Raw genomic sequence first — 72,089 nt, 5'->3', positions numbered from 1 at the left:
TGATCTCATGCAATTTTGACTACTATAACAAAATACCATATATGAGGGCTGGGAATACCATATATGAGGGCCTAGTGGCAAGAGAGCTTGCTTCATATACATGAAGCCCTGGGTTCAATTCCCCAGTACCACATATATGGAAAACGGCCGGAAGTGGTGCTGTGGCTCAAGTGGCAGAGTGCTAGCCTTGAGCAAAAGGAAGCCAGGGACAGTGCTCAGGCCCTGAGTCCAAGGCCCAGGACTGGCAAAAAAAAAAATACCATATATGATTAGCTTATGAACAAAAGAAACTTAGTTTTCAAGACTGGCAAATTCAACATGAACTGCTAGCAGATTCAAGTGAGAGTTTTTTTTTCCACATCAGAAAAAAAAATACTATCCTTTACCATTTACTAGAGGACAGGAATCTCCTTTACTCCTTCTATTGGGTCTTTCTTAAAGGACCCTGGCCCTATCTACCAGGGCTGCATTCTCCTGACTTAATAGCTCCTCAATCAATGAGGACTAATATTTCAACATATGGATTTGAGGGAAACAATGTAAACAGGAGCACTCTTCCCAAAATTATTTCCCAAGATGGTCTCCCTGGCATGCCCAAAAATTCCCATGGCTTCCTACAACTTCCCTGGTTGTAGCAAGTCTGCCCACCATGTCTCATTGTATGGTTACTTCTCCATCTTCTCCACTGAACTGTCAGCTACCTGTGGACAGGGTCATGTCTGAACCACCACTGTGCCCCAGAACCCAGTATAGGACCTGGCACATAGAACATGTATCCCAATCAAATCTAAAGCACAAATATACATGAAAACATACACAGGGTTATATGCAAGTACAACACAAATAAATTGATTCAAGTATTGTATTCTGAGAAGGGAAGTCTAATGGTGTAATTCCTCTGAACAACCAACTTTAACAAAATGAATGCCAGAAAGTTGAAATATGATTGTTGAAGGGGGAGGCAAAGAGAGGGGCCACATCAATGGAGAAGGAGGAGTAAGCAAATATCATCATTATATTCAATGTACATTTTAGAAATGTTGAGCTATATAACTTGAGAGGCTGAATGGGATCAGGAAGGATGAAGGAGCCTATGGAAGAGGAATGAATTTGACCAACACACATTGTACTCATAATCTGACTTGTGGATTTGAAACCCTTCTGTACAAAAGCTTACAATAAAAATAAAACTTAATTTCCAACATATTGTCTTGTAAGTATTGCTGTTGCATTCTACAACTCGGGGAGGGGGGAACTGGGGAAGAGGGAAGGTGGGAGAAAAATGAGGGAGGAGGTAACAAGTTGGATAAGAAATGTACTCACTACCTTATGTATGTAACTGTAACCCCTCTGTACATCACCTCGACAATAAAATTACATTAAAAATAAATAAAAAGACAAACCTGCTTTCCTGAGAATCATGGAAAAAAACCAGCTTTGATGTGGGCTATTTTTTAAAATAAAAATCCAGGCTGATCATCCTACTTCTCTAAGGGAAATGTCCCCAAACACATAAATTTCAGTCAGAGAATTGTGACCAAAGATTTTTCTCCAGTTATTCCCCAAGGGAAATAAGTACTTCAAGCAGCAACGTTATACAACTAGTTCTTCTAGAAAGTGAAATCTCCCAGAGCAGTTAACTCCTATCAGCAGGTATTGAAACCACCTTTCTCTCCAGGGTGCTGTGAAACCTCAGTCTTTTGAAACCTCAGACTGCTCAGTCTGGGCACCTGGGGCAGATGATGTGGGAATGGCTAGGGATTGTCTCCATTCAGGGTCTTTTATCATTGACCCACAAGACACCTCCTCAACCAATGCTAGTCTGCAGCAAGCATTCCCAACCTACAGTGTCCTATTTCAAACTCACAAAAAATACTGTGAAATAAAACTGACAGTCTCAGATTGATAGATTGATAGATGAGGCTCGGAGAGGTTAAGTAATTCACTCAAGTCATAGCTGTCTTAGACAAAAAGATAACCTCCATCAATGACTGTTCCTTATTGTTTTTACATTACTGTGGGGGGTAAACACTCAATACTTGTCCTACTTGGTTCCACAACCTTGAGGTGACAAAACACATATGCCAGAAAGAGTCCAGTGGGTCATAATTATTACTCTAGCATGAAAGGATAAAGTGAAATAAGAGATTCAAACAGTACAAGTACTGTATCCAATGCCTAATGTATAAAACTGTAACCTCTCTGTACATCAGTTTGATAATAAAAATTTGAGAAAAAAAAAAGCAACAAAGGATTAAGCCAGAAAAAAAAGAGATTCTCTATTGTCCTGCCAAAGGATTCTACTTTAATAAGTGCAGTATTCTCAAGCACAAGGAGATAAGTGAGCAAGAGTTCTCCATACTCCTAAGCTGAATATTTCTAAAAAGAGAAGAAAGTGTAATGCAGGTTGGGTCCTTGCATTTTCCTCTGGGAGAACTTAAGTAATTTACCAGAAAAGGTTTGGGTGCTGCTCAGTGACCTGGATATCAAGATTTCATGTACTCATTAATCATTTACAGATTAATTTATGCACACTCTCAAATATTCTTTTGTGTCAGTTGAGTGGCTCAAATGACAATTTTCAATATTCACAAGAAACAGACACACAATATAATACATTGGATCCCAAGGAGCACACTGGAAGTCTATATTCCATCTGTAGGGGGACAGGGTGCCATGACTCAAGTCAGGCCATACAGAAACCCAAAGTCAGTGTGGCTGGTGGCTGGGTTTTCTGATAAGAAGAAGAAGGTGTGGGGACACAAGGAGAAGAAAAAGGAGGAGGAGTGGTGGGGGAGAAGGAGGAAGAGAAAAAAAACGAGGAAGGAGAAGGAGGAAGAGGAAGAAAAAGAGGAGAAGGAAGGAAAGAAGGAAGGAAGGAGGGAAGGAAGGAAGGAAGGAAGGAAGGAAGGAAGGAAGGAAGGAAGGAAGGAAGGAAGGAAGGAAGGAAGGAAGGAAGGATCTTCTCTACAAATTTTCATTAAATTTCCACAATCTGGAGATTACTATGTGAAGCAAACAGCATACGGCTGTGAGTAATTTTCTCTCTAGTTGGTGACTGCTACTACCATCTGCAGTAGACTGTAGGACCTTCACCGGGCAGCTGAATGTCACCTCCAGGAGCAGACAGCTCTGAGCAGATGAGGATGGGCAGCCACGGCGGATGACAGCAGGAGGCCCTGAACACATAGCCATGGAAGTAGGAACTCTCTGTCCTGTAAGAAAACTATCATGCTCAAAAAGTCCTGATGGTCTTGATTTGAAAATTTTGGATTATTGCTGCAGCCTTAATATCCACTCAGACAATAAGAGGCACAGTTTGAGGAACATGATATAAAATCTTTTATCTCAGCTCTGGGTGAAGTGAGCTTCAAGTACAACTACTCACAAGCAGCACAATCACAAGTGCAGAGGTGTGCCAGGCTGCTTGATGCAATTCTCTGAGAATCTGACTGGGCAATTAAATAGACTTCCAATAGAGTAGTTAGGAGGTGTTAGAGGTCAGGCTGGAGGGGAAACTCAACATGGTGTGTTCATCTCCAGAAGTGTCTTTTCTTTTATTCAATAAGAATGGGGGCAGAGGGAGTTCTGTGTGTCACACCAAGGAGGTAGCAATGAACCACATTAATGCTGTCCCTGGGCAGAAGAAAAGAGACAGTCCCTGAATCCTTGGGTGTGGTACACACAAGATCACCCTACACCAAGCAATGTCCTTCTGGCAGAACGACTCCCAACACTCAACCTTCATTATCCTACCCCTCAGCCCTCAAACCCTTCTAATCTGAATATCCTCATCTTTGGAAATCTTTCCCCTGGGTCTTCTGAAACTGGTGGTTCATTACCAATGAAACCACTACATCTTCAGCCACATTTTTTGAAGCATTCCCTTCACTTCTCTATCCTATCACAATAATGAATCTATCAAAAACAGAAGTAATTTTTAAAATAACAATATTAGCAAAAGGTTGTTTGCACATTGCTAGTCCAGGCTTGTCTAAATGTAGTATCTAAGTTATTCCCTTAATCTTCTCAGCAACTGTATAATGAAGGCCATTTGCCTTGGTTTGTTTGCTTGGTGCTGGGGACTCAACACAGGTCCTTCAATGTGATCCACCACTGCCCTACACCTCTAGCATCACTATTCCATTTTCTGAAGAGGAACCTGAGTGCAGAGAAGTTAATCAGTTAGCCCAAGATCACAGAATTAATAAGAAGTAGGTCTTGGATCAAAACAACTGGATTATAAATGCTGTGTGTAACCACTGCAATAACTTATAGAGCAGAAATAATCAAAAGAAGACAGCTCAAAGAAGCAGACACAGAGGCAATGGCGTGGAAGAAATGCTGACAAGGCTCTGTGTCTATCTGGGTGTTGAAGCAGCCCAGAAGAAAAATCTTAAGTTTCCCATAAGGGCATAGCTTCCATGCCATCCTCCCAAAAGTTAGCCATTTAGTTAGTTCCCATACAACTTGTTGCACAGGGCCTGTAGATCTGCTAGAGATACTCCTTACTGTTATTGATCTTCCACACTTGTTGTTTTGGGGTTTTGTTGCAGAGGGGCTTGATGAGAGTGGCTAACTGGGGCCTCGGTGCTATCCTTTAGCTTTTTCACTCTGGTGTTTCTGCTTGAGCCACAGCTATACTTCCATCTTTGGGGTGGGTAATTGATTATAAGGATCTCACAGCTTTCCTGCCCATGAGGGCTTCAAACTGTAATCCTCAGAATTCAACCTCTTGAATAGGATTAAAAGCATGAGCCACCAGCACCAGGCTGATCTTCCTTACTTAGGCCTCTGCAACACTCCTGCCTTTGATGGTCATGCTGCCAGAGGGAACAACCCCACTACTACTGTCCGTTGTGATCATCCACAGGCTCTTTCCTTCATTCCCACAAGGTCCTAACACTAGGAAATTGTTAACTTCCCCTGTTCTGCTTCAGTTACCATACATGGTGATCCCACTTTCCACAGAGAAATCCCTGAAGATTCTTGGACTCTCCATTCCATGATCTCCTCTTTTCCACCAAGTGTTTTACCTCAATCCAACTCAGCTACTTCATCCCACAGCCATGCTCTAGACCTTTCAATGCACATAGTCATTCCTCTACCTCTTCCCAATCCTGAGGGTTCTGCTTTCTAATCACTATCTCTTATCATCAGTTTTCAAAGTCCAAAACCTTATAGCTTCTCCTTGCATAACATAGATTCATGATTGGACCACTTTTTACTGGCCCTCGATTTCTGCCTGTCCTCACTTATTTTTCTTACCTGCTTACATTCAAGTATGAATCATTATCATTATTCCCTACCATGTACTCCAATTTCTTTCTTTTTTCTCTCCGTAAGATTTGCCCAGGAGCTTAAAAACACAATGTTTAATAAATCTCACTATTTTGAACTTTTCATCTAAGCAACTGAACCTAGGAGGAGATGACTAACTTCAAATGTGTGTGACTAACTTCAAAAGGCCCCAAACATCACATTCCCATTCAACCATGTTTTCTAAGTCATTAATTTGATCAGTTTCCTACCTAGCACAATTCACAGGGAATCTAATCAAAAGACTAAACTTTTAGCTATTTTATATCATCTCTTCTTCTCACCTTCTCACTCTCAGTGATGAAAAAATAAAAGCCATTAAAAGAAAGTCCTACAGGCTGTTACCAACACATATCTATCAATGTTAACATAAATATCCCATACATTCTGCCTTCCCAATAAGTCCATAGATTATCTGAAAGTCTCCTCTCTCAAGCCTGTCCTCCTACTGGGAAACCTTGGACCCTATTCTGTTTCTCAATACCAGCGTTACTATATAAATTCTCACCTACACTTGCAGATGTGAAAACTGAGTTTCAGTTGCATTTGAGACTCAGTTTCAATTAAGATTCCAGTGCATTTCACCCTGGGCTGTCTGTAATGTCAAACTTATTCCTTAAGAAGCCAGAAGCGAGTGGTGAATGAAGGTCACAAAGGAGACAAAGGAACTGCTGAAGGTCAGCCTCATTAATCAATGAGAAAGGTAGGTTTAAACCAAAATTGCCAATCAAATTCTCACAAGCACCTTAATACTCACTCTAGGAAGTATAGCCCAGTGTCTATCCCCTGATCCTTGCACACTAATAATGCCAAGGGCTGAGCTGGTCCCCAGGAAGGAATCAAGTCTTGGCCAGTCTTTCTCCAGAACCCAGACTAAGCCAAGCAGGCATGGAGTTGTGAAAAGTTACACAGGAATGATCTTGTTTTGCTTCTAGGTCACATTCCTCCTGAACAAGATTGAAAATGAAGCAATCTACAGCTAGTATTGGTTCAGCACTTAACCCAGAGGTTACAAATATGCCTGGGGGCTGGAGTATAAAATATGCACTGGAGGTACATCCTATTTATCTTGTTCTCTGTGCCCCTGCTTGTGCTATTTGCTTTCTCACTGGAGGTGCAATTATTTAACAAGGTGCTGAAGCCTGGGGAAAATTGCACATTTTAATCAAAGCACCAAACGAGCCACTCTAGATGACTTTACAAAATGTATTTGAGGCAAATTTTGCACAGCAATGTCTGGGTATCAGGTAATTAAGTGAAAAAAAACTTCCCAAGGGGTATAAACAAACACACCAAGTCAGTCTCACTTCAGAGTTAATGCTGAGTGAGGAAAATGGATTTCTGAGTGGACTGTGGCCTGAAACCAAGGAGCAGGGGAGGCTGCTTCCTCCAATGTCAAGACAAGAGGCCAGAAGCCGTGGCGGTGCCTGCAAATGGAGACAGAGAGAAAACAAAAACAACCATGGGAAAGGGCGTTGTCAAATCCCCTCCATTATAGAGCAAGGTGAAACCTATGGCTTCAAAGTGCAAAATGGTTTTCTCAAGGTCATGTGGAAGCTTTGAGGAGGAGCTAAGACCAGACTCTAACATTTCTGAGTGTCAGACCTGTGTTACTTCACATCTGTCTAGACAGTGTTACCCAGATGCTAGCTATGAATAATAACAAAAACAATACTAATCACAGCAATAACAAAATGATCCTAGCTGACACAAATGAGTGTATGTGCCAGGCACTGTTTTCTGTGTTTTGTGTTTCACATCTGTTAACAGGATATCATTCTTCCAACAACTCCTTGGAAAAGATACTGCTAATAATTCTCCACTTAGAGGTGAGAAAATGGGAATAAAGAGAATATAAGAAACACACCAAACATTTCTCCAAGTATAGCAGGTAACAGGTGCAAATTCTGAGCTTCCCCAGACTTTGGGCGTGCAAAGCCTGCATAGGTTTGCTAAGACCTCTGGTGCTTGGCCCTTAAATCTTCATCCCCTAGCCCCTGCTGTGGAATCTGTTCCATCTAGTCAAATGACAGTGACTCTGAAGAGTAGCTCAGTCATCTTCTCATCTCCCACAAAAGCACAACAAAGGCTAACAATAAAGCAGGAGCATATAAAATACAGGATGCATTGGTGTGTGGTAAACTCTGGGGTCACAAGAAAGAGATTTAACAAAATACTACCCAGGGATCTACTGAAAAAACTCCTACTAGTTAGTACCATCCAAGGCCCTGGGACTTCTTACTGGTTTTTTTCACAGGGATGTTCGGCTATTGCTAAATTGGAGTCCAGATGTGCTTCTCTGGTCTTATCTCCTCCTTTATTCTGCTATCTTCTATCTCCTTTCCCCTTACTTCCTTTGTGAGGAGAAAATGAACAATTCATTCCATTTAATGCCCATACCTCTAGGATCTCACCTTCTAACCTAAGCATCTTGCCAAGATAATATCCTGGACAGAGGCAATTTCCTTTTCAGAGAGCGTTTCTGGAACTAACTGCTAAGAAAATTCGTTATTCACTTTGTGACACTAATAACTGGGAGGTCACCACTTGCATTTTTAAGGCAGCCATTATCTGTTTATTTGTACAGCATAGGGCTTGCACAGTACCACCATCCACACTGGAAGCTATGGGAGTTAGATTTGTGCACTTATTGTGTGTGATGGTTAATTGTGACTGTCAACCTGATTGGATGAACAAATGGCCAGGAGATTAAGAAAGCATACTTCTGCATGTACCTGTCATGGTGTTTCCAGAAATGCCATAATAAGGGTTATGACCTAATGAATGGATGGATTTCTTGATAGCTTTATAATATGATGGCATTACTGAGAGGTGGTGAAAGTCAGGATGTGGGGGCTACTGGAATGAAGTGAGTCATTGGGGGCCTGTCCTTGGAGACTGTATATTGCTCTGACCCCTTTCTATATTCCCTTCATTCTTCTTCCTATCGGCCATTATATGAACTGTTCTGCTCCATCTCCCTGCCCCACACCATGATGGATTGGAAGGCCTGAAACTGTGACCCAAAATATATCTTTCCTGCCTTACATTGTTTCTATCTAGGTATCTGTCACAATGCTAAGAGAAGTAACTAGGATGCTGTGTCTCATCTAACGTGTATCCTTTCTTGACTTTCAACACCTGGAGATATCATAATAATGTAAGCTTTGTTCTGGCTGGAGGTACAAGGTGCCCACATACCTCCTGACTTCAATGCCTGAGCAACTAGTTTCAGATAGCCTATATAACAGAAAAAAATTCCTTGAGGATAATAAATGCCTTGTTTGGTTCACTTCCTATGCTCAGAACCTAACACTGGGCCTACAGAGAGAGGCATTCATCCAACACAGTTATATAACATATGCCATGTCCAAGGTCTTGTATTCTAGTCTTTGAAAGTATACAGGTAAAAATAAACATTCAAAGATTGGTAGGTCTATGCTGGGAATTCTTGAACTTTTGTGGATGTGGATCCCAGTGAGGAATTAGTGAAACCTTTAGATTATCTTCCTTTAATAAAATAGCACAGTATTTTAGCATACAATATATGTCACCAAGCAGTGATGGCCCCTACACATTGTTCACTTTGTGTCATGCACTTGATCCTGTGGCTTGGCTAGACCTTCCCACTGTGCATGGAGTTACTTGTTTCATCACTGGACTTTGATCTTATCCAAGAAACTGCCTTGGGTCAATGACATGATCCTGAGAAGCCTGTGAGATAGGTGGGCCTGATCACTGGGTCTTGGTCCCTTCCATTTCTACCACCACTCTAAGGACAGCCCAGACAGACGCACAAGGAGGGAGACAGAATAGGTGGAACAGAGTCCATCTGCCTCAGCAAAAGCTAACCTATATCATCCATCAGCAGGGTAACTCAGGATCAGCAGAACCCATAGCTAAACATCAAGGGACTCCAGGCACACAGTAATATTCACTCACCATGAAAGGTCATAGAGCACCACATCCCATTAGTGTGGCAATAAACAAATAACAACAAATTTTAAGTATATGATAGATAATCTAAAATTCTATCCATCCCAAGTTGAGAAAAGTCTTTCAGGGACACAGAGAAGGAGACAAGGATGATAACAATGTACATTAAACTCCACAGTAGGGCATATACAGGTGCTTTAAGGGTATCTAATAAAGTCTTTCTTTGAGATCTGAAGATCTGGTAGACCAGATCACTTAAGATGAAGAGGCAATGCTTCCAGATGTGGCCGTTAGCAAGCATAGATCCTCTAAGAGACAGCATGGTCAAATAATCACTTTGGTGAGATTGTAAACATTTTTCGCTCAAGCAGTATGAGGTTAGTTTCTCAAAGAAGTCCTGGATAACTCCAGCTGTAGAAGATGCTGAACATGTGCACAGAAGTAATGATATAATTTAAGTATATCAAATGAACTTTTTTGCCACCGGGGAAATAGCACAATCTGATGTACAGCCTAATTTGGATGTGAATTTAAATGCCTAAACATGTCCTTCAGAAATGTGAGAACTGAGACTAATGGCCTTTGTGTCTCCCCACCCCAATCTAGTCTAAAATAGAGGGTGTGAAGGCAAGAGGGGGTATTGGTGAGAGCTGAGACTTAATAATAATGTCTTGTGGAGCTGCATTTAAATAAACTAAGTAATTTTAGATATTGGCAGGGAGGAAGGTGCACCCAGGCTTAGGTTCTTCTTGACGAAACCTCCCACAGACTAAAATTGGAAAACTCCAACCCTAACTATAGAGATTGGTGTATGGGTCTCCAGCTTGGTTATCTTGATCATCAAGAGGCCCACCATCCTGCCAGTACCTCTGAATTGGTCGCAGATGCTTACAACCCTGCAGCAAGACCCAGAGGTGATAATGGTGTCACATCACCACCTAATGGTTACTTCTGAGAACCCAGATTCTCATTCACTTCTGGGATTTAATGAGCCGACCTAGGAAGCCTTGACTGGGAAGGTGTTAGCTGCTAGTGACTGGCAGGACCTCCCCTCTGTGAATATAGTGGGGCCCATACATGGTCCTTTTTACAGATCTGGGAGCGTAATTCCATGCAGTGCTTAGTAACAGCAATTATTAATAGCATTATTATTGGTATGCTATCTGCATCTCTCTGAAATTAATTGGGCTGAGGGAAAATGAGATTTTTGAAGATAATTAAGGATCTATTTCCTCCATACTTTCATTCAATAAAGAGGTACTAAATGTTTAATGTATGCCAGCACAGTGCCACATAACTGGAATTCCATGAAGAATATTTACAATGGTTACGACAGGCACCAGTGGCTCATACCTGTACTCTTAGCTATTCAGTACACTAAAATCTGAGGATTATGGTTTGAAGATAGCCTGGGCAGGAAAGTCTCTGAGACTCTTATCTCTAATGAACATCACCATCACCACCCCAAAAGAAAAAGTCAGAAGTAGAGCTGTGGCTCAAGTGGTAGAGCATCAACCTTGAGTAACAAAAGCTAAAGACAACACCTAGACTCTGAGTTCAAGCCCCAGTACTGACACACAGACACACGGACACACACACAGACACACAGACATACACACACACGACTGAGATGTGGTCTCTGGACCAAGTCACTTCCAGACCTGAAGGATAGGTGGGTATATAGACTACAGGGAAGAGGCAGCAAATAGACAAATAGCTAGGGTTTCTCTTGCCAGAGCACATCAGATCATCCCATGGTACAACAGGTCATAAGAGGATGGCTTACACTCTAAAATGTCAGCACCCTGGAGAGCTGTTAGCCTTAAAGGAGTAACTAGATACATAACCTTGTTTCTGTGGTCCAGGTCCAATGACCTTGGTCAAATTTCTGAACATCTCTTGTCATTAGCCACGTCTGGGAAATGAAAGATATCATTGATGGCACCTACCTCATGGGACAGTGGTGATGACCGAATGCATTTCTTGTAAATCTATGTCATTTTCTCTCATGTTCTGTACCCTCCATATTTTTTTAATGGCTGACAGCTCTCTGCAGAAATCCCCTGGACTCTTAGGGAGATCTGGTTCCAATTTTTATAAACTTGTAGGCATTTATTCATGTCAAAATTTTGTCCATCCCAATTAAAACCTCAATCTCATGACTAGTTCAGCACCCCCACCCTACCCATTTAGGGCACTTAGAACTGAGGGAGCTAGAGAAGGCATCTGGTCTTCTCCATTCTTTCTCTTCTTGAGTTTTTCCTTCAATTATCTTATGTTGTCTGGAAGCAAGGTCAGATTTCACTCACACTGCTCATATTTGGCCCCAATAGACCAAACATGAGTATATCTGATTCATTCACATGATGGAAGATCTGTACATAGGTGGTGGACAGGTCTGAATTCTGGGGAAAGCTGTTTACCCATCCTCATCTCCTTCCAAAGAAATGTCCCTGTACACAAATCCAGTATGTCCCTTTGTCCATCAATTCATGAATCACCTTCTTGTCCAGGTTGCATTCCTACTATCTGAGACTGTGAAAACCACAAGGGCAGGAGACATCATAGTCATGCCTGCATTATCAGTTCTGGATACCATGCCTGACATACATTTATCATTACAGGTGCTTGTGATACTTCCAATGTTTATCCTCCCCAGGAATGAGAGATAGATGAGGTTCTTATCTACAGCACTGTCTGATGCTCATAGACAAAATAAGAAACAGAAGGAGCACCTTCCAGGGGCACATCCCACTGGGAGCCTTGACGCTCATGTTCTTTAATAAATATGCCTCCAAGAGTAGATTGAGTGGAAATTCATCTCATTGTATCTCAATGATGGGAATGGAAGTGGAGCAGATTATTCAAATGTTCACAGTTCAGAGCTTCAGCTGTGGATTCCAAGCTGCGAACAATGGTTGTCACATAGATGTTCACGGTGTTTCTGAACCTTTTGTGCAGGCCTGTCACAGGACATGGCCTATAGCCCTCTTGCTGTGACCAACACTCATCTCCAGACTCTTCAGGGAAAGACCAAGACACACAGGTAGTGGAATAAAGGCTTTGAGTAGAAGCACAGGCATTCTGATGGGTTCACCCTGCACACAGGTGAGATGCCAGAAGAAGGTGCTTGTGGCTATCATTGTAACACTGACCAAGGATGAGGGCTTTGGGAAAGCCATTGTAGTAGCCAAGCTCATATTTAAAGAGTCTACAGGCAAGAGCTGAGGCAAATCAACCAGACTGTCTTAGGAGCCATCTGTACTTCCACTAGTGATTGGAAAAGAGCACCATAACCAGAGATTCATATGGAAGAGTAGAGGAAGGTACCAGGTAAGGTCATTTGCTTCTCACATATGGTATGGATTTTAATAGTTTTACTGGGACATAACTGGTACAATAAACTCCACAGTACTGAGATAACCATTTTGCAATCTAGATACAGAGTATATCCAATGTTCCCAACTCACGTCCTGCTTCTTGATAATTTGGCCTTCCTGCCTTCTTCTCTCTCCTCCTACAAGGCAGTCATCAATCTTGTTTCTATCATCATCAATTTGTTTGTATTTTGGAATATTTTATATAAGGAGAATCCTTATATATACCATATTTCACTTGGAATAATCACTTTTAGACACATCTATGTTACCGAGGATATCTATGGTTCACTCCTTTGTTTTGCTGAGTGGTACTCAATTGGGGCAGGATACATAGTTCATCTCTTGATTTATTCTGGGTGGACATCTGGGTTGTAGGTGGCAGAAATTTGACTAATTACCTTCTGCCTCATCTTTTTGAGAAATATCCTGATGCCATGTGTGTTGCTTTTAAAATCAGGACACAAGTTAATTTTTTTTTTAATGAAGAGGAAGAAAAGGAGCCTGCCCATGAGTGCTGACTTCCTGCCAGGGGTGAAGTAATCTCAACAGGAGGGGGCTGACGGATGAATTACTGGGAGCAGAAGTATGGAAAGAAAGAGCTTAAACATAGTCAACCTGTGCTGGCTATAGCAGCTACAGATATAGGGAATTTCAGCCAGTGGGTTTATTGAGGAATTAATTCAAAATGCAAGTGTGCACACCCACTAGTATGGTTTGGACATGGTTTGAGTGTGTCTTCCAAGGCTTCATGTGTTGGGAATTTTGTCTGCAGTGTGGTTGTGTGAAGAGGTGATGGTATTTTTAATGTCTGGGGCCTAATAGGAGATTCTCCAGTCAGTGGGAGGTGATGCCCTTGGAGGGAATGAAAGTAGTTCTCACAAGGCCCCAAGTTCTCAAAAAAGGGCAAGACTGGTCCCTTCCCTTGCTCTGGCTTCCTGTTTTACCATGTGATCAGCCTTTCACACATTCTCCTGCTTAAAGCTAATCACCACAAATGAAATCCTCCCCAGAGCTGAGTTGGTGTCCAACACCATGCATTCCAACTTCTAGAACTGTGAGATAAATGAATCTTTTTATAAAGTACTTAACTCTAGGTTTTCCTCATAGCAAAGCAAGAATGAATACAATCACCACATCATTGATAAGCTATAAATGGACCTGGAAGACTCCTTTCTGCCCTTTCTCCCCTCCTTGCCTATAGCTCCAATGAAGGAGGGTCTCAAATGACTACTAGAGGGTTTAGGCAGAGTTTGAATAAAAAGGCATTTTTTTCCTGAAGCTTGTGGCTCACACCTATAATCCTAGCTACTCAGGAGTTTGAGTTCTAAGGATCACAATAGTTCAAAGCCAGACCTTTGAGACTCTTATCTACAATTAAACATGAAAAGACCAAAAGTGCAGCTGTGGCTCAAGTGGTAGAACATTAGCCTTGAGCAAAAAAGCTCAAGGACAGTGCCTAGGCCCTGAGTTCAAGCCTTATGACAGGCACGTGTGTTCTCTCTCTCTCTCTCTCTAACACACACACACACACACACACACACACACACACACGCAATCCCAACCCTTTCCCCCACTACTGATTACCAAACCTGAAATAGGCCAAGGCAATGGAAAGAAAATGTGAAGTTTACTGGACTGCATCGTAATTTCTATTACCTGGAAATAGCTAAATAAATTTATTATTGTTAAAAATGACCAGAAAAGCTATCATATCAACCCAAAATGTTAGTTATCCAGGGGCCGAGCAGAGATAAATAAAAATTAGCAGGATGTAAGAAAGAAGGAAGCTGCTAGCCCCTAGGTCTAGCTCATTCAAAAAATAAGTTGCCCATGTTCTGAAGGAATGTCTCCATAAAGCTCTGCACAATGATATAAAAGAAAACACACACCTATGTGCTCATACCTTCAAAAGCAAACTTGCTTTGCAGATATAGTCAGACAGCAGATCCCCTTGGCACTCTCAGAGACTTAACTGTGGTCATGGTCTAAGGCCCCACCTCTGCAAGAAGCAAGAAAGCAATGCAGGTCACTTGGTTTTCATTTCCCCATACAGTCAGGACTAATCATGGAAAAACTGTACTGCTTTCCATCTTTGGTTGTGCTAAAATACTCTCTCCCATTAAGATTCAGAGTAGCCAGCCAGGAGAAGAAAGACAACTTTCTAATTCCATCTACCCCGAGAATAGTGAAACCAGACAGTAGGGTCCACACTTTGTCAATAGGTGAAGGAAATCAAGATTCATCATGGCCATTGAACTCTTCATTATACTTCACTTCTGTTTCAGCTGAGAAAACAATCTGCTGATTGGAGAGTATTCCTCCCCACCTTTCCTTTTTAGTTTTAGGCACAAACTCATACCTATTGGCAGTTCACAAAGCATCAACATGTACATCGGCACTTCTGTTGATTATTGAGTGCCTACTGTCTTATAGTCAGATGGGCTGATGTAGAGACCTCGGGTTTCCTTTCTTTAGCCATTGTCCTTTTTGAGTAGCCATGCTTAGAAATTGGCACCCTTTTTAAGGAGAAGACCACCTGATGCCAGGAAGCCCAAAAACTCTGTACCAGACCAATAAGTCTGACAAACTGTGTACCCAAGAACCAACAAAAAATGCTAATACACATGGTAATACTTTGTGGTCTACCAGTAGGTATGAGTTACTATGTCTACATTGATCAAGATGTGTTGTACTCACAAACCATGTTTAAACCATGTTTAAACATGTTGGTTTAAGGGCTGGGGATATGGCCTAGTGGTGAGAGAGCTTGCCTCGTATACATGAGGCCCTGGGTTCGCTTCCCCAGCACCACATATACAGAAAACGGCCAGAAGTGGCGCTGTGGCTCAAGTGGTGGAGTGCTAGCCTTGAGCAAAAAGGAAGCCAAGGACAGTGCTCAGGCCCTGAGTCCAAGGCCCAGGACTGGCAAAAAAAAACAAAACATGTTGGTTTAAACATGTTGAAACCCCCCTACTTAAAGACATTAAAAAATAAATAAAAGAAAGGTGGGGGAACATATTCCCCAATTAGCAAACTGCTTTTTCAGCTAAATAGAAGCAAACTTCTAGAATGTCTTGCAACTAGGGTTTGACATCCAAACTGGTTACATTTCTATAATATCACCATTTAAATCCAGCCAGGCCAAGTTTTCCTTCCATAAACCAGTTTAGCAGATCTGTCATCTAATGCCACCCTGGATTCCAGGGCGATAAATTCAAAGGCTTTCAACCTCCTTCAAACATTTAAAAAAATATATGATTCTCTAAGAAGCCTGGGATGGCAGTTAAGCAGCCATGCAGAGAGTTCATCTACATTTGCTGGTAGTTAACCCATTAAGGAAATAATAATTTGCTCAAAGGGATAGGCCAAGGTTTGCTCTGGGCCATGGCCAGCCAAGAATCTATTGGGATTTCTCTGACTCCTGTCACTCCCCACCTCAGCATTCTGGCATCTCCCGTATGGCAGGAACATCATGTTCTTGGCTTCTTGGTCCTTGTCATTTTAGGCTGCAGTAAAAGAAAGACAAAAAAGAAGGCTTAAGGGGGGTTATCCCCAAGACAAAAAAGATCCAAGAAACCAAAGATTGTAGACTGTTATCATGATATAATGCTAGGTTCAGATTCTTAACACCACATCATTTCTGCTGCCAAGACATACTGAGTCATCTCTCACTGAGAAGCATTCTTGCTATGTTCAGTCAGCTCAGGATTCCAAGTTCTCACAATGTGGAAGAAAAGGCATGGAAAAGTAAGAAAATCAGCATTTACTACATTTTTAAAGCACACTTAACTTCTCTTAATCTTCCAAACAATAGAATTATTATCTGCAAATAATGTAGTACAAAACTCAAGTACAGGAAAAAAGAAATATTTACCTCAAGGCATGGGTCTGTAAAATGAAAAAAGGTACTATTTTCACTAAAATATGGATTCAAAATATCTTCAAGTGCCAAAGTTGCTTGACTGAGTATCAAAGTTAGCTCATCCAAAAGAGTATTAAAAAAAATACTCTATGTATTCATCTTTTCTCCTTTTGTCAAGCCACATGTGAAAAAACAATTTCCCCTACCAAAATGTGCCTATCTCCTAAGCCTTGGGATCTGAATTGTTAGGTGACACAGAAAAGGGAAATCTGGTTGTAGGTAGAATGGGGCTGCTAATCAGCTGGTCTTAAGATGGAGAAATGATTCTGATTTATGCTAGTGAGTCCATTGTAATCACAGGCATATTAAAAGAACAACGGAAATCCAAAGAGAGAATGTGAGAACGAGGTATAGCCTCAGAAACAGGGTCAGATAGATGCTGCATCACTTACTCTCAAGATGGAAGAAGGAGTCACCCTTCCTGCAAGGAGTGCAGGAAACCTCTCGAAGCTGGACACAGACCCTCCCCCCCCCAAAAGGAATCTTTTCTAGAGCCACCAGAAGCAATCTGTCCCACTGACACCTTGACTTTACCCCCACAAATCAAATGCTGAACATTCAACCTCCAAACTGCAAGATGATACATCTACCTTGTTTTATGGCACCAAATGGATGGCCATTCTGTTACCACAGTAATAGAAAGTCAAGTGGAAGACCAAACTATTTACAATAAGCCACCAGCTTTTGCTATCATGATGGAGGCCATAGATCTTAGATGCAGAATAGACTCAAATTCCAGTCTGCTCATATCTGGCTGGGATATCCTGATTTGTCCAGCTCAACCATGGTAAGACAACCTTGAAAAAAAAAGTCATATCTGTCAACTAAACCCAATATAGCAATGCTTTGGATGTGTGAGCTATATTCTAAGTCCTTGAAGCTCAACTGAAAAGTGAAGGCTATTTAGAAGTAAGACAAGACTTACAGAACCAGAAGTTATGCAGATAATCTCTCTCTCTGTTTCTCTCTGTCTCTGTGTCTCTTGCCTGTAAATATATATATATGTATATATATATATACATATATATATACATGTATATATACATATATATATATATATATAATCTATTCTCCTCTTGCAGATTACTTGTTTACTCCTTCAGCATAGCCACTCCAAGAGGGTAGCTTCTGGCCCAGTGAAGTGCCAACCTACCAGCCTGGTTCTCCTCACACCCAAGAAATTCAATCTCCCCATCTTTAAATCAACACTTTGCATAATTCTGTGGGACTGTGAAACTGATAAGCCTGTATCCTATCTGGTGTTCATATCTAATTCTATCAGCCATGGGCAGGGTGGAAGGAGTAGGAGCTGAGGTATTTGCTACTAAGACCTCCCTTATCTGGGGCTCTAGGTTGAGTAAGAGCTCTAAGAAGACATGAGAGAGCAGAAAGGAAGATGATTGACATCTGTGGTACATCTCTACACCCTAGGGACAGCCTTATCTTTGGAAACAGAAATTGCTTCATTTCTGTTGACTGGGCTGTTCTCCTCCCTCTTCCTTGCACAGGCCAAGTTGAGGCTGTTTACCTCTGCAACTACTTTTTCTGTCCTTCCATCCTCTGATTGACATCTTCCTTTAAAATATGCTAATATATTCAAAGAAGTTACTTTCAAATAGTGCTGTCCTGAGAACCATTCGGAATATTTCTGGTGACTTAGCATATTTTACTGTTTAACTCGCAAAGGAAAAGAATAATTGCCGATGGTTTGAAGGGAGAAAAAAAATCCTGAGTCCAACTTCTGATGAATACAGTAATTAATAAATCATCATTATTAATAATAACATTAAGGTTTTTGTTGCAGTTCAGAAAATGTAATCCTTACAATTTTCTGTCATAGAGCAGGTTCTGATGATGGTTCTGAATATGACAATGAGGCTCAGAGAGTTAAAATGGTGTACACAGAGTCATACCACATTATGTGATGCTTACAGAAAAGAATAATGGTTTTATTTATTAAAGAATAATGTCAGGTGTTCTGCATTTTCTATTTCTGGCCATTCTAGTAATTTGGGGGTACCTTATCTAAGTCCCAAAATTGTAGGAACATCTGACTTTGAAAGCAGTCTTCTCTCTGGGTACCCCATCCATGTCCCTGAAGTCTTTGAAGGCTTAGCTGGAGTATTCTATGTGCTCAAGGCTAGCACTCTACCACTTGAGCCACAGCTCTTTCCAGATAGATGTTTCTTATCTCTCCTTTAAGGCTCAGCTCAACACCATCTCCTCTACCAATCTTCTTATGCTGTTTACAGACTGTTGTTCTTTTTCTCCTGGGCTCTTGCATCCAATTTATCCAGATACTTGTGTGGCTCCCACCCCTACACACCTACACATGGGGAGAATGGGAGGAAAGTGAGAGTGAGGAGGAAATATGGAATGCCAAGAGCGCACAATAGACTGCAGAGGGCAGTGGCTTCGTCTAGAAGAAAGCTGCCTGAAGGCCTGGGATGTAGGTTGCTCCCTGAAGGAAGAGCCCTGCATGCATAAATACAGAAGAGGATTAATGAGCCTTCTAGGTTCCAGAGGATGGCAAGGACAGACTCAGAAGAAAGCATAGCTCTTCCAGGAAGGAGAGATTTTTCTGGGATGATAGAGTGCAAAGAGTAAGAAGGCAAAAGAAGCCTAAAAAGTTAGTCAGGGTTTGGAGTCTGGCTTAGCAATCTGAAGCTAAGGTCCTAAGGTCAAGGAAGCCTCTAATTTCTTTATTTTTAAAACATAACAAAGCCAGTGTATAAGTTCATGCTATTTAGCTGCAAGGAATAGAGATCCATGCAAAATAGCTGAGGTGGAATGTGGGGCGGGGGGGGGGGGGGTTGTATAAGGATTCACAGAAACTTGATGAAGAATAGGACTGGTGCCCAGGAAGAGACTGGAACAGAGAATCAGAAACCCGTAGAAAGGCCATGAACGATTCTTCCTCCATCTGTGGCTCATACTGGTCTATGTATGATCATTTTCTCTACTTGTCCAAAACAATGTAGACACTAGCCAGCCTTCAGCCCTCAGGTTATAAATTATGGCTCTAAATTATCGTTCACTTAAAAAAAGAAAAGGAAGACATGAATGCTATATATGTCCAGTCTGTAATGGAGGAGAGGAGAAGGCAAATGGAGAGGGTGAAGGAAGGAGAAAATGGTCAAAATACATTATGTACATGTGTGCAAGTGGAACAATAAAACATGCTAAAGGGAATCTGAGAAAGGGGAGAGAGGAAGAATTGCAGAGTGGGGGTGACTCTGATCAAGGCACATGGTATACATTTATGGACATGTCCAAATGAACCCCTCCTTATACAACTATTGATGCTAATAAAGTGTAAATAAATGAATATAAATAAATACTTGAAGTTCTACCTGGAGGACATAATGCTAGGGAAGTAAGCTAAACACACGAGGATAAATCCTACAGGATCACGTTTATATGTGGAATACAAAACAATAGAATCCAGGCAAACAGATTTGGGAGGGTAGTATGGATTACAAACATTCAATTATGCAGAATGAATTAATTCTGGAGCTGAGATCCAGGGGATTGGGGTTTAACCCCAACCTGGGGGGAAAATGTCCACTGGATTCCATCTCCAAAAATAACCTGGAAAAAAGCTGGAGGCATGGTTCAAATGGTAGAGAGCCAGCTAAGCAAACTCAAGGCCCTGGGTTCTAATCTTGATATTGAATCTGATCTTGATATAACAATTTTATCTGTTATAAATCAACAAAGGTGTAAGGCAACAGAGCAAGGGTTGGAGAGAGGGAGGAAGAGAGGGAAGGAGGGAGGGAGGGAGGGAAGAAAGAAAGAAGGAAGGGAGGAAGGAAAGAAGAGAGGGATGGAGGGGGGAGGGAAGGAGAGAGGGAAGGACCAAGATGGAGAGACAGGAAAGAGGGAGGAGGGAGGAATCTGTACAGAAAGTCACAGTGGTTTTGTTAACTGAATTTCAAACTTAACAGAGAAAGAATGCAACTAAGCCAGCACACTTGCAGTGAGCAATGAGCAGGCACAATGGGTTCAAGAGTTTCATGACACAAACATAGCCTCCACAAGGCACAGTGGGTCTCAGAGGAGGGATAAAATGTCACCGGCTCAGCACACCTCAAACGGAAACTATAACAGACCATAGGTCCATAACTAAAACAGATCACCTCATCCACCACCTGAATAAGTACTTGTGCTATGCCTAGATTTCCGGTTCCCAAAGATCAACAAGGAGCCGATTCAGATGCAAACGCACGGGAGTCTTTATTGCAAGCTCCAGCCTGGACTCTCAACCATCAAACAGTCACTGTCACTGACACAGTGGATCTGGATTGAGAGCCCCGACCCTCATATAGGCAGGGTTTTTTTTATTGTGATTACAACAGGGGCAGGGTATTTCCAACTTGGCAGATACTTGATTGGATGGCATTTAGCAAGCAAGTCTTGCCCTATTTCTATTGGCTATCTACTCTTTCAGTTATCTATTTTGACTTTGATATCGAGAACTGGCCTCGATATCAGGAACTGACAACAGGTGGTTAAGTAACACTGATGCAAGGGGTTAATGCAGGGGGTAGAACAAGTTACAATGGGTTTACAGAAGCAGAATTTTGTGGTCAGACTGACTTAGTACCAACTTTATTTTAACAATTGCTACCATGTTTTCCCATTACCACTAACCAAGCCTGAGTGGGCTAAAACAATCTAGTACTGGATCATAAGTAAACCAACCCAACAGTTACCGTGGCATTTCTACTACTATTATGATTATTTCTATAGTTTATGATTATGATCATTTTTTACTGTCCATTACCATGGTTTCTACCTAGGTACAGAGGGGAACAAGGGTTCCCTATATTTTTAAATGTCAAACTACAAGAAACTAGTCTCATGGGTGGGGGTGCCTCCCACTAGCATGGAGTCATCACCAGGGTTTAGAAGCTGTTATAATTTTAACACTAAAACTTATATTTAGTCACTCAGGTTTTTAAGTTAGCCCTTACACGTGCAGATGTGACAGATGCACTAAAGGAATTAAAATGCCCTTTCATCCAGGTAATAGAAGGTGAAGACATGGACAGAGAGGTGTCTGTGAAGATAGGGACTTTGAAGACTTTAAGGATACATAACTCACATAACTTGATGATGTGTTTAGTATGAGCTATAAAGGAGAAAAATGCCAGGCAGTTGTAGGGTTTCTGGCTTAACCAATTAAGTAGAGATTAATGTCAATGGTTTAAAAAGCTAGGATATTGAGAATGAAGCAGGTTGTGGTGAGCGTAGAATAAAGACCCAGAAATCCCATTTTGAATATGTTGACTGTGAGGCAGCCTATGAGCTTTTCAAGTAGAGACAGCCAGGCATAGAAGAGAGAGCTGCCCTTAAGACACCAGGCCAGAGATGGTCATTAACACAACAAACATGAAAGGAGCAGTCAGGAAGAGCATGGAGCAGGAGAAGAGAAAGGTCTCAGAACAGGTCCTAGGGAATCCCAACTTTGAACCATTAGAAGTGAAAAAGAAGCTGACAATATAGACTTAGAAGGAATGGCCTTTAAAATGGGAGGGAAAGCAGGAGAAGGAGGGAAAGAGAGAAAGCGAGAATCAGACTAAGTGGATGATTCAGAAAGAACGGAAATATTGTCTTTGACAAATTTTCTCAAGAGACCAGGGGAAATGACTGAAAGTGTCCAATCCAACAGGCTCATTTATGATATTGTATTTTTTGTTAGCACATCTATTTCTCTACTAGCCTGGAAGCTCTTTAGTCAAGATGATGTTTTCATGCTTTTCTTCCCTGCAATTAACTCTGATGCCTGGCACAGAGTAAAGACTCAATAACTGTCAGTTAAGTGAATGAATAAATAAGCTGTAGGCATTCCAAGACATTAAAATCCACTTCTGGATCAGATACAAAACATATAGCAAGTCTTCAGTAATTTACAATAAATGAACAGTGAATCCAATATGACCTCCAAAAAAGAGATTGAATCTCTTTAGTGAATGCTGACTCCTTTATGTATAGCCAAGGAGAGCTCCCTGAAACTGCCCAGCTATGACAGCAGTCACTTCAGTGGCCACTGCTGAAAGAGTGACTTGAAAATAATCTGGTTTATGTGATTTTTAGTATTGCATGTATTAGGATAATCAAATGGCATTATCTACAAAGCCAAGTTCATCTCCAGTCTAACCCCTGCCGAATTACACAAGGCTCTGCCATGAATGGGTTATTGTCTCTATCTGTGAAGTACAAGTTCAAGGCCTATATGAATAGATGCTCTCAGTCGGAATCCCATGCTTAACCCTGGCTGGTTGAAAACAAAGTCACAAGAAGGGGAACACACACACACACACACACACACACACACACACTACCTTTTTTTACTGGAAGCAGATATAATTGCTAGTTCATATAGCCATCATCAAGGATAGTATTTAAAATATTTAGCTGTAGGCAGGCCTAAGTACTGATGACTCAAAAAAAAAAAAATAGACCCTGACAAATGGGCAGTGGTGCTGTGTCAGGATGCCCCCTGCTGGAACAGATGTTAAACCTTCCCTGGTGCTGAGAGGTCCAGATGAGGGAAGCTGCAGCCAAAGTTGTCAAAAGGCATTGGAAAAGGGATATGGACAGAGAGGCTTGACAGGGTTGATGCTCGCAAGTCAGTGAAGAAATGAAATTGTCTCTTCTACCATTATAACAATGGCCATCCCACTTATTATGGAATTATGCATCTTAACATTAAGCTGGTTCAAGAGAGAAGCAGATCAATTCTGAGCTATTCTCCCTGAGTGAACCCCAGTGTAGATCCAACACTGGACTTGATCTAAGCACAGGTAGGGCTGATTGACATGTCTTTTTCATAAACCTAAATTCTAGCTATATGATTATTAATTGTGTGTTTAGACCAACTGAGTGGCAGTTTAAGCTGAGGTTGCTGAGCAGTTCTGACAACAATCACTTTGTAACATATAGTTCCCATATTTTGTGACAAAGGTCTGAACAAGAAGCAAATGATTCCTCAAGGATGAGGTCTCTGTTAGTTATGGTTTTAATTATTAGCCCAATTATATGGGGGAAACAATCGGGGGTATTTTAGTTCCCCCAATGCCCTGTAATTGTCCCTCCCTCAGCTTCCAGGCTGGGGAACTCTCTGTGGGAGCAACTAAAGAAAGTTGTTCTGGAGGGCAGCAAGAAAGTAAGCTAAGATGCTTTCTCCATCATATGCTATGAATGAGAAGAGTCTAGGCAACAAAGCAAAGATTTTCCAGAAGAATAAAAGTAGGAAGAGTCCAAGCACCAGTAGCTCACACTTGTAACCCTAGCTACTCAGAAGGCTGAGGATTGAGGTTCAAAGCCAGCCCAGGAAGGAAAGTGTGTGTGACTCTTATCTCCAATTAATCAGTTTGAAAAAAAAGCCAAAAGTAAAGTTGTATCCCAAGTGAAAGAGCACTAACTTTTAGCAATAAAGATAGGGTATGGTGGTACAGTGGCTAGGCTCTGAATTCAAAACCCAGTACACACACACACACACACACACACACACACACACACACACACACACACACTTAGGAAGAATGCCAAGAACCAAAAGAGATGAGCAAAGCTGCTAAAAAGTGTGACAAACAGTAAGGCAACAGAGAAATGTAAGATACAGTCTGTAGCTCCAGTCTCAGGGCCCATGGTAGGAGAGAAGCTAAAGCCTTCTCCACCACAAGTGACCTTGCAATGGACTGTCAGGCCTTATTGCAGGACAAATCCACACCTCCCACGAGCCCTAAACCCCAGTGTGAGGATTTGGTGAAACAGTGACTTCTCCAGCATGACAAGTGAGCATCAGATGAGACAACTTTTCGTGGAGAGTACAGGGAAGTATCATCTTGAGGGAGGCAGCCTCTGAACTCAATAAACAGCAAAAGCTATAGCAGACACCCCACCACACTTGGTGAGAGCAATTTTAGTACCCCAGGCCCATTTTACCAGCCTGCTGTCCCAGTAGCAAGCTGGGATCATAGAATGATCAGTTGATATAAGCTGTTTGCAAGTAGCCTACTACTCAGCAGGATAGACTGAGCCACATCCAAGGGGTTGCAAAACAAGGGAATGTCAGGATTCAGTCACCAGATAAAGTTCTTTTATGTACTCATAGTATATAAGATCACATTTAGCTTGTGTGTGTAAGCATGTGTGTGCACACCAGTACTGGGGAGGGAACGCAGGGCTTCTCACACTCTCCCTGAGATTTTTTACTCATGGCTAGCACTCTACCACCTGAGCCACACATTTGTGGAAATGTGGGGAAAACTATCTATCTATAAAATAATTTCAATCACATGATTTGAGTGACCACCTGTCTCACACTCAAGGTGTGTACTTACACAGCCCGGCTCCTCTGTAATATTGGACCAATCACTTTTCCATCATGCAATTTCATTGTCAATAAAAGAATACAATTCTCTCTTCTTCTCTCAGATGAATAGCAAGGATCAAAGAAGCAAGTGCCATCTTAACCTACACTGTTCAGTGTAGGTAATTGTCATGCTAAGTAGCTATATATGTATATGTAAAAGAAAACACAATGATAAATTCAAGTTTTCTCTCCCATTAGCCACCTTCCAAGTGTTCACACTCCCACATGGTTATTGCTTTCTGTGCTGTGCTGGCCACCACAGAACGGGGACATTGCATCATTGTAAAGAGTATACCAGACAGTCTTGTTTTTAACAATAGAGCTGGATACTAATACGAGTGATGTCATTATTGCTGGGGCTGGAGGTTGGGATTCTCATCTACTCATAAAGACAGCATTCAATCACACAAGCCCATACATGGGAGTGTGTCCGCGCAGGACAGCCTGTGTGCTTCTATTTCATCACTACATCTGCTGCAGTCAAGAAAGCAGTGAAAACATAAATTAGGCCCTTGAAAACTAGGAGCAAGGGTCAAATGGTTCTGAGTGCAGTGTGTTCTAGAAATGTCATTGTCTGGCCACAAATAGCATCCCACACATTCTAATTACAGCAGAAAGAAGTGAGTACTGTATTATTTTCCTATAAAATTGCTAATTTAGATCAGCGTTTATACAAAGGGCATGTGATCTTATGGATCATAATATCCTTTATTCTTGTTCTGAAAGATTAAGGCTGAACAGAGGGGTGAGGGGGAGAGAGTAACTGCAGGGGTGCTACAGCCACCAGAATTCTGCTCTGAAGGTGGCTTTCTCTAAATGATACAAAGAGAAGTCAGGAATAACATATAGCCCTCCAAGGAGTTTATAAAGCAGTCACAGATAATAGCAACAAAAAAGAGCAACACTGTCAAACATTTATGGTATTTGGGGGCCTGTGCTAAATGCTGTATGTTTGAAAGGCAGTGCCCTTGTGCCTGATCCAGATAGCAGATTCTTTACTTGGGAATGTTTGTGCTCTGGTCCCTCCTCCACATTCTTCCCAGCTTCTGCTCTAACCTCAACTGCAAGGGCCTCACAGTAAGTGTCCATACATCCAATCCCAGCCACTCACTGAATGGTCCCCACAGAAACCCTGCAGGGGGACTCAAGGCATCCCTGGTACACAGAATATGGCTTCCAAAGGGAGAGAATTGATGCTTGGTCTCTAGAAGAGGCAAGAGTGATACAGAATCAAAGGAGGGTCATTTGAGGGACATTAGTTCAAAGTGTGTGTGTCAACAATTCTTGGAAACTTGTGAAAAATGTACATTTGTGAGCCTCACCTCAGCCCTCCTGAATCAAAAACCTCTGGAATGGACAGTGGCCTACTGTTTCTTCTGTTTCAATAGCCCTCTGGAGGATTCTGACCCTTCTCTCATTAGAAAACTGCAGCCTAGGGCAGCCCACGCAGGGGCCATGGGCCAGCAGCAACAGCAATGCAAATCTGGACCAAATCTGGCCTGCTACCTCAGAATTGAGAGGACTAAAGTGAAAGCCACTGCCCAAACTCCTCTCCAGGTGATACTCAGGCACCCCAAAGAGTGAAATGCACTGCTTTAAAGCAGGGTTTGCTTATCTTCTTCTCCTACTTCAGGAAGCAGACAGCAGAACAGACCTCCACTATGATTAGCACTGTTTCCATTTCAATACATAGAAACACCTCCCTTATTGGTTTAAAAGAGAAAAGGGAATTTATTAGCTTAAGTTGTTGGAAAAATTCAAAAGTAAATTGGTACTCCTAGATCTAAATCACCAGTCAGAAAACTATAGTCCATAGGCCAAATCTGCCCATTGCTTGTTATTACCAAGTTTTATTGGCACACAGACACTCCCTTTGATGTACATAATATTTACAGTAGGCAGCTTTCCCTCTGCAGTGGTAGAGTGTAGTCATCTCTTTGTATACACAGGTTATTGGTCCAGGATGCTTCAGAGATACCAAAATATGTGTCTGCTCAAGTCCCTTACTAAAAAAATGGCATAGTATTTACCCTCCTCTGTACTCTAAATCATCCCTAGATTCCTTATAAGATCTAATACAGTGCAAATGCTATGTAAATATCCATTTGTTTTATTATGTAGCCAATAATGACAAGATTGTCTCTGTGTGTTCACTACATACCTTTTTGTCCTGTTTCGTAGACATGGTTGACTGATTCCTTGAGATTCAATCAACCATGTCTACAAAACAGGTTGTAGCAGAAACTATTCCCACAAAGCATAACGTGTTTATTGAAAATTCTTTTTTTTGACCCTAGCTTTCAAGCATGGGTTTCCGAGCACAGTCTTCCTTCCCAGCTGTACAAAAGGACATGGTAAACCATACCCAGCCTGCGGGCTCAGCATGCTATTGTACCTTCTCCTTCAAGAACAATAGACTCAGTAGTTTCCATAGTAACTACTTTTCTTAACTCTCTCTCTCTTCCTTTCTCTCTCTCCCCCCCTCTCTCTCTAAAACACACACACACACACACACATAAACACACATACATACATAGACACACACACTTAAATATTATCTGTATAAAATATACCTTTGTGCTCAATTAGTGAATTCCCTGGTGCAGCTTATACAGCAATAATTAAAGCACTTTCCCTACCATTATTGAAGTGTAAATTCTTGGTTAGAATCTATGAGATGGTAAGAAATGTTTATTTGGCCTTTACCTTGGGAACTTTGGGAATGAAAAATACTGTCTTTGAGCTACTCAGGAAATGAAGATTGGAAGATTAAGGTGCAAAGCTGGTCCAGGCAGCCTGACAAGACCCTATCTGACAAACTACAATAAGTTTACTTGAGTCGAGATTCATTACATATGGTGTTGAACAAGTGGATCCTCCAAAATTCAGCTGATGTGAAGATCTCAGTCAGTTCTATATCATAATCAGATGTATTTAAGCTTTGCATCCTGAGCCTTTACAGTTTTTCCTCCATGGAACCAGATATCAAGGAATGAGGGCATGGTATAAATAAGAAGTAAGCCTTAAGTTTAATGCCCAGGACTGGAAAAAGAAAAATAGTGTCTTCTGTAAGCTAATAAAATGAGTGGTTGCCGGGAGTTATTAGTCACCTTTAGAATAGGGATCCACAACTAGTGAAACAATGTATAGTTAAAGGGTTGAAATGTGCAGCCCTAGCCTCTAAATAATAGAGTTCAGAGTTTCCTGGTTGGGAAATATATGGGGTCATGGGAGGGTAGTGCACCCTAAAAGGGCAGGGAAACTCCACTTTCCTCATATATACCTTGCATCTCTCCCATCTGGCTGCTCCTGAGTTCAATCTTTATTAATAAACAAGTATAACCAAGTAAGTAAAGTACTACCCTCCCTCCATTCTTCAATCCATTCTAGAAAATTATTCAACATCAAGAGGAAATGGTGGGAACTCATAATTTAAAGCCAGTTAGTCATGCATACCATTCAGTGGCCTAGGAGCTGTGTTGGCTAGTATCTAAAATGTAGACAAGTCTTGTGGGGCTGAGCCCCTAAACCTGTCCAATCTGGCACTTACTCCAAGCAGCCACAGAATTGAACTAAAGTAAGACATTCCATTGGTGACTGAGGAATTGGATGTTGGTCACTGGGTATGAGGAATCACCTAAGAGGAACTGGATGTTGGTCACTGGTACCTCAAATGGAAGCTGGTTTATACAGAGCCCAAAGTGATTCATCACAGTACTGAGTCACTGTTTTGAGGTAAGTTGTAGACATTGTGGTAGGAGCTGAAGGGTTTGTAGCAACAATCTAAAACTTCTTGGCTACTGAAATCTCTGAGAATTCTTTGGCTTTATTATAGTTCACAGGCATCAATATCATTATTAAATGACAACACTCCCTGTCTACCCAAAGTTATTCTGCCTGTGGCAATTTGTGGGAATTAAAGGAAGATCTGAGTTTCCCCTCTGAACAGGTGCAGGGAGGATGAGAGAAAGAATCTAGAAGAAAATCATGGAACCATAGTCATCTAGCTAAAGCATTCCCTGGATCAATAGGCCACCATGAGATTTTAAGCCATGCCGGGCTGAAATACATGATTGTACACATCACAGGGATGGCTTGAACCTTCTAATGGGTTCTAAAATAACCACATCTAGATTTTTTTTATGAAGCAAATAGACTCGGGGTCATTTTAGGACTTTCAAGATACTAGTTTCAAGTTTGGATACTCTCAATATCACGTCCTATTAAATGTAACAAAATAGCCCATCTAGAGCAATAATTTTATATAATGACATAAGCACCAACTCGCATTTTAGGAGACTCGGTGGCTTAATATTACTTTTGTAAAGATTTAATGAGTATTTCATTCCTGATTTTTGAAACTGATTTTTTTAAATCTCACTTGTTTCTTCTGGCCCTGAGAAATATTGAAGACTCCAGGCGTAAAGGAGGGCCCTGGAAATAGGTGTGTGTAACCACATACATGTGAAATCGCCAGCTTGGGCAATGCATTCATCAGGTGTTATATCCTTTGTAAATTCAGGGGACAAAACGTAGGGCATCATTGTAGTTTAACTCCATTGTTATTCCTAGGACAGAGGTCCAGAACATTACAGACACTAGCTGAAATTGGCTAATTCATTTTAAGAACCGTGCCAAGGAGGACAGCTTAAGTCAAACAAGTCCACCAAGGAATGAGGAAAGAGGACAAGTGAATGCCAATTAAAATTAGTGACGGTGGGGGCTTGAGGGACAAGGTAACAAACAGTACAAGAAATGTATCCAATGCCTAACATATGAAACTGTAACCTCTCTGTACATCAGTTTGATAATAAAAATTTGAAAAAAAATAAAATAAAATAAAAAAATAAAATTAGTGACGGGCTCTTTAGGATAGATGAGGATTTTATGGGCTAAACAGAAAGTATCCATCCTTTGGGGTTACAATCCATTGCAGCAAGCCCTTCTCAAAGGCCATAGTAAGAATCTCAGCAAAACAAATGACCTCATTAATTAAATGGGTTTGTTCTCTCACCATCCTGCCTTAATTATTCTGACTTTTCAGAGAAATATTTTTCAAGCCCATTTATATATCCATCATTTCTAGTAATCAATGCCACTCTAAACCCTGTATGCTTTAAAAAACAGTTGCAAAGGTAAGTACACAGGCTGAGCATGGTAGTGCACACAGACAATCCCAGAAAATCAAGAGGTTGAGGCAGAAGGAACAAGAGTTCAAGGCCAACCTGAGCTAGGTAGTGAGACCTTGTCTCAAAAAAAAAACAAAAAAGCAAAAAGCAAACAAAGATAACTGCACAGGACATGCCTCTCAGCCTGTGAGACTGCTGAGCCCAGTTCCTAAGAGGCCTAAACCAACCAGCTTCATTCTCCAACTCAACTAGTAATACAACTCATCCTTTATTGATATCTTCTCCCCAGAGAAGACGAGCTCTACTTCTCTTTCATTCAGTGAATACCTATTATTTGAATACCTTTGATTTGGTTCTAAGTCAATATATAAAACAGTAAACATAATAGATCAAAGTCATAGCTCCATGAAGCTGACACTCCATTTGGTAAGTTTCTTGCATAACCTTGAGGGCAAGATTATTTTTTTATTTTGGTAGTCCTCAGATTTGAACTCCGGACCTTGAGCTTGTTAGGAAAGTGCTTTGCCACTTGAGCTAGACTCCAAACTCTTGTATGACATTGTGTGAATGTTGATGCTGCAGGAGAAAGAGCTCCTCTTCTTCCATATGCTAACAGCTACCCTGCTGCACTTGAAGACAGTGATCTTTTGCATTTAGACATGTTTCTTCAGGGTCAAAACCCACCAGGCACACAGCAGCCTGTCAGGTTAAGTACCAGCCATGCTTCCCACACCAGGATACTACACTGGATTGAATGAGATAATGATTCATTTTTTCCCATTTTCTCTAGAAGTGGAATTCAGAGCCATCCCAGTACCAACAATATCATCAATGTACTAAGCTCCATTTATTTTTTATTTCCTTCACTTTACTGTCCAACTCCATCCTTAAGATGCCCTTGTTGCCCTAAAATATCCATTGAACAATGTAAGTGAAATTCATAGTCCAGTGGAAAGGGGAATAAAAAAGGAGAAAGGGCAAATACTGTTCCCTGCAGAGCATGAACTGAAATTCCATCATCATTGTCAAGAGGTGAGGTCTTTAAGAGATGAATAGCCTTCTGAGGAACCTCCATACCACTTTCTAGAGTGGTTGGACATAGTAGCAATGTAGTAGGGTTCCCTTTTGGCCACATCAGCTACAGCATTTGTTATTGCTAGTTTTCCTGGTAATGGACATTCTTACTGGGGTGAGGTGGAATCTCAATGTTCCTTTGATTTGCATTTCTTTTATGGCCAGTGATATAGAGCATTTCTTCATGTGTCTCTTGGCCGTTCTCATTTCCTCTTCAGAGAAGTCTCTTTTTCGGTTTTTAGCCCATTTGTTGGGGGACCATTGGTTCTTTGGGGATTTGTTTGGAGGAATTTAATTTTTTGAGTTCTGTGTATATCTTAGATATGAGGCCTTTGTCCATTGTATGGCTGGTAAAGATCTTCTACCAATCTGTGGGCTTTCTGTTTATCTTGCAAGCTATGTCCTTTGCCCAGCAGAAGCTCTGCAGTTTGATGCAGTTCCATTTGTCCATCCTTTCTTTGATTTGTTGTGTTTCTGGGCCTTTATTCAGGAAGTTTTGTCCTGTGCTGAGGAGCCCAAGTGTTTCTCCTATTCCTTCTTGTAGTGTTTTCAGGGTATCTGATTTTACTTTGAGGTCTTTGATCCATTTGGAATTGATTTTGGTGCAGGGTGATATATAAGGATCTAGTTTTAATTTGTTACAGGTGTTGAACCAGTTTTGCCAGCACCATTTGTTGAAAAGGCTGTCTTTCTTCCATCCAATTTCTTGGCTCCTTTATCAAAGATTAAGTAGCCATAGTTCTGCGGGTTCATTTCTGGATCTTCAGTTATGTTCCATTGGTCCTCAGGCCTGTTCTTGTGCCAATACCAAGCTGTGTTTATTAGTACAGCAGCCCCACCTTTGGGCATCTACCCAAAAGATTACAAGCGAGACCACACTAAAGCCACCTGCACAACAATGTTCTTCGCAGCTCAATTTTTCATTGCTAAAATACGGAACCCACCCAGATGCTCCTCAGTAGATGAGTGGATTAGGAAAATGTGGTACATATACACAATGAAATTCTTTGCCTCTATCAGAAAGAATGACATTGCCCCATTCATAAGGAAATGGAAGGACTTGGAAAAAATTATACTAAGTGAAGTGAGCCAGACCCAAAGAAACATGGACTCTATGGTTTCCCTCATAGGGAATAATTAGCACAGGTTTAGGCTAGTCATAGCAGAAGATCACAATAGTCCAATAGCTATGTCCTTATGAACACATAAGATGATGCTAAGGGTAATGAACTCCACGATATGGAAACAAGAGTTATGTCATTGTTGTAATTATTTTCAACATGCCATGTGAAACTGTACCTTTTTTTGTTTCTCTCATGTTCCCTTCCTGTGGTTGTACCCCTGCTATCACTGAATCTCATCTGAGTACCCTGGATACTGTATATACTTGTATTCGAGTTAGGGAAGGGAAAGTGAATATCAAAATTGAAAGACAAAGACTAAAAAGACAAACTATTCCAAAAGCAGTACTTACAAAACCATTTTGTTTGGTTTTGTTTTTGTTGCCAGTCCTGGGGCTTGACCTCAGGGCCTGAGCACTGTCCCTGGCTTCTTTTTGCTCAAGGCTAGCACTCTGCTACTTGAGCCACAGCACCACTTCCAGCTTTTTCTATACATGTGGTGCTGAGGCATCCAACCCAAGGCTTCGTGTATACAAGGCGAGCACTTTACCACTAAGCCATATTCCCAGCCCTTACAAAATCATTTGGTGTAAACCAATTGCACAACTCATGGGTGGGGGGAAGGCGGGAAAGGGGGGAATGAGGGAACAGGTAACAATTTGAACAAGAAATGTACTCACTGCCTTGCATATGAAACTGTAACCCCTCTGTTCTTCACTTTGACAATAAAAAATAAAATAAAATAAGAAGAAACAAAAAAAAAAGATGATTAGGTAAGGAGGGCTGGCCCTTATGAGTGGATTAAAGCATTTTCCTGGAAGTAGAGCCCTAATAAAAGGATATAGCTCATCTGATTTTGTCTCTTTCTGACTCTGACTACAGAGCACTGACTTTTCCTTCCTATCAGTGACATCTCAGATGTCAGCACCTTGCTCTTGGACTGCTCAGCTTCCAGAACTGTGAACCCAATAAACCTCTTTTCTTTATAAGCTTCCCTACCTATGAAATCCAGTTATAGCAGCAGAAAATAGACTGTAAGGGCAAAAAAGCCAAATCTTTAAAGAGCCTGGAAGCCCTCCTCACATCTTCTCCTGAACTCTGTCTCATGACTACACTTTTCTCAAAGAACTTGATCATTTTAGAGCCAGCAAAGTGTCTCACTATGCCTAGAATTCCAACTACTCAAGAGATATATTGGAAGAATCATGGTTTGAGGCCAGCCAAGAAAAAAAAAGTTAGCAAAACCCTAACTTGATAAACAAGCTAGATCCAGTGCTAATAGCTAAGACCTGTAATCCTAGCAATTGGAAAGGCTGAGATCTGGAGGATCGCTATTTGAAGAGAGAAAAATCTGAGAGATACTTTCTCCAATTACTAACAAAAGCCAGGCTGGAGGCATAGCTCCAGGCAAATAAACAAGCCAACCAAGCATAAGGCACTGTAGTCAAACCACTCAAACTCCAGTGCCACCAAAACCAAAACATGCCAAACCAAACAAAGCTAGATGTGGGGATGTATACTTATAGTATCCCAGCTATGAAGGAGTTGCAAGTAGGAGGATTACAGTCTGAAAAAACCTAAGACATTATCTAAAAAATAACTTAAACAAACAAGAAAAAAAAAAGGTGGGAGGATATGACTCAGTGGTAGAGTACTGGCCTAGCCAGCACAAGGTCCTGAATTCAAAACTCCAGGGGAAAAAAATGAGAGTATTATAATATGCCTATAAATTCTTGAAAACACCACCTTCTGAGAAGTGGAGCCTAACTTTTCTCCCTTGAGTGCTCACTGTTCTTAGTTTGTTTCTCATGGTAGGATGTGGCAGAGCTGATGATGAGGGGGTCCTCTAAAGCTATCTGGTAAATGGCATCATGGCTTCTCTCTAGGACCATTCTAGTGGGGGAAGTGACAGCGTATGAAAGGGTTCTCAGGTAGAGAAGCCAAGGTCTGCTGCCAATGAAGTGCCAGACTTTGAAGTCAGGCCCCATTTTACCACGTGAACCCCATTTTACCACACGAACCCCACTTTACCACGCGAACCTGAAAATAAGCAAGCCCTGTGAGCAAACCTAGGACAAGCTTATGAGGGCCCAGCCAGAACTCTAATGACTGGGAATGCTTAACTCTAACTGTCCCTAGAATACCTCAAGCCCTGAGCCAATCAGATTTGTACCCATAATCTTGCTTGCTTAAACCCCTGATTGCTGTAACTTTGTCTTGTGCCTTTATAAACTCTGTGTAATCACAGCTCGAGGCTGCCTCCTAACCTCCCCTGTGTCAGTGGGTAGGACGAGGCCCCAAGCCGCGGCCCCACTTGAATAAAGTCTTGCCTTGCTATTGCATTTCGGAATGTCTGAGCCTCAGTGGTCTTCTTGGTGGTGGTCTTGCGACTTGGCACAACATTTGAGGGCTCGTCCGGGACGGCCCCAGAGACCCCCGAGACCCCAGACTCCGAAGGTAAGAAAACAGAGCTGTTCATTCTGTGTGTCTGTGTCTGTGTGATTTGTAGTTTTGTTTTCTGTTTTGGCCGGCCACCTGAATCTGAACCTGTAGGTAGTAAAGGACCAGCCGGAGTGGACGCACTCATATGGGCAGTTCTTGAGGACTTGGGGGACGCCTCAAGCCCTCCTCAGGGGGCTCCCGCTTCCCACTACCACCCTGAACCTGAAGGACTGGACCGGGAGGCCCTTCTAACAGGTGCTCGTCCAGTCCACTCTATATTCAGGGTTGTCTGGTCCGCTCCTACACAGGAACGGGAGAGAGAGAGCCTCAAGACTGTGTGGTCTACCCCCTCACAGGGGCAGGAGAGACACAGTGAAACTGTGTGGTCTGCCCCCTCACAGGGGCAGGAGAGACACAGTCGAACCTGTAAGCCACAGCTCCCTAAATCTGTCTGTAAGTGTTGTCTGGTCTTTGTGCCTGTGATTACTTTTGTGTGTTTCTTTCTTGCACTGTGCCTGACAAACGGATGATGGGGAATGTCCCTTCCACTCCCCTGGATTTGACTTTAGCTCACTGGAAAGATGTACAGGTAACAGCTCACAATCAGAGTGTGAGTGTCCGCAAGAAGAACTCTGGGGGACCCCCACCCAGCCTTCTTTTTTTTTTTTTTTTTTTTTTTTGCCAGTCCTGGGCCTTGGACTCAGGGCCTGAGCACTGTCCCTGGCTTCTTACCGCTCAAGGCTAGCACTCTGCCACGTGAGCCACAGCGCCGCTTCTGGCCGTTTTTTCTGTATATGTGGTGCTGGGGAATCGAACCTAGGGCCTCGTGTATCCGAGGCAGGCACTCTTGCCACTAGGCTATATCCCCAGCCCTCACCCAGCTTTCTTAAGCAGAAAATTATTTGGTGTGCTAAAATGTTTACTAAGACTATCAAGCCCTGGAAAATGAGGCTGGATAATGCTAAAATCATTTGTTGAAGGTTTTTGTCTTAAAATGTACGGCCGATGCTTATTCTGCGTGCTTTAAGATCTTTTGAAATGCATGTGTGTGTGCATGTGTGAGTGTGAACATGTTCAAGACTGCAGTATGATGCAAAACTAAGTTTAAGTTTAAATTCAAATGGTCATCAAGTTTGGGCATTACCAAATGCTTTAAAGGTATTATTGCATTGTTTTAAAGAGGAACTAGAGTTAAAAAAGGATTTCTCGGGATTCTTTAATTAAAATTTAAAAAAAAATCAGAGCTAAGTGTCAGAAATTTGGATTTAAAAGGAGATATATATATATATATATATTAAACTAATGGGGATAGAAGTAAACTCTCATTAACTCTATGTATGTAGGAAGAAATGGCAAAATGGGCCAATGTTTCTCACTAATATATTGGAAAGCTGAATGGATAAGTATTTCTAATTGTAATTCTTGCATTAAGGAAAAATTCAAAGGTCTTCATGCCATGCAGTAACTGGGACTGAAGAAAAAAAAAAAAAAAAAAAGGCTCTTTTGAAAGCAGCAGCCCGTAGGCAAAGGGCAGCACCTGGTTTCAGAATGCCTGTGAGCTTCAGTTTTTCCTATGCAGATAAAGTGTCGTGTTAGTGTTAAAAAGGCTTTGGAAATCAAGAATACATTTCTAGATAAGAAATTTGGAAGTAAAATTGTCCTAAATAATTATTGCAAAGTGAGAAAAGGAGAATTATGGCTACCAAAATGTTTAATTGCCACTCCAGCTTCTTTGTAGGTTTTTTGTAACAGTTTCCAGCAGGCCCACAGAGAAGCACAGGTGATTCCTACAAGTTTGTCAAGATCTAATACTGGCCCTTAATAAGTTCCAGGTAAGAGAGCATGCTTAAAAACTACTTCTGTGTGGACCACCTTGTTGCTTCTAATTGGAGTAAGTGGCCTCTTGTAAGACTCACTGATCTGAAATCTGTGGTTCAAAGCCAGCCTGGGCAAAGAAAGGTCCCTGTGAGAGACTTGTCTCTAAGCAGCCAGCAGAGTGCTGGGAACGGAGTTGTGTGGAGCTCAAAGTGGTAGGGTGCTAGTCTTGAGCTGGAGAGCTGGGGGACAGCGCTCAGGCCCTGAGTCCAAGTCCAGTGGAAAGTCACTCCTCCTGGGACAAAAGTGATGGAGCATCCAGAGGCATTAAGCCACTGCTTGGATGGCAGAGATGGTGTCAGATCCTAGAGTCACTCCTGTTTGGCCTTTCAAAAGTTAATCAAAGCCGGGAAGTCCTAAAAGAATAGTTTGTAAGCATGCCTTTCCAATGCCCATATCTGTCTACTGGGCAGGAACTTGCCAGTCATCTGTGATAGTGGTTAGTAAGGGTAAGTTTTTCAAATGAGAGGATAGATTAAAATCTCAATCCCCCACATTTACTCAAAGCTCTGACTGGCAGTGAGAATTTTAAGCTGATACATCTGTTTAGGAAAGAAAGCTTGTAGACCTGAGATTGTGTCCTTATTGAGATCTGTTAAAGGCCTGCAAAGGTAACTTTTTAGGTCATCAGAGATCAGTTCCCCAGCCAGTCAGGAAAATGCTTTTACAAACTAAAATGTTAAAAGGCACAAATTTGTAAACCTGAAGTCACCCATCTGGGCTTCATATTAAAAGAGAGCAAGCGTTGGCTGTCAGATGCACATAGACTATGCTGAAAATCCCTGTGCCTAAATCAGCCAGACAAGTCAGAGTTCCTGGGAACAGACTTTAGTAGACCCAGGGCCATGAGCTTTGCCTCCTGTGCCCCAGTATTCCCAAGAAGGCTTGGAGTGGATAAAGAAAATTCCCATGGCCCACAAAACCCCCGGACAGAGAAGGAAACAATGACTGGTGGAAAACTTGTGAAGGGAAACTTATCCTGCCATAAGGGCTGGGTAAGGGGATCCTTAAGAGAATCCACTGAGCTTCTCACATGGAAACCCGAAAAATGCAGGACTTGCTCTGACACTCCAAAGTGAAATTAGACAAGGAGATCAACTTATTGAAGATATTGTTAAAAATTGCAAGGCCTGTCAGCTTGCCAATGCCCCCAATCAACAGATTACTAAAGGAGCTCGCCTCTGTGGGAATAGGCTAGGCATGTATTGGGAAGTAGATTTCACAGAAATTACAAATATTTGCTAGTTTTTGTAGACACCTTTTCAGGATGGGTTGAAGCCTATCCAACAAAGCATAAGACTGCAAATGTAGTGGCTAAGAAGATCCTGGAAGAAATCCTACCCAGGTATGGCTTCCCATCCACCATTGGGTCGGACAATGGACCGGCCTTCGTCTCAAAAGTCAGGGAATAGCTGCTGCACTGGGGACGGATTGGAAATTGCATTGTGCTCATAGACCCCAGAGTTCAGGACAGGTAGAGAGAATGAATTGGACTCTAAAAGAGACCTTAACTGAATAGGCCTTAGTGACTGGCACAGACTGGGTGTCACTCCTTCCTTTTGCTCTGCTTAGAGGAAGAAATTCTCCCTATCAGCTTGGCTTTAATTGCTTGCTGATTTGGATGATGCTGAATTTTTGTGTAAACTTGATTGCAGCTCGTGCACAAGAATATGTGACCCCAACTTAAGGCATTATATGATTCTGCTTCTGTCCCTACCCCCCATTTTTTCAGACCAGGGGCCTGGGTGTTTGTCCGAAGGCATAACCCCAAATCCTTAGAACCACGGTGGAAGGGACCCTAGATGGCATTGCCACTTAGGTTCATTGCTTCCATGCCAGGCCAGCTGACCCCTTTGCCCTGGACGACGACTACCGTGGTGGAACATGGGAGGTCTCCAAGCACCCGACTCAGCTGCTTCGACTTCACCTCAAAAAAAGAAAGTTAAACTGAACATTGTTATAATTTTCTTTTTGCCTTCTTTCCTTACTACCCTGGCTAGTGTTGATGTTATTTTGGCAGCTCACTCCAAAGTGAGGTGACCCCCTTATTTTAGGTAGTTTTGGGCTTGCTCAGGAATACGGCGGGTATAGCCACCCGACCCTTAGAGCACAGCTGAGAAGTTTATGTATTATTTTGTTGCTTACATTTGGATACTAAACACTATAAAGCTAATGGTAAGTCTGTATAGCTGAAAGTTAATTTTCAGTTTGCAGTAATCCTGCAGTCCCTTGGTAAGGTTATAGGTTCCTGGCTAGGTAAGATCAACGCCCCTGAGTCAGCCTGAAGAAGTTACAGAAGATGGATGATCTTCACCCATCAGACCCCCCTTTAAAACCGAGGGACCAGAGTTGTTTTTGAGAAGATGAGACAGGATAAACTAGAGGCATGCAAACCAGAGGTACAGAGACTATACTTGTGGGAAATGGTGCCAGGCCTTTTGGTTACTACTTTGGGCCCTATTGGCCCATGCCTTATCTCTATTTCATCCCCTAGACATGCAAGCCATTGAAATGGACAGAATGGAACCATGATTGGCTCCCAAGGTACCAAAAAGAAAGAGGGGGAAATGAAGTGCCAGACTTTGAAGTCAGGCCCCATTTTACCACGTGAACCCCATTTTACCACGTGAACCCCACTTTACCACGTGAACCTGAAAATAAGCAGGCCCTGTGAGCAAACCCAGGACAAGCTTATTAGGGCCCAGCCAGAACTCTAACGACTGGGAATGCTTAACTCTAACTGCCCCTAGAATACCTCGAGCCCTGAGCCAATCAGATTTGTACCCATAATCTTGCTTGCTTAAACACCTGATTGCTGTAACTTTGTCTTGGGCCTTTATAAGCTCTGTATAATCGCAGCTCGAGGCTGCCTCCTAACCTCCGCTGTGTCGGTGGGTAGGACAAGGTCCAGGCCGCAGCCCTGCTTGAATAAAGTCTTGCTTTGCTATTGCATTTCGGAATGTCTGAGCCTCAATGGTCTTCTTGGTGGTGGTCTTGCGACTTGGCACAACACCATGAGCAAGCATTAACTCTGGAGGCTGACTTCAGAACTAGAGAAGAACGACCCTTATCCTCCAGGGAGCCACAAGAGAACTTGAAACTGAACATTGGTCCAAAAGAGTATTGTGTGTATGTATTCATCTCAGATCATGATGGCCTTTGTCATGTCCCACTTCACCTCCACGACCTCCTTTGCCTCCACCATTATTAGCAGCTCCACTATGTCCAACCTCAGCAGCAGCATTGCCACTGCCTTCCTCCTCCATCACCACCATCAGCCTGTTTCTCCTGCTCCCAAATGACTTTCAAGGCTGGTCAACTCCTGCAGAAAGCCTCTTTGCTCCACCTTTCTTGCCATCTGACACCATTTCTCTGTTGCATTCTCAACATCAGCACGCAAACAGGTCTATGTTGAGTTTTTCTACTGAATTCAGTTGCCTCTTCTCCCACTTAGCTAATGTGCTCAATGAGACTCTCTCTCTTTAGTCCCCAAACTCTACTCCTTAAGAGTTCCCACATATTAACTCTTAGCCTAAAACAGTATCTAACAACAAATCCACAATCAATTTTTGGGATACAGACATACATGTACACAACTAGATGAACCCTTTAAGTACTGTAAAAGCTAGAAACTCTTAATTCTCTGAAATCCTGGGCTTGTGGGAGATATTTTGTGAGTTTATATTTATCCAAAAACACTGAAAAATGTTTTGGGTTGTTGGGTTTTTTGGTTTTTGGTTTTTTTCAAGTTGAATGTGGATGAGATCACTGGGTAAACTGTTTAAGGAATACTTGGAAATAGACTTCAGGCAACAACTCTACTCAAAATTTACCACCAGATGGCAGCCGCATCCTGGGAGCAGGCCATCTCTGTCCTCTGGCCACACCCCATCCTTAGACACAGATACACAATCTCACACTATACTCTTGACTGAGGCAGGTCCTGGCAGATAATCAAAGTCTGGTGAACTACAACTGCTACTTCCAATTATTCCCATCTTGAAAATAAAGAAGTTCTGCCATTTTACCTCCTTTTATAAATTCTACCATTCTTCAGATACCTAGCCTGCTCATTTCCCACACCTTTCATTGTAAAATTCCTATTTTCTATTTGGCTGTCCATTTGCTCCAGGCAGGACCCAGCAGGCTATTTTCACACTGCCTGCTTATTTCATTGGTACTAAGAAAGAGGAGGGGCCATCCCCCTAGAGGCTCCTCTTGAAATTAGGACATTTTCAGAACTGTCAAGTGTATAAGGTAGAAACTTACCTCAAAGGAGCTTAGGAAGAATGGAGAGGGAGCCAAGTCTCTCTCTGGACACATTTTCCAAAAGATCTAGCATTTTTTTTCCACATTTTTTGAAGATAATGATTCCCCACCCCCAATATAATACTACCAGGTAAAAACAGCAGTTGGGCATGGAGGTAGTTGGCTCACTCTTGTAATCCTAGCTAAACAGGTGGCTAAGATTTAGAGAATCACAGCTGGAAGCTAGCCTAAGACAGAAAAGAAACTATCTCCAATTAACCAATAAAATGAAGAAATGAAGGCCTGGCTCAAGTGGCAGAGCAAGAAAGCCAAGCAAGAAAGAATCCCCGAGTTCAAGCCCCAGCAGCAGGAAGAAAAAAAATCTAAAGACATAAAGTAGTATTGGAACTGGGGTATCAACATAGGCACCCCGGAATCATTCTTGGTTGTACCATCCACTAAAGGTGCAGCCTCAACCCCCACCCAGTTCAGCAGAGAGATGCCAGGGCCATGCAGAAGCAACTACTCACGGCACCTCCTTTGAGGAAGACATAGATCTACAGTTCACCAGAGAATATATATGTGTACACACACACACACACACACACACACACACACACACACACACACACACACAGGTCCTCACAGGGCTGAGTAGCACACAGGCAAGAGCTTTGTATCCACTGTAAGATAGTTTGTCAATAATCATGTGGTCATCAATTCACTACCTACTGAGCACCTCTACTTGACCAACTGAGCATTTAAGGACCTGAGCCATGTTGGAAATCCAGATACAGCCCTTGCAGAATACAGGGAATTACTAAATGACATACGAGGAAGTAGTCAGCCAAATCTAGAGTGTGCTGGGGTGGGGGGGAAGGAGGAAGGGAATGGTAAGTACAAGTGAAAATGCATATGTCCAACTTAGCCATTCTACCATTGATCCATATTTCAAAACACCTTTTGTACACTATGAACAATTTTCATTGCCAGTTTAAAAAATAAGTTGTTGTTGTTGTTGTTGTTTTTGGCCAGTCCTGGGGCTTGGACTCAGGGCCTGAGCACTGTCCCTGGATTCTTCTTGCTCAAGGCTAGCACTCTGCCACTTGAGCCACAGTGCCACTTCTGGCCATTTTCTGTATATGTGATGCTGGGGAATCGAACCCAGGGCCTCATGTATATGAGGCAAGCACTCTTGCCACTAGGCCATATCCCCAGCCCTTGTTTTTTTAATCCAGAATGTGGGAGGTTCCATAAGACAAAAGAACTGACATAGCCCACAAGTAAATGGTACAAGCAGAGGAGGAAATGATGGTACAAAGTGAAATGCAGTGAAAAGGCCAAATAGCTGAATTAGGTACTGTTTTTTACAAAATGATGATTCTGAGACATTCATGGAAGCAGGAGTGTAGAGTGGTTAATGTTTGAATTAATATTTAAATTTCATGTATGATCCCAAGGGTATGATGGTTATTGTTGTTTTTTTAAAGAAGGAGAGATTTTTTTTTTATCTGTTAGAGACACACATCTCTACCTGCAGGGATTGCCTGAGGAAGTTGCATCGAGGATTTGTTTTTAAAAGTTCAATAAAAGCTCATGGTGAACCATGCCTGAAATCCGATCCCTTGGGAAGTGAAGGCAGGAGGAAGGGTTTGATTTAGGGGCAAGTATGAATTATATAGCAAGACTCTGAAAATACTCAGGGAAAAAAGTATGAGAAAGAGACAAATGAAAAAGATCAGTGTTACAGCAAAATTCTGGATACCTTTGGGGGTTCACTAGGTAACATTTTTCTGTTTTATGGTGTGTTTAAAATATTCCACAACAGAATTTATATTGAAAACAACAGTACTCTAAGAAATTTAAGAGACTGTTAGGTAAACAAAGGCAATTGTGAAGAATTATAGCAGACCAAAGAACAATTCTGAAGGTGAGGGAGAGGCTAAGGTCAGTGTGGCTGCCTTACCCAAATGAAGAAGGGCAGAAAGAACATTCCAGAAGGAACATGAAGCCTCTAAATGTCACTTCACTGCCCAGAAGATTTTGCTGAGGTAACCAATTACCGTGGTTTTCCTGAAACTTTCCTTTAGCCCTGAAGGGCTCCCATTTAGGGAAACTTATCATCCCTGGCCAAGTCTGGCTGGTTGGTCTCCGACCTCCCCACAGATGGAATGCTGGTTCTACTGACCAGCTATGGGAAACAGAGCAGAGCTGGAGCAGCTGTGAGCTACAGGATAGGACATGAGAGCACTAAATAAGATGTCCACAGAGAACCCAGGCATTGTTCAGGTATTTCTACTCCCTTGGCATCAAACTTCAGCAGCAACCTTTTCATCACAGGTTGACTATCCAGGGACCAAATTGACCTCTCATGGTTTCTCCTCCCTTCCCTTATGCTAGAGGGGAGCTTGAAAACAACACAACTTCTATCTAGAACATTCTTTTTGTGCTGAATATACCTCTAATTTCCACATAAACATATAAAATGCTGGCATATATACTAAGTATGCTATATTAATGTATGCATACCATGTACATTAATAAAAGAGAGAAAAACAAGGAAATTCAGACTGGGAGAAGAAATTTGTCCAAGGCCAAATACTGGAATAGCAATATATCTCACTATCTCTCTCATGGAGTCTTGTGGATACTGGACTTCTCAGCCTGGATCAGGAAGAGCCACCCTGTCCAGCCACCACTAGCTTAATGCCTGCCTCCACCAAAATCTGCAAGTAGATTACAGAGAAGTTTCATGAATTTTTTTCACAAGATTTGCCTGGTAGTGTCTGAGCAGAGCTGAGAAAGCCAAATCAGAGTGTCTGTGCCAGCAGCTTGCAAAGAGTTAACCCATTAGGCCACATCCTGGTGAGCTCATCCCTGCCGGAGCCTGCTCAGTGGATGGGATTCTCAGCACACTGACTTCTGGATGTGGCCAGGGTGGTTCTCTCCTGCTGGGATGAAGGACTTGAACAAAAACTCCTTGCTGGCTTCCTCCTTGCATGAGAACCCTGTGAGTCTCAGGGTCCCCATTCTCCCCTGGGACATCCAGAACAGTAAGTAAGAAAGGGAACATCCCCCTCTTCTTTTCCTTCCAGGGATTTCTGGAGGAAGTTGATTTGAACTTGGATTTAGAGCATGTTGAGTTTTTGAACTGCAATTGGAAGGCATGTGTGCATGGCTGGGAGAGAATGGAGCCAGCTGCCACCAGGTTGGAGGGGACTGCCCTTGAACATCGAGGCAGACAGACAGTGGGGAGTGGGTGGAGGGGATGCCCCAGCCAAGGGGGTGCCGCAGGCCACACACTTCAGGGAAGGAAATGTGTACAGAGGGCTATTCTATCCAGCCTTTCATTCTTGGAAACCATTAGAGAAAATCAGTGGAGACAGAGCCAAAAGGCCAGCTAGTCAAGTCTGAGTCCCCTCCGCAGACCCTGGAAGACAGGGGCTGAGACAGGTCTCAGCATGTTCTCTGGGATCCCATATCCAACCTCAGCAGCTGCCAATCGTCCTCCTTTCCTACAGGTGTGGCAGGCACCCGGGGCAGGTGTCAGGGGGAAAGAAAAAACAAAAAGGTGGAGCACACTGGCTTTGGCAGTTTCCACCTCAGAGAAGGGAGTAGACACACAAAAACAGGGACAAGGACGCAGTTGGGTTGGGCACGCATGCGCTATAAGGGTGCTCCCTCTCCATAAAGCCAAATGTGGTCATACATTAGGCCTCCCCTCCTCCCTCCCCAAGCTGATATTGTTTTTTCCATCCTATCACCTGGTAAGGCCCAGATCCTGGCTGCATGGCCTGAAGAGGAAAGTGAATGACACTCTCCATATGGTTAGAACCTTAGGGGAAGTTCTTCTGGGGGCTGTGAGCTGGGAACAGGTGGTAGCCACAGCCATGGTGACAGCAGAAGTATACTCTTGAGACTCTTTCCCCTCTATTTTATCTACCCAGGCATAAGGCCCCACTCACCTTAACAGAGAAGTAGATAGTCACCAACTGAGTGTCCTTATGCAGGGAGAGAAGATAATGACCCTAGGGACAGGCACTGACCAGCTGGAGCTCTGAGAGCAGAAGTGGGGACTAGGCGCAGACCCTTACCCACAAGGGGTCCTCCTTAGGAATAATAAATCATGCCATCCTACCTCTTCTATCTGTGGCCTGTCTTCCCTTCCTCTGCCACTGCAGTGTGTTCGCTGGGCCAGCCACCCCACTGTGAGGTCATTTGTGCCCTCACTTTTGTGTTAGGTCCGTACAATTCCCAAAATAGCGCAGTTCCTATCGAAACTGTCTAGGTGAAGGTGGCTGGGGAGAAGAAACTTGGGAAGAGCCAGATAACGCCAAGGACAGGGCAGCACCACAGTGGGGCCTTTATATAGATAGTATTAGGTTGGCTAGATGAACTACAGTATGCTGGGTTCGATTTGAATTTCTTTCTAATAAACAACCAAAGCATATTTTGGTCCCATGCAATACTGGAATATTCTTTTTTAAATCATGTATTGTTGATTTGAAATTCAACTTCAACTTGACACCTTGAAAATTTATTTGCTAAATCTAGAAACCTTTCTAATAATGATTATGTTTTGGCATATTCAAAGGAAGATGGTACTGGGGAAGGGCTGGGGAGTGAGTTCCAAGACAAAAGTGACCATCTATGGTAGTGCTAAAATGTTAGGAAGGAAGGCAGAAAAGAAAGAGAGAAGGAAAGGAAAGGCCTGCTGCACCCTGAGACAGCATGGTGTAGTATGTCAGGATTTGAAGTCAGGAAGCATGGAATCGACGTTTCCTTATTTATGAAATGGGACTGATTCTATCAGTGTTTCCCACTTAGCACTGGAGGACTCAGAGATGCTCTGGGTGAAGCAGGCAGCATGGTCCAGGCACTTTGTGCATTACTAGTGGGGTGACTATTGCACCCCCACTCCTGGCCCTAGCTCAGAGCCCCTGCCTGTTCCTCACATCCTCAGGGGCTCTACTTCACAGCCCCAGGCCTTCTCACTCCTCATCTAAGCATCTATCATGGTGGTTCTATTCATTGCCTATGACCGTCCATACACTCTTCCCCCAGTTTGTAAAGCAAACCAAACCTGCCATAGTTCACATTTGTAATCCTAGCAACTCAGGAGGCTAATATCTGAGGATTGCTGTTTGAATCCAGCCCAGGAAGGAAATTACATGAAATTCTTATCTCCAATTAACCACCAACAAACTGGAAATGGAGTTGTGGATCAAGTTGTAGAACATCAGCCCTTGAGAAAAAAAGTTAAGGGACAGCACAGAAGCTCTAAGTTCAAGTCTCAGTACCAACACACACACACACACACACACACACACACACACACACACACACACACTACCCCCAGTGATAAGCAGGATAGATTTGAACTGGGACTTTGTAGCCAGACAGGCAGGCTCCCAAATTCACATTTCAATCTTGTCTCCCTACTCATCTATGATTAACCTTCAGCAAATCACTTAAACCTCATTGATCCTCAGTTTCCTCATCCACACAATAAAGATACCACTATAGCTTCCTGAATAACTAGAAAGATTCACTGAGCCAGTGCAGATGAAGATCTGCATTGGATCCTTTTCTCGCACATATAAAAATTTGATACATGGAAACTCTTGCTTGGCATTGCTTCTGCTTTGGAGGAGCAGTAGTTCTGGGTCTAAGGAGATGCATAAGAACTTCAGCCAGGAGAAGACAACCAGACTTAGTGAGAAGGGCAGTGAATTAGAGAATAGGGGAAGCCAAGGAAGGAGATGCTGATCAACATGCCCCACCTTGCCAGTAATAGCTGCTTCCTGTGCCACTCTGGATAGCCATTCCTATCTTCCTGTGTTGTTCTAGGAGCAAAGGGGACGGTTTAAGGCAATGGAGTGGGAAGAGAAAAGACTGTCACAATGATCCAGGTTCCAACCTTCTATGGCTCCAACCAGAAACTAGGAAGAAAGCAAATGACTGGGGTCATCTGCTTTGCAAACAGCCTACAAAGCCCTATCCTTCCGCTAACCATCATAACTCTTTTGGAAAATGTTCTCCAAGTCTCTGCCTTAGCACTTTGCTGAGGCAGACTGAGTGACTGCTGGAGAGCATAGAAGTTGAGGGAGACTCAGCCCCAATCCCTAAAGGTCTCTGGAAGGAAGCAAAGAGCTTCTGGAATTGTAAATACAGGCATACATATCTGGTCTTCTTCAGAGCAATAATCTACTTATTTCAATTTACAACCAGTATCCCATTAAGGAGTACATCTCTGGTGCTCAGAGGAATCTACTGAGGGAAAAGGTATCCAGCTCTCATTATCTGGAGCACTCATTGTTGTTCACCAGCTTGAATACTCTCAGCACCAAACCATAGGTTCAGGGCTAGATCCATGAAGGTATGAGGAAAAGCTAGAAATCTCTCAATCAGTTCTTTGAGACATGTCTTCATCCTACATGTAACCCATACCTAGGTGTCAGGTGTGGTAAGGACCCTAGAAGGTCCTTCATCTGGCTTCCACTTATCTCCACCACACCTTAGAGCTGCATCAGCTTAATTAGTTCTTAATTGAGGCTCTAGAATGTCATATAAATGGAAACATAGAATATATGTAGGGGCTTTTTGTTTATTTACTTTTTAATATCTCTAAGTAGTTGCATAAAGGGATTTCAGTTCAATAAGTCAGTTTGTGAGTTCAATGCATCTTGATCAGCGAGTGTCACCCCCTTCACCATTCTTCCCCATCTTTCCCAAATCTGCCAACCTCCTCACTTTTCCTAGTTCCACATATAAGCACTGAACTTTGTGACTGCATTCACCCTCCCTCCCTTCATTAATCTAATTTGTGCCCCTTGAATTCACCACCTGCATAGGAGATTTTTATAGACCTGATTTATCGTAAATCTGTGTATGTCAGCAGTTAACTCCTTTCAGTTCTGTGCAAAATTCCATTGAATGAACAGACACCCATTATCCTGTCTTCTGTGGATGGAAATTTGAGTCCCTTCCTCTTCTTTTCTTCTTTCCTCTCCTCTTACCTAACCCTTCACTGCTGTCCACTGTACTCTATCTGATTCTTAATATTCTGTATCAGAAACTCGTGAATGTTTTCTAAAAAGGATGTAATGGTGAATATTTTAGTTTTAATAGGCCCAACAGACTCTGCTGAACTTAAATGCAATTATAAGGCAAAAGTAATAATGAAGTAAGCATATCCTAATAACGAAGTAAGTGTATCCTAAGATATTGTTATGGCACAAAATTTAAATTTTTATATAACTATAGTGTACTGAAAAATATTCTTCTTAAGATTTCTTCTGCATTAAACAAAACCATTTTTAACAACCACCTAGCAAGTGAATTCAAATACCACTATCACCAAAATACAGAAGAAGCAACAACAAAACTCTTGACCTACAAAGCTGTGTAGAAATAGGAGAAGGCTCACAGCTAGCCAGCCTTTGGTCATTGTAATATGTCTCCTGCCCACATTTCCAGGCTGGCTCTATAATACCCTTCTCCCCCCAACATTCAACAGCTACATCTAATCCTTGATGATGTCTCTCTGTGACAAGCTCACTATCCTGAGTTCCTCAGTCTTGAATTTCTATATCCAATCTTTATCTAACACCTGAAAGTTAAATAACTTCCCTTGAACAATTCATTCTTCTATGGTCTTTTCTGAGGTTCCTCAATTCTTGGTTGATAGCCTTACTGGGCTTAGCAGTCTTACAACTGCCATAACTGATAAGGGAAATGTCTGCTTTCTTTCCAACTTTCCCTACTTGCCTGCAAGCTCCAGGTGTCTGCCACTGTGTTCTCATCACTCTGGCATATAAAAAGCTTGAATAATTATTTTCAGTTGTCAGAAAAGATAAACTAAAAATAATAAAAAGTAATAAATGGTCAGGCGCCAGTGTCCATAATCCTAGCTATTCCGTAAGCTAAGATCTGAGGATTGTGATTTGAAGCCAGCCTGAGCAGAAAAGCCTGTGAGGGTTTTATCTCCAATTAACCATCAAAAAGTCAGAAATGGAACTGTGACTCAAGTGATAGAGTGCTATCCTTGAGCAGAGAGAGAGAGAGAGAGAGAGAGAGAGAGAGAGAGAGAGTTCCCAGGACCCAACTTCAAGCCCTAGTACTGGCACAAAATAATAATGATGATGATGATGATGATAATTATAGTGATAATTTTTAGGTAGTAGATATGCTAATTGTCATAATTTGACTTTGTATCTACAGCAGATACATTTCAGAACACCCCATAATTATCAAAATCTGAGAATACTTAGGTTCTTTATATAAAATACCATGGTATTTGTCTAGACCCTCTGCATACATCTTCCTGCATACTTTAAATCATCTCTAGATTACAATAATACCTAAGACAATACAATTTCTATGTAAATATGTGTCCAATAGTATAGTATGTTAGGGAAATGACAAGACAAATATCTGACTATATTTAATACAGAGGATATTTTTTCCCAAATATTTTTCTTCAAAGTTAATTAGATCTATAGGTACAGAAGGCCAACTATACTCGTGGGTCAAAACATCACAGTGAAATCTACAAATGTGTGGAACTATTAAGTGCCAATTTAAAAAATAATTAGCTGTTTTCAGTTAAATGAGCAAATTAAAATTGTGACCAAATAGAAAGAGAATCGACTAAAACAGAAGATTCAAAAGCAGATGTGATACACCTATTTCTTGCAGAGACTTTTTTCTCTTGTCTTATCTTGTAGGGGGGCCAGGAACTAGCTAGGTAACCATAGATCCCAAGGGAAGGAGCTGTTTGTGCAGTAAAGAAAAGGGAAAGGGCCCAGAAGCAGTGACTCAGGCCTGTAATGCCTATATAATCCTAGCTACTCATGAAGCCAGACCTGGCAGGGAAGCCCACAAGGCTCTTACCTCCAGTTAACCAGTACAGAGCCAGAAATGGATCTGCGGCTCAAGCAGTAGAACACCAACCTTAAACAATAAAACTAAGGGCCAGTGTTCAGGAGCTGAGCTCAAGCCCCAGTACACACAGACACACAGGCACACACAGACACACACACACACACACACACACACACCACACAGAGGAAGGAGGGATGGAGAGAGGGAAAGAGGGAGGAAAGAAGAAAGGGTGAGAAGGAAGGAGAGATGGAGGAAGGGAGGAAGGACAGGGATGGAAGAAAGGCACTATGTTTTATATTGGGGCTAAATCTCATTCTGCCTTTTTTAAAACATGCACATTATTCCAAATGCCTTTGTAAATTATATATATACATATATACATATATGAATATACATTCCAATTACATTCTCTTCATTTAAACGTTTGGTAGACATACAGTACACACAGAAAGTGGCAACATCACAAGTACACACCCATGGAACTAGCTGCAGGTCAGCACCCCAAAAGTCTCTATCATGCCCCCTTCCAGCTACTACCCCCACCCAATATAGCCACAATCTTGACCTCTCCTACCATAGACCAGTTTGCATGTCTTTGAATTTTATGCAAATAAAATCTCACACAGCACATACTCATTTTGTGTCTGGCTTCTCCTGTTTATGAGATTCTTCCATGGAGTTCCTCCTCAGTGTAGAGAGGTTTCGGGCCAGCACTTCTTCGTGACTCCATCCTTAATAAGTCTCCACATTGCTAAACTTGTTCCTTGACACTGTAAACCTGACCTCTAGGAAATAAAAAACAGTCTGACTGACTCAATATTCTACTCTGAAAGCCAATGGATATCCAAACCTGGTTCACCCAGGATCCTAGCCCGGCAACCTTTCACTGGACTGAGGCCCAGCCTCTCCCCAGTCCCAGTCTGGATCCACATATAGGTTGTTGAGAACTACAAAGAAAAAAAAATTCACCTTTTAAAGCACTGCCATAAAACACCTAGCACAAACCTAATGACATAAAGAAACACAAGGCAATTCTCTCAGAAGTCCAAAATAGTAGCAGGGTTGGTTATGGAAGCTGGGAGGGGGCTCCATTCCAACCTTTTCTTCCAGCTTTCCAGTGGTCACCAGCAACCGTTGGTGCTCTTTGCTTATCAAAGTATCACTTAACGGGTTGGGATGTAGGTCAATGGCAAAGCACTTGCCTAGCAAGTGCAATGTCCTGGGTTCAAACCCCAGTACCAAAAAAGAAAATTAGAGTTAAAAAAACAAAACTGCCTCCTCTTCACCCAGTTCTCCCTCTGTGTATCAGATTTTCCTGTCTTTTCCCTTATGAGGACATCAGTCATTGGATTTAGGTCTCACACTAATCCAGTGTGGTCTCATATCAAGACCCTTGTCATAATTCTATCTGCAATAACCCCAGTTTCAAACAAAGTCACATTCTGAGGTTCTGGGTAGGAATGTGTTCTTTGGGGGAGAAGATTTCAACACAGTCCAGTGAGAATGGGATCCCCTAAGGTCACAGATCATACCCAGAATCTTCTTGAGGTATGAAAGAATGTTTTGTTTTTCTTGTTGTGCCAACTACCCGATTGTTATTTCATACTCGTCAGAGCTGCAGTGTCTGGGCCAAGTCCAAAAAGCACCTGCCAAGCACTGGGCAGTGAGTCAAGTATTATGGGTACACAAGGTAAGAAGCCTAGCCTCTACCTTCAAGCAGCTTTAAGGTGGAGGGCAGTGATGTTCCCCATCAGGTTAGTCTTGCCCCCAAGGGACAATTGTTCATGTCCAGAGACATTTTTAAATTGTTATGAGGAGAGAGGAATGTAAACCCTACTGACATCCAGAAGGTAGAAGCGAGAGATGTTGCTAAGTATCCTATAATGCCACACAGCCAACAGCACCACTATGAGGAAACCTAGTACAGGGGTGGGGAACACAATCTCATTAGGTCTTTAACAAATCTGAAACTCACACGCCCTCTGCACTAGTATTTTGTTGTTGTTGTTCATTTGTTTGTTTTAGTCAGTTGTGGGGCTTGAACTCAGGGCCTGGCTGCTGTCCCTGAGCCTCTTTGTACTCAAGGCTAGCACTCTACCACTTAATCATTAATTGGCGATAAGAGTCTCACAGGGACTTTTCTGCACAGGCTAGCTTCAAACCATGATCCTCATATCTCAACCTTCTGAGTAGCTAGGATTACAGGTATGAGCCACTGGCACCTGGCATGGAAACCTATATACTCAAAATTCAAGTCAACTCACTACTTTCTGGTCAAGAATAAGGACACTGTCAGTGCCCTAAAAGTTTCCAAGGTGCCCACTTCTAGACACTACCCCATCCAATGTAGCCATGTTCCTGAACCTCCCCTAAAGCAGATTGTCTTATGTGTTTTTGAATTTTATGTTTTTGAATTTGGAGTTTTCAGTCATTTAACGCAAATCAGTTATTTTAGACACAAAAAACAGGGAAGTTAGCCACGTGTGGTGGCACACACCTATAAAGGCTGTGGCAGAAAGATCAAGAGTTCAAGACCAGAGTGGCTACGTAATGAGACCTTGCCACAAAAGAAAAAATAATAAAGAAAGAAAAGAAAGCAGGGACTCAGAAAGAAAATAATTGCAATAGCAACCAGATCTATTCCTTGAACACTATAACATGACAAGCAGTATAGCAATGTTTTTGTTCTTAGAAATTGTATAGTCACAATAAACCTATAAGGTAGATAAGTTATTGTTCCAGTTTTATATATAGGACTATTAGAGCACTGGAGGCTTAAGAAAATCGCCTGTGATCTCACAGTTTTCAAGTAGCAAGTTAGGTTCAAGCAGTGGTCACTTGGGTGCCAATTATCTGGCACTCTGTATACTTACTGACTTACTGGAACTGGGAACGACCTCCTTTTTTCCCAGCACAGTGTTCATCCATGGCCCTATCCCATTTGCCTCTTATGTGTTGTGTTGCCTCAAGCTTGGTCATAGTCAGAGAGAATGAGAGAGAGAGAGAGAGAGAGAGAGAGAGAGAGAGAGCAGATGAGAGGAAGGGGGAAAAGAAATAGATGAAGAGAGAGAAAAGAAGGTAGAGTCTCCATTCTTGCTCAGAAGGAGAGAGCTACTTCTCTCTATGTAACTGAATTGAAATGCATCCCTCCTATCCCTTTATTTGCCACCAGGATCTATCTTTCTTCCCAATGTAGGCAAATTAGTGACTCATTCTCCTGGATCATTGTAATATAGATAGATGATAGATAGGTAGGTAGGTAGATAGATAGATGAGAAATAGATAGATAGATAGATAGATAGATAGATAGATAGATGATAAGTAGATGCATATGTAGATGCATAGATAGATACATAGATGACAGATACTTAGATCATACATATATGCATATGTGCATACATATATAAATAGATCATACATACATGTACATATTCATACCATGACCACATTTTCTTGCCAAATACAATTACTAAGAAAACCAATTATCACCATCCATTATTGGCATTTCATAAAATAAAAGGATATTACAGTGTCATAAAAAGTTGTTTAAAATGAATAAATGTGAAATGAAATGAAAACTTTACAAGAACATTCTTATTTCCCATGTTGTACAGTGGCTTAATGTCTAAGAACTTCACACCTAAGTCCTCTTATATGCAGTAAAAGTTTATTTTAGGACAAGAGGAGCTACAAAATAAAACGTTTGAGATTGAAGAATCCTTAGGACTCATCTTGACCAGCTGTAATGCAGCCAAGATCTTTGAAGCTGGTCCAGAGCTACCTCAGTCACTGCCCCCCTTGCAAAATGAAGATAAATGAATAATCCCCTTGCAGAACCAAACAGAAGGTATTAGGCACTTCTAACATGCATGATTAGTTCTGTATCCCTGTCAGATGAGAATTCTCACAGCATGGTCTCTGCCTCCATTTGGCACTTCCTATTCAAAAAGACCAAGATGGCAACTCAGACAAGTCCTTTCCCACTCAGCCCCAGCTCTTTTTGCAAGGCACAGTGAGATGTGCCACATCCTAACCTTTCCACACAGTATCCAATGTAAGGCCATGGCAACAATATCTTCTCTGGATCTTCACTACAAAGTGCTAGAAGTAGTGGGAGGGGTGAGAAAGCTCTCTGACTCTTACTAGGAGAAACTGGCAGATCCCGAGTTTGTCATCATGATCAGTAGACAGGGGAGAAAAGGTAAAGATAAGCAGAGCCTCATGGGTAAAAGCCCTGTGTGCTAGACAGGATGGAGACAGCTATGCAGAAATCTTGTCAGCCCAGTTTCCATATGTCATACAACAGTACCCTCTGTGATCCTTGCCCCGCCCCCATTGCAGAAGAGAGGAATCACTTCCGTAATGATGGCTTAGCTTATGCAAAAATAGCACAGGTTCCCCCTGGAATAAAGCAAACCTCAGAGTGACTATAGTTACAAAAGCACACTGCCGGGGTAGTTTTCAAAGCTTTTGGAAGCAGAGATTCAAATGCCCTCCCTCCCAGTTGCTGAATGTATCTGAATTCTAAAGGGACTGGAAATTTTTGTTATTTCTATTTTCTGTTTCCTCCTGTCCGTGGGGGAGGGCTCTGTAACTGTTTCCTTTAGAAAGAGAAGGCTATGGGGGCTATGCTTGGAGACAAAGAAGGGGGAAACTTTCCCAGGATTAAGTTGTGGGTGAATGAAGCAGGGGAGGCTGAGTTAAAATGAACACTGTAGACGAATTAAGACAGAAAACTGCTCAGGAAAGGAGAGCCCGAGGCAAGGGAAACTACCAGCTTCATGGTGCTATCTTTTGCTCCAGGATTCGTCACATGGCTTCCAAAAATGCTACCTCCTTCATATTTAAGCACGACTCACATGCACATAGCATCCTATTTGGGACCCATTGTAACTGTGATAAATGGCCTATCTTCCCTAATAAGATTTCTGCTACAGAAAGAAATCCCTTGAGTCCCACTCCCAAGTAGGGATATTTGTGGATGTTGACATTAGCAGGGCCTGAACCTGTCGTAGGGGAAGTCCCCTGGCTTCTACTAGGAGAAACTAGCAGGTCTTATGTTTGTCATAGTAATTAGTGGAAAGGGGAGAAGGGAGGGAAGAGGAGGAAAAGGTGTTCCTACACTTACTCATTCAATTAAAGATAAGCAGAGTCTCATGGGTAAATCCCTGTGCTAGATACAACAAAGGCAGCTTCATGATGAATCAGGGCAGTGATGTGGGTGAAAGGCCCTCTCAGTCTTTCCCTCCTCCTAAAGCAATCTATCTGCAGGAAAGTACTTACTATCAGCCATTCATATCTAATTCCCTTACTGCAGACACGTAGGTATTTGCACTTAACCTGCATTTCTGATTATGGAATGAAAGTCTTCAATTCCATATTAAAGGAATGAGAAAACCCTGGTGGAGAAGTTTTGAGAAGCCAAATGGTACTTCCCAATATCTGGAAATTGCTTCTGGTGACCAAATTCTAAGTGGGGACCAGGAAATGAGAATGCCTGGGGTGACTCTAAATGAGGAATTGAGACTGACAGCTGAGCTAGGCTCTGTGCCTTTACAGCTCTAATAATGGCAAATCCATCCAGTTTCTGTTGTATATAATGTTACTCTAACAAAATGTTGAAAGCAGTCTACTTTATAGAGACAAGAGGTTTATTTGCCTCCATTTGGAAGAACAGGGGTCCACATCTGTTAGTGACCTTCATGCTGGCAGAGTTCCAAAGTGGTACACAATATCCTGTGGCAAGAGACAAGGAGTATGAGGATGTGACTGTCTAGTCTCTTCCCTTTCTGATAAAATAAGGATTCAATCCTGGGAACCTCACCCTGATGACCTAATCTAATTCTAACCATTTCCAGAAGCTCCCACCCTAAAACATCACAGTTAGGTTAAGTTCTTACTCTTAACATTTCCCAGTAGGGATTAAACTTGAATAAGTGAATGCTGGGAAACACACACAAATCATGCCCAAACTTAAGAAAATGGAAACCTGTCCTGGTGTTAACATGGAAGGTAGGAAAGAGTGGCACTTAGATATTGTGCAAGACCCAAGGCATCAATAAGTCCCCAGGCTAATTGTTCCCCTGCTGTACATAGCTTGGCATTTTCAGATCAAATGAAAACCTGAGCTTTGGTAGCTCCTTATCCATGTTCTTTTTTTAACATATAATTTTTAAATTATTATCTTTAGCTGTACAAATGAGTTTTTTCTATGTCCTTAATTAGATTGCTTTTAACTCTCCAAATCTTCACATCAGTCTCTTAAATAGGAATAGCCAGATGCCAATAACTCATGCCTACAATCCTAGCTATCCAAGGGACTAAGATCTGGAGGATCATAGTTCAAAGCTAGCCTGGGCAGAAAAGTCTGAGCCTCCATCTCCAATTAGCCAGCAAAATTCTGGAGATGTGACTTAAGTGGTAGAGCATCAGCTAGACACTATATCTAAAGGCCTCAAGAGTGAGGCCATGATGGGTACCAGTGACTCACACCTGTCATCTTAGCTACTCATGAGGCTGAGATTTGAGGATTGTGGCTCCAAGCCAAAGCCAACCTGAGCAGAAAAGTCTCCCCCATAAGACTCTTATCTCCAATAAACCATTCAAAAACCAGAAGTGGTGCTGTGGCTTGAACACAAAGAGGCTCAGGGATAGGGCCAAGGCCCTGAGTTCAAGCCCCAGAACTGACAAAAATAAAGGGTGAGGCCTTAATTTCAAATCCCAGAACTTTAAATAAATTAGTAATAAATAAATAGAACTAATGATCAATACACAGGGTTAATATAGGGCTCCAATTTAATAAAGAAAGTGTTTCATGTGGGCACAGTCTCTCTCTCTCTCTCTCTCACACACACACACACACACACACACACACAGAGGCATTTATGTACAACGCATTACTCTGTAGTAAGTGAATGACACCATGCAGTCCTTAGTATGCTAGATATTGATCCAATGCAGTGCCCTTAACTCCTTTAACCTTTTTGAAAACCCTGTCCTAGAAGTAGTATTATTATTCTCATTTTATAGATAAGAAAACTAAAGTAAAGAAAGGCTAAGCAACTCATTCATAATTGCACTACTAACAAGTGGCTGGCCTGAAAATCAGATGCCATTCAATAGACTAGAGCTTATATTTGTTTTTTAAACAGCACCACTGTTCCCTGGTTTAAGTATTAAGAGTAGCTGATTAGAATGACATAATATTTATCTCTCACAAGAGTAAAAGGAAAGCATGCCAGCTTGGATGATTTCTTACATGTATTTCATATGCTTTTCCTTTAGCTTTACTACATGTACACACACACACACACACATACACAGAGAGAGAGAGAGAGAGAGAGAGAGAGAGAGAGAGAGAGAGAGAGAGAGAGAGAGAGAGAGAGAGCTGTATTGCCCTGCATTGAAAGCCAGGCTGAGGAGAGGAGGAAGGTCACAGAAGGATCCCCTTCAGCCTCATCCTTGTTTTTGTTTCCAGTACTAGGTGCCCGGTCCTGAACAACCATGACAATGGAGGTCCTCCCTAAGGCCCTGGAAGTGGATGAGAAATCTCCAGAATCTAAGGACCTGCTGCCCAGCCAGACTGCCAGCTCCTTGTGTATCAGTTCCAGAAGTGAGTCAGTCTGGACCACTAACCCTAGGAGCAACTGGGAAATCTACCGCAAGCCCATCATCATCATGTCTGTGGGCAGTGCCACCCTGCTTTTTGGTGTGGCTATCACCTGCTTGGCCTACATCTTGAAACTGAATGTTAAGACGACTACAGCCCTCAAGATGATAGGGCCTGCCTTCCTGTCCTTGGGACTCATGACTCTTGTGTGTGGGCTGGTGTGGGTCCCTATCATCAAAAAGAAGCAGAAACAGAGACAAAAGTCAAGTTTCTTCCAGAGCCTCAAGTTTTTCATCCTGAATCGCTGATGACTTGACCAGAATGAGGAGATCTGATAACCAACATCCTACATCCAACCTCCTCCATGGGAAGCCACAAAACTGTCCCAGGAAAACCTTACTCTTGGCACTATGGGAAAGACAGGAGCTCCACCTCCTGTAGAATGGAGTATTGGCAGCTGAATGAATCTCACCTAATTGTGATTCAGCTGAACCTTCCCTTGGGTACTCCTGGTTACCCTCATCCCCATCTCCTGCATCCAGGCATTATTCATCGCAAATGCAGTGCATGCCAGGAAATTTCTTGAGATGAGCTATGTCTCAAAGAGAACTTTATCATAATATTTATATATACATTTCAGTGCCTGAGCTATATTCACATTTGCATCCTCCTGGAACCAAAACTGACCACCAGAGATCCTTTACAGAGGACAGGGGAAGGCAGAGTTTTGATCCACTGAATTTCACAATCCCAGCTCTCTTAACAGGTCATTGAGATTGAAGCAACTAGACAATCCTATGTATCAAACATTCTAAAAACTAAAGAGTGAAGGAGAACTGGAGATAAACATCATCCAGGTTGGCACAGCTCTCTGGGCATGACTCTGATAGTTAGCCAGCTGAAAAAGTTTTATTCTTAATTATATAGTATTTACACCAGAGGCAATAGAGTAGGCTAGGGGAGTCATGATTTCTTCTTGCCTACTGACCTCCTTCTCACTCAACTGTTGTCACCTTTGCAATGAGTCCAGGACAAATGCATGTTGTCTCAACTTCCTCTTTCCCTTTATCCCTGCCTATACCCCCAGTTTCTAGCTTAGCAAGACAAAAAGCTACAGAGGGATTCATCTCCATCAAGACCAAAACTGAGATTAAATGCCACATCTGAATGATCTGTAGGGTTTTTTAGAGACAGAGTTCTCTTAAAACAAACAAACAAACAAAAAAAAAAACAGCCTATTCACCCTGCCTCTGCTTACCAAACAAAAGTGTCTATTAAATGACTTTCTCTTGGCAAGTCCTTAGGTAGAGAGAAAACCAGATCTGATCTTACTCTCATCTTGTTTCCCAAGCCAACTGGCATTTAGAATACACTGTGGTGACTTCTTCTGCTGATGCTGAACCCAAACTTGGGAGAGGAAAGAGAGAGACTCCTGGAGGCTAGATTTTCTAAACTGAGAACCATAATATAAGATGCCAGTTAGAAAGGATACAAAGAGCCTGGGAATATGGCCAATTGTAGAGTGCATACCTAGCATGTATGAAGCCCTGGGTCCAATTACTCAGTACCACATACACAGAAAAAGCCAGGAGTGATTCTGTCCCTCAGGTGGAAGAGTGCTAGCCTTGAGCAAAAGAAGCTCAGGGACAGTGCTCAGGCCCTGAGTTCAAGGCCCAGGACTGGCAAAAAAAAAAAGAAAGAAAGAAAGGATACAAAGATGGAGAAGGAAATGCACTGAAGACAGCAAAAACTACCCTGCACATGCAGAAGCTTTGGGGAGAACATGATAAATTGGGACTTTGCATGGCCACTTCCATGACCTGCCAGGTGTTCTGTTCTCATCCCCTCTTGGCCTTTTTCCCTCAGTGCCTTATGCGCAGTTTCTTGCAGAGAAGGTTGCCCTAGGGTCTTTGGAGACTGGAAAGGGGTCTCAAAAGGACCCAAAAACACCCACAAGGTTAAGTGCTGCTAGAACTTCCTTTAGTAACCAAGAAGCCATTAGGTGAAAGACCTGAAGAGGTATGCATAAGAGAGATTGCCAGGCTGCCCTAGGCTAGGCCTCTCATCATGGGCTATTGTCAGAGATATTGTGATATTGAGGTGCTGGAAGAGACCTGCATTAGAACTCCCGTTGGCTTTGGGAGCTCCCTTTACTCCTCAGCCTTCTGCCTTCCCTAGTCACCATATAACCTCTCTCCAAGAAGCCTCCAGGTATCTCCATCCTGCCAGTGGTTCCACATACAGGGTGAGAATCCATCCTCATTCCTGTTGCATTATGGGAAATTCCAGGAAGATCAATATTCATTTCCAGGAGGTATCTCCTGGATGGCCATTCCCCACCCATCCCATTTACACAGGTCAAGGAAGGACCAACATTGGGGTTGTTTCAAGTGTATGTCATTAGTTGGGATTCTAATCCCTCAAGCAATAGGGCTTTAAGATCTTCCCCCTTTCTGCTGAAGTGAATGGAGATTTAAGATCAGCCCTGGACTATTGCCCTTTCATTCATAAATGCTTTCTTAGGTGGTAGCATGTGGGTAAGTTCCCAGCTAGGACACTTAGAAACCCCAGATGCTATGCCTTTCATGAATCCAAGAGCCTCTAGTCTGGGCACAGCTAAGGATCCTTTCAAAAGGTTGGGAGACAACCACCAGTCATGGCAGTATCCAAGTTCTGGATTCTTGTTGTAGTGCCTGACCCCATTCTCTGCTCCTCAAGATAAATTCTGAGCAGAGAAAATTAAGTAGCAGGCTATGAAGACAAACCCCTAAGGGCCATGTATCTCCCCTTGGAATATCCCACATGGGTATGGGCCACAGAATCAGCAGGGTCACCCTGAGGTGGAACATCATGGAGGCTTTTGCCAAAGCTCATTGCCCCATGGCAGGCTGAGTGCACCTGGTCTGGGAGTGCATCCAAGTCAGAAGCTATTTTTGCAGCAAAGGACCACTGCAAAGACACCTCTCAGGAGGACAGAACCCGCATCCAGGTTTATAGCTCACTGGGTGCACCTTCCCTCCTCCCCCTTCTTTAGAGGACTTCATCTGCTCTGAACCCTAACTGATGAACTGCTTTCTACTTAACAATCTATTGTGTTTTCATTCTGTTACACAGGGAATTTAAAAAAATGCTCATGAATTCGCCTCTCTTCTATCTAAAATGTTCCCTACCCTATCACCAGATTCTCATCCTCCCTCAGAGTGATGCCTGGATTAAAAGTGATGCTGATGGAGCAGAGTCTACACCCTGACTTTTTCCATTCCCACAAGCCCAGTATTGAGACCTAAAAGTGACTATTAAATAAGAACCTTCCAGAATGAGTTGGGGGTTCCGACAAGATAGGTCATTGTTCCATGTGCCAACACAAACCAAAGGAGAAAATTGTCCTATCCTCATATCCCACCCCATATCCCTGAGCCTGCACTTAGTCCCTGTGAGTATAACCTGCTCTACCTAAAGCTTCCTTCTGTGAAGACTCGCACACAGCTACAGAGATAGTGCCAGCTTAGCCAGGGCCTAGTGCTGTGCATTCAGCTCTCCTAGGTCAACATAGATGTGCCTGGGGAACCATGCTTTCTTTTTCTGGGGTGCAGGTAGAGTATATCCCAGGCCATCTTTCAGTCCAGGTCTACTCTAGGGAGAATGAGGTTTCACTGAAGGTCATCCCCAGAATAAGACTGTCTCCCACAGCCCTGCTGGGTCCTCTGACCAGACCACTAATGTGAGTGCAAAGAGGAGAAAGATGGGGAGCCATTGAAAATGTTTCTTCAAATAATCATGGGCTAAGTCAGGCTTATCCTTAGTAAATGAAAAAGTGTCAATGTAAACCACCATCTTTGTCTGTGTGGCTACATGAAATGGGGATTATAAAGAAGGAGGAAGCAGGATTCTATTAGAACACTAGCTGCATAGCTTACTCTCCCAGCCTACTTTTCTCTAATTCTTACTACAGACAGTTTCATGGATACATCCCTTGAGAAGAGTAGCCATTAACTAAACACCATCTCTTGAGAAGAGTAGCCATTAACTAAATACTCTGACTTCCAAGTAGCTGCCATCACACACATGACACATCAGAATGAGGCTGAAGTGATGCAGACAAAGGCTCTGACCTCAGAAAGCAATCAGGCTAGTCCCCAGAGGATCCAGACAAGAGACTCACCAGTTCAGATACATTCTGATCATTGGTAGCATTTCCCTAGCCTCAGGTCCTCAGCTCCTCCCACTAGACCCCAGATCCACCCAAACCTAATGAGCCACTCCTACTCACTACCTAACTACTTCCCCTTTACCCCCAGAAAGAGAATCTGCCACCTGGATAAGGTGCAGACACCATGTAGCTCCCTCTCCCTTGGGAACAATGGCCCCACTAATAAACCTCCTTATGAACCTTCTTCTCCTGTCTGTGGTTATCTCTGCCTGGTCCTCTGGGATGGCCGATACCTATGCTTTCATTGGTGCCGAAACCCGGGATAGGCTCCCCGGTGGATTTGCTCCCCCATTTCTGGGGGGTCCAAGCTGCCTCCGGAACCTATTCTGCTGTCCTAAGCCCACCCAGAGGACCACCAAGGTAACTTCTCCTGACTGAGCGCTCTACTTCCATCCACCACGACAATCTACAAATTCGCCCTCACACCCAGGGTAAGTGATCATCTAAACGAGGGCTCGGATCCGATTTTCCGATTTACTGTAGGGCCACAGGGCCGTGGCTTCTGGGCCACACCAAAAATCTTGGCACCAAGTCTGAGCCCCACTCAATGACCGTAGCATAGGGCCACAAGGCTGCGGCGACAGGGCCACACTCTGCGCTCGGTCTGAGACACAGTGATTGGGGTGATGATTCCATTGCTGATTGTCTCTCACATTTCAGCTCACCAGAGTAATACCAAGGATGCTTGGTATTTAACTCCTCAGCTCCGCTAATCACTTGCCATGGGAGGGGCACAATCTAAAAGCTGCTCAAATTTGAGCCCAATCTTTCAAATTTGGAATATTTCTACAGGATATAATTTCTATAAGCGTTCAGGCAGATGGAGTTCTTCCTCTCTCTCTCTCTCTCTCTCTCTCTCTCTCTCTCTCTCTCCCGCTCTCTCTCTCTCTCTCTCTGCCTCTATTTGTTTCACAAAGAGAGGTTTTCTGTTCTTGTTATTGTTGTTTGTTAAGATTGGAGAATCGGTGAAGTTCTGCTTGTTGTTGGCTAAATCCTGTTTTCTCTAGCATTGACCATGTGGTGGATAATAGAATTGGTTTTAGCAAGCGCCATCTTGGTTCCATCAAGGTTCCAATAACTCTTGGAGGTGGAGCCCACCCATCCCCCAGGTAATGGGCATGCCAAATTCCTCAAATTCCTCAAGGCAGGGCTGGGACTTGGAGACTCAAGCTCCCAGTAACACTGCCCCCCACCCTGAACTCAGTAACTGTGGCCTTGCAATTCAAATGCTGGAAGGTGAAGGTGGCCTGCTGTGAGGCTGCTAAGTTGTCACCCTGCTTAAACCAGTAGGGCACCAGCCTACAAAAGCCAGAGTACTTAGAGTAAGCAACCAGGGAATACTGGGAGATTTCAAATGTCTTCAACCAGTCTGAGTAGAATTTGCAGGCAACGCAGCAAAAGGTGTGACAATCTATCCAGGGGACTCTGAGATGCCACTACAGCCTCACCCAGATCCAACTCATCTCTCCTGCCTGCCTCCATCACACATGACTAACAAAGCCTGCTGATTCCGGATGGAAGGCACAGCCACTTCGGATCCGCTGAAGCTGAGACTTTTACATTGTCCCAACCCTTTGCCCTCTTGATTGTTATTCATTTGTGTTCTCTTCCACCTGCTGGTAAGGTTAAATGACATGATTTGATTTGATGACATATGGATCTCATTCAGTCTGCTCTTCTCTAAGTGTTACAGCAGAACTCTGGCAAATATTCAGTCAATTCTCAACAAGTTACAGGTAAGCTCTATTCCTATTGTTCTCCTGTTGCTTTAATTGGAAATAAAAAGGGCTTTTATGGCTATGACTCCTTGGATTGCAGTTCAAAGCCAGCCTGGGCAGAGAAAAAAAATCCCTCTAAAACTCTATCTCCCAACTAACCAGCAAAGAGCCAGACTGGAAGCTTGGCTCAAGAGAACCAGCCAAATGCTGAAAGCGACACTGTGGTTCAAGTGGTAGAGCACTAGCCTCGAGCAGAAGTGCTCAGGGACAGTCCCCAGGCCTTGAGTTCAAACCCCGTGAATGCCAACTGGGCTATCCAAGCAATGAGCACCTAAACCTTCAGGACGAGGTCAATCCTGACAATGAGGAGCCATGGAGAAGAGTAAGAGGAGATGAAGTCTCATCTTAAATGGAGTCAATTTAAACTTGCCCTTTCAAAATTAATCAGAGCCGGGAGACCAAGAGGAATAGTTGTTTACCCATCTAATGTCCATACCTGTCCATTTTCCATCTGGACAGAAACTTGCATTCTTGCCCTTTTTAATATATATGCCTCTGACTGGTTACTCCCAAACAGTCGACTATCCCTAAACACTTCCTCCTGCCCCCAGTCCAGTTATTCCTTCTTCCTTGTAATGGGCCACAATTGGGTTTATGTTCCAAATGGAACTTTTCTGACTTGTGCCCAGGGTGTGTTCTTCCTCCCATGTTGTTCATGTTAACTGGTCCTGTTAACTTGTCAGCCTTTTGTCTGACCTTTTCAAAGGTCTCTTTTAACAGGATAACATCCCTCACCAAGGACACCAACTGGGAACTTGCAGTTCAAGGCCATCCTCTTACTACACTGCTCTGCCCAGCACAGATCTTGACCCTGAAGACCCCAGACCTAGTGACTCCTTGATGTGCCCAAGCTGCGGGAGGTAGCCAGAGTTGACCATGACACCCATTGGCCCTGATAACCATTCTCGTGGAAATGATGAGGACTTTTACCAACCAAACTGGACGTTACCAGGCCAAATGACAAATCAGGGATCCCTGACTACTTTGCCCCTTTTCAGCAGGAAGTAGCTCCAGAAGAAACAACCTCTGCCCATACTCCTGGCCTGGTTACCCCTCCTCTGTTATTAATAAACAACAAATGGGGGGATGTTAGCATTTCCCTAGCCTCAGGTCCTCAGCTCCTTCCACTAGACCCCAGATCCACCCATACCTAATGAGCCACTCCTACTCACTACCTAACTACTTCCCCTTTACCCCCAGAAAGAGAATCTGCCACCTGGATAAGGTGCAGACACCATGTAGCTCCCTCTCCCGTGAAAACTATGGCCCCACTAATAAACTTCCTTATGAACTATCTTCTCCTGTCTGTGGTTATCTCCGCCTGGTCCTCTGGGATGGCCAATACCTATCATGATGGAGAGAAACAAGGAAGCTCAGAGGATGACATGCAAGTGATTCTGGCCTCCACCCACATCTCCAGCTTCTGGAATATAGCCATCCCTGGTTTTCAAATCAGGGCTAGGAGGGAGGAGCCTAGGGCAAAAGAAAAGGGAGCAACCAATTGGGTAGTAGGGAGTCTGGACCATACAGAAACAATGTCCCTCTTATATTCATTGTGTCATTTCCCTTGCTTTTGCTACTTCCTCTGAAACATGCCCCTCACAGTCTTGAGAAGTATGGTAGAGGCAACATGTATGAGAGGTGCTCTGACTTAAATACTATGTTCAGGGGATCAATGGCTATACACACTTCCTCCCACCTATCCTGAGGCCCAACCACCAAAGAAAGACAGAGCTATGCTGTCTTTTCTAGAATGTTGACCTCCCTGAATATTTTTCCTCAGGTCCCCTCTCCTCCTCATTCTAAACACCTGAATGATCTCTTTCATGACAACAAATGGCTTCAGTTCTCTGGAGTGATGGTGCCCCACCACCCCAATCATCTCTGTAACATTTAAACACAGCCTCCCATCAAGACTGTAAAAGAAGCATTTCAGATTTAAAATCTTAAAACAATCAAAATGTATTTACTGCCTTACAGCAGCTCTAGAGGTCAGAAGTCCAAAATGGTTCTCAGCAGGCTGATCTGCTCTTGTAGGATCCAGTAGAAACCCACTCCTTGCCTTTTCTACCCATTAGAGTCACTTGTTGCCTTATTTTGTGACTCCTTTCCATTCTCAAAGAGAGACACTTCATTCACCAGGTCTCCTTTCCTCTCATTACTGTTTCTGCTCTGACACTCGTCTCCTTTTTTACATATATAAGCCATTATATGACTATTATTTGGAGCCCATGAGGCAAATCTAGAATAAAATCTCAATCTCACAATCTTTATATTTACTTTCTAGGACTACTGTAACAACTGTAGGATGTCCTACATTGACTCCTCCATCTATCTTACTTGTTCTTATAAATGATGTTGTGTGTGGTATCAAGGCAATCTTTTGTCCAAGAATACAAAATATCTTTGTGTGTGAGTGTGTGTGTGTGTGGGTGCTGAAGTTTAAACTCAGGGCCTCACACTTGCTAGACAGGTAACAGCAACCCTAAATACAAGATCTTAATGGGCATCTTTCGTGGCAAAATTCTGTCACGACTCCATATTGTCCTATCTTGAACTCCCCACACTGCTTCCTAAGAATCCTTGGGAAGCTGCTCCCTTCCTTGGGGAAAGTAATGCTCAATCTCACCTCACACCCCTTGCTCCTCTCCATTTCTGCCCTTCACTCAACCATTCCACCTGCCTGCAACATTACTTTTTTACCCTCAGTTCTGTTCTCCAGCTCATTCTCACTCACCTATCTGTTTTTTCTAATTACTCTTTCTCCTTCCAAACTTCTTTGTTTTAATTACAATACTCAAGTCAAATTCAACTTGAAATAAACAACCACTTACTTGGTGAGAAGCAGTTACACTTATGGAAACATGGCACTAAATAGATTGGTGCACAATCTGACTACCATTGCCATTTCACATGACTTTCCATTTTTATCTCAGATGTCTCATTAATAAGAATAGTCCTTGCCTCATTAGATACCTGGAACTCCATATATTGAACATTGAATCCCCTAGGTGATACTATTAGATCCCTTTGGGAAGTGATCAGTATGTAAAGGTGACACTGACATGGCTGAGATTGACACACTTATAAAGAAACCTTAGAATGTTCTCATACTGCCTTCCTGCCAGGTGAAGGTACAAGAAATTGCAGCCAGATACAAGCTGAAGAGGTTCCTCACCCAACCAGCCATGCTGTCTCTCTATCCCAGCCTTCCAGCCTCTGAACTTGAGAAATGAATCGCTGTGGTTTATAAGTCACCCAGCCTGTGGTACTTGGCTAGCACTCTGCACAGGCTGAAAGACAGCAGGGATACAGTAAAATGCAGGCACTGTTACTATCTTTGTCCCAGGGAGAGAGAATTCCAAGGATTCCCAAATCCATGGTGGATTTGAGTTTGAACATGTAGTCATCAGTAGACTCTTCCAGGTGGGATGTAGATATCTGATTTTTGAATAAAGAAGTGCAGCATTTGGGCAGCTGAGCAGTATCTTGTTCAACACCCTCTTCCTCTGAAGACCCAGAAGGATTTGTATATATATATATATATATATATATATATATATATATATATATATATATATATATATATATTACTTAGAATGCATAGCTATCAGAAGCTATGTAAGAACTTCACAAAAATCCAGGTAAGAATACTGGGTAAATAATTCTGGGAATGAAAGCCAAGCCATCCACTGGTGCTTCTTCACTGGGAAGAAGAGAAAAACAAATTCGCATTAAAGGTGCCTGCTAACCTTGCCAGTTCCCTGGGGAGAGGGTGTACCTGCTTTCTTAGACTAGATTTAACAATCTGGGTAAGGCCTGGCAATAAGTGCAAGCTGCAGCCAAGACCTAAACAGCTGCTTTCAGGCTCCAGAAAATGATGGAAAGGCCTGGGCAGGCTCCTGGGGAAGGCAACTGGCTCCAGTGGGTGTGGCTATTACCTGGTGAGACCAGTAGAAAATGAGCTGTACCAGCTCAACTGAGAGGAGGAGGGGGATGGCCTGGAAATGATGCCCAACATGGGAAGAACATGAACTGGCTTGCAAAGCCATTCCTCATAGTTTGTGAAAGGTAACACTTTTTTTTCCACTCATTCATTTTGGCCCTCCCTAAATGCTGATCTGGGTACTGGGAATAGACAACAATTTCTCCATTCTAGAACTTTCTCTCAGATATGAGATAGGTGATAAATGAGGGTATTCCCCACTAATAAAGTGGTGCCAGAGGATGTAAGGGGCCATAAAGCCAGAAAATGGGCTGAGGGTTTAGAGAAAGGAGGAAAACAGTTAAGCACATCTAATGCAGGGTGCCTAGGAGGCACCATTAGTACTCAGCTTTGTGAACCAGAAAGCTGATAAGCAGCAATGGCCCCTTCCTTTTCCTTGATCCTCACATTGCATTTGTCTCTGTGTTTTGTTGATTTCACACCCCTGGTAGTCTCTCAAATTGGTGCATTTCCTTCCATTTCCACTGTCACCAATCCTCCTCCAGCCTAGTCTGCTGTCACATGCCTATAGCTTGCAATATTCCCAAGGTACTTGGCCCCCTCTGAGATGTTCTCCACATACAACTAGAGGCCCCCTTTAAAAAAAAGATCCCAATTCTCCTGCCCAAACCTCTCCAATAACATCCTGGAGCTCCTGAGAACAGCTCTCAGCCCCTTCCTCTTCCCTGACCTGGCTACGCTGGCAAAGTCAGCTACCAACACACAGCTTTGGCATACAGGCTTGTCTCACCCTGCAATGCCCTTCTACTTCACCTAGCCCCAAGACCCGTCCTTTGCATTACCACAGGATCAGACCTTTGCCTGTGGCCACTAATCTCTGTTTTATGTACAGAGTAATCGACTTGATTGCTTAGTCATGTCTTTCCCACTCACCCTCACTTGTTCCCTACACCAACTTTAATCTTCCTGTAGGCAACTATTTATTTCTCTTGATCCTTTATACAGACCATCCCCAACTAACAGCTTAATGGTGGTGAGGAAGCATTGCATATTCAATAGAAACCAATATAATTCTGATGTGTTCCTAGGCTAGCAATGTGTGGTGAGATATTCTCTGTCAATTTATGGCACTGGCAAGAAGCTGTAGTCATCTTTCGTGGAGCCCCATGATCATCAGCGTAAACAACCCACACTACAGGGAACAGAGTTGCCAGCAGTTTTTAGATATAAGTATTCAGTAAATTATATGAGATGCTCAAAGCTTTGTTATAAAATGGGATTTGTGTTAAATGATTTTACCCAAGTGTGGGCTAATGAACATGTTCTGAGCATACTGAAGGTAGTAGGCTAGACTAAGTTACAATTCGTTACTTATATGTTATATAAAATATATTTTCAACATGTATTATTCAACTTACAATGTGTTTGGGGGGATTAAAACCCCACTGTAAATAGAGGAGTATGTATACTTGCACCTAAGGTACTTCAACAGTTCAAGAGAGCTGAGCCCTGATCCCTGGAGCAGACAGGAGTTGGGAGTCCTGAAGCTCAGGATTTGGTGATATGGATGGAGCTTTCTAAGCAGAGCCCCTGAGGGGCTGGGTCCTTGGGAGACTGGGAGAAGGAGGGAGTCACACACAGCCCAGCCCTGTGATAGCTCTACTCTGGAACCTTGCCCACAGGATTTGTACCTAAGTGCCCCTGCAGCATACAAGGAATAGCCATAACTAGTTTGCAATGCCCAACTTAGCAGATAACCTAGCCATAGCTTCTTAGACTTTGTACCTATGACACCTTGTGTTGTGTGTCCAGCAGTGAACTGAGTTGAGTGCCAGAAGAAATGGTTTGAAAAACTAAACGCACATAGGGAAAAAACCTAGAAAGGCAGCATGTGGCCTAAGTGTTCAGTGTTCCTGTTTGGGAGGCACTGTGCAAACATTTTTGCTTTGGAAGGAATAGTAGGGGATGGTATTTTCCAAAATAGAGAGAAAAGGAGAGATAAGATGTGGAGAAACTTTGAAAGGAGCTGAGTAGAGTTTGGAAGACTTTGAAGAAATAGCCTCCCCTTTCCAAGAAACTAGAAGTTATAAAATGAGTCTTCACTATCCATAAACAAACACCACTCCTTTTTCCTGGTATGGGTTACAAATGAGAAGTCAGAGCTGATCCCTAACTGAAAAGGAAGTTGGTATAGTGAGGGTGGCATAGAACCAAATAAATTACTCTAATAATATAGCAGGTGTAGCTATAAAAGTAGCAGTCCAATTCTACGTTTTTCATTTTAGGATAACTATTTCAATGAATATTATCAAACAAAGGAAAAGGAAAAGGAAATTTTTGGTGAGGATGCAGAGAGACTAGAACTCTCTGGCAGAGATGTTAAATGCTACTGCTACTATAGAGAACATGATGGAGCTCTTCTAACAATTAAATATAGAAAACCATATGTTATGTCAGTTCTACTTGTAAGTGTATGCCCAAAAGAAAGCAGGGACTCGTGCTGGCTTCGGCAGCACATATACTAAAATCGGAATGATACAGAGAAAATTAGCATGGCCCCTGAGCAAGGATGACATGCAAATTCGTGAAGTGTTCCATATTTTTAAACAAACTTAAGAAGTTTGAACTTAGCAGTAACAGAATCACAGGGGGGCTGGACGTATTGGCAGAAAAGTGTCCGAACCTTATGCATCTAAATTTAAGTGGCAACAAAATTAAAGACCTCAGCATGATAGAGCCGCTGAAGAAGTTAGAGAACCTCAAGAGGTTAGACATTTTCAACTTCCAGGTGACCAACCTGAACGACTACCTCTAGAAAGCGTCTTGGAGCTCCTCCCGAAGCATGTACCTGGAGGGCTACAACTGGGATGACAAGGAGGGCCCCCGAGGGCTATGTGAAAGATGAGGAGGAGAGGGAAGAGGGGGAAGAAGAAGGGGGGAGGGGAGGGGAGGGGGAGGGGGAGAAGGAGGAGGAGGAGGAGGAGGAGGAGGAGGAGGAGGAGGAGGAGGAGGAGAAGGAGAAGGAGAAGGAGAAGGAGAAGGAGAAGAAGAAGAAGAAGAAGAAGAAGAAGAAGAAGAAGAAGAAGAAGAAGAAGAAGAAGAAGAAGAAGGAAGAGGAAGAAGAAGAAGGAGGAGGAGGCTATAACAAAGGTGAGGTCGACGATGAGGAAAAGGAGGAAGATCTCGGTGAAAAGAAAGGGTCAGAAGCAGAAACGAGAGCCCAAGGACAAAGGTGAGGTAGACGATTAAGTGAAATAACCTATTTTGAAAAAATCCCTCTTGTGATTTGACTGTTTTTACCCATATTCCCTCCTCCTCCAGATCCTGCCCCTGAAACTTAATTTTTTCTGATTGTAACATTGCTGTGGGAATGAGAGGGGAAACGTGTGCTGGGGGCTGGGGCGGGTCAGAGGGGGTGGAATAAAATACTATTTTTACTGCCAAAAAGACAAAAGAAAGAAAGCAGGGACTCAGAGATATTTATAAACCCATTTTTACAGCACCATTATTCACAATAGCCAGAAGTAGGAAGCAACTCATATGTCCATCAACAGATGAATGGATAAATAAAATACAATGGGGGCTGGGAATGTGGCCTAGTGTCAAGAGTGCTTGCCTCGTATACATGAAGCCCTGGGTTCGATTCCCCAGCACCACATATATAGAAAACGGCCAGAAGTGGCGCTGTGGCTCAAGTGGCAGAGTGCTAGCCTTGAGCAAAAGGAAGCCAGGGACAGCACTCAGGCCCTGAGTCCAAGGCCCAGGACTGGCAAAAAAATAAATAAATAAAAATAAAATAAAATACAATGAGATATTATTTAGTCTTCAAAAGAGAAGAAATTCTGAGGGTATAAGAAATAAGCCAATCACACCAGGAAAAGTATCCCACAACTTCAATTAAATGTGGCATGTAGAATGGTCATGCTCATAGAGATAGATAGTGGTTGTTAGGGGCTAGAGAGAGAAGAGAATGGGAGTATGTATTTAATGAATACAGAATTTTAGTTTGGAAAAATAAAAACATTCTAGAATGGTGATGATGGTGGCACCACAGTGTGAATGTATTAAAGGTCACTGCTAACAGAAAGCAAGGTCATAGACCTGCTGAAACAATGGTGAGGAGCAAGGGAGTGGGGAGAGAGGGATGCATTTGAAAACCTTTAGATCAGCCCATTGGACTAAGAGGTCAAGACTAGGAAGTGAGAACTAAAGAGTTTCCTATACAGTAGGAAGGCTACTATGCATGGATTCTAAAGGCACAGACAGCAAACTTGGGAGAATTCTCAGTTCTTCAGTAACCTAACAGAGGAAGAAGAAGGAAGATTGCTGAAGATTGCTAGAAGCTTCTAGTATATGACTGAATACATTTCTGAGAATGCTGATCCTCCATTTCAGTCTAGGTAATTACTGATTAGGGTGATCATTGATCAGGGTGAATGTTCTGAATTTTGGCACTAGACTCAAGGCAGAATATGAAAGGCTCACATTTCTGTTCTCATTTTATTTTTCATGTAACTTCCAAGACAGTCTCTGATAGTGTTATTATGGTTATCAATTCTTCAAAATTTGTGAATCTTGGCCCTTTGCTTGAGAGAATTGGACCTCACCCAGGCGTAGTAACCTCATTCAACATCAGTGTCAACTTCAAGAGTAGCAAATCTGGCCTGCAAACTGGTTTTGTAAATAAAGTTTTATTGAACAGATAGATCCATCCATTTACCTATTACCTATGGCTACAACTGTAGATTTTTATGGTTATGAGATTTACCAGCAATAGGGCACACATAGCCAATTGAAGCTTTAAAATTCATTTGAAAACAGATAAAAGAGT

General features: G+C 42.6%; 1 protein-coding gene, 1 non-coding gene and 1 pseudogene across 2 annotated transcripts; all 3 read left to right on the top strand.

The window, feature by feature from the left end:
• The first annotated feature begins 43,762 nt into the window (after nucleotides 1-43,762).
• Nucleotides 43,763-57,786, top strand: Pirt (phosphoinositide interacting regulator of transient receptor potential channels). Its single transcript, XM_048366614.1, has 2 exons — nucleotides 43,763-43,882; nucleotides 57,193-57,786. The coding sequence occupies exon 2, from the start codon at nucleotides 57,219-57,221 to the stop codon at nucleotides 57,630-57,632; it is 414 nt and encodes a 137-aa protein (XP_048222571.1). The 5' UTR covers nucleotides 43,763-43,882; nucleotides 57,193-57,218; the 3' UTR covers nucleotides 57,633-57,786.
• An 11,969-nt stretch (nucleotides 57,787-69,755) lies between these two features.
• LOC125366651 lies at nucleotides 69,756-69,862 on the top strand. Its single transcript, XR_007213938.1, has one exon. It is a non-coding gene; the product is annotated as a U6 spliceosomal RNA (small nuclear RNA).
• Nucleotides 69,863-69,866: 4 nt separating this feature from the next.
• Nucleotides 69,867-70,668, top strand: LOC125365937 (annotated as a pseudogene).
• The last annotated feature ends 1,421 nt before the right edge of the window (nucleotides 70,669-72,089 follow it).

This window comes from Perognathus longimembris, chromosome 17 (assembly GCF_023159225.1).
Source record: "Perognathus longimembris pacificus isolate PPM17 chromosome 17, ASM2315922v1, whole genome shotgun sequence".
NCBI lineage: Eukaryota > Metazoa > Chordata > Mammalia > Rodentia > Heteromyidae > Perognathus > Perognathus longimembris.
The sequence above is the reverse complement of the archived record's forward strand: the minus strand, read 5'-3'. Positions and strand labels throughout refer to the sequence as shown.

What these genes read in the sequence shown, in the direction of transcription:
- Pirt (XM_048366614.1), top strand. Translation starts at nt 57,219, where the DNA reads ATGACAATGGAGGTCCTCCCTAAGGCCCTGGAAGTGGATGAGAAATCT.